General features: G+C 44.7%; 1 long non-coding RNA gene across 1 annotated transcript; it reads left to right on the forward strand.

The window, feature by feature from the left end:
• The first annotated feature begins 37,803 nt into the window (after nt 1-37,803).
• On the forward strand, nt 37,804-42,031 carry LOC124047862. The gene is made up of 4 exons (XR_006841135.1): nt 37,804-37,817; nt 38,258-38,333; nt 38,537-38,592; nt 40,762-42,031. It is a non-coding gene; the product is annotated as an uncharacterized LOC124047862 (long non-coding RNA).
• The last annotated feature ends 30,058 nt before the right edge of the window (nt 42,032-72,089 follow it).

Genomic DNA, 72,089 nt, shown 5'->3' on the forward strand with positions numbered 1-72,089 from the left:
TATGGTATGAAACAGTTGTTACAGTATGATGAATCCTTTTTGTTACCATGTGAAATCACTGTCCCCCAAGCTTTATGGTATGAAACTGTTATGCAGGTGAATGAGGACCCAAAAGCGACTTGGCGAAAACAGAGTCTTTAATCCAGTAAAGTAAATATTCAATACTCCTAGACAAATCGGAGCGGTAAATAAAGCATAAAGAACAATTCCACTCGTAATGACGAGAACAGACTGGAGACTCGATCATAAACTGCAGGTTGCCTCGGGAAGGCACTTGACCGTAGCAGACTCAGACACCTGCTCACCACGCAGCATCTGAGGGAAACACGACACGACAGGGCGATACAAAGACACAGCACGGTGAACAATATACAAGGATCCGACAGGACAGAAACGGAAAACAAGGGGAGAAATAGGGACTCTAATCAGGGGAAAAGATAGGGAACAGGTGTGGGAAGACTAAATGATTGATTAGGGGAATAGGAACAGCTGGGAGCAGGAACGGAACGATAGAGAGAAGAGAGAGAGAGAGGGAGAGAGAAAAAGGGGAACGAACCTAAAAAGACCAGCAGGGGGAAAACGAACAGAAGGAAAAGCAAAATGACAAGACAATATAAGACAAAACATGACAGAAACAGTTGTTACAGTATGATGAATCCTTTTTGTTACCATGTGAAATCACTGTCCCCCAAGCTTTATGGTATGAAACAGTTGTTACAGTATGATGAATCCTTTTTGTTACCATGTGAAGTCACAGTCCCCCAAGCTTTATGGTATGAAACAGTTGTTACAGTATGATGAATCCTTTTTGTTACCATGTGAAATCACAGTCCCCCTAGCTTTACGGTAGGAAACAGTTGCTGCAGTATGATGAATCCTATTTCTAACCATGTGAAATCACTGTCCCACTATAACTTTTTTTCCTCTAATGCATCGTATGATCCCATAGCTATTGCATACTGTAGTCTCACAACTCTGAGCACAGCCTACAGGAGTGTCCCATCTCATGGATTTTGCATTATTAAAGGGCTTATGTCATGGATTCAGTTCCCAGGAGAGAAGACTCTCTGTTAATTAAATGCCATCCAGTTAGGTCCAGTGGTGGAAAAACTCCCATACTGGAGACACCTTAATAGTAAAGACACCTTAATAGAAAGTGACTCAAGTAAAAGTGAAAGTCACCCGGTAAAACACTACTTGAGTAAAAGTCAAAAAGCATTTCATTTTAAAATATACTTACAGTAAGTAGTAAAAGTAAAAGTGTAAATCGTTTCAAATTGCTTATATCAAGCAAACCAAACGGCACGATTTTATCAAATGTAAAAGTATAAATAATTTCAAATGGCTTATATTAAGCAAAATAAACGGCACAATGAACATTTTGTTAAATAATTGCAGATAGCCTGGGGCACTCTCCAGCACTCAGACATAATTGACAAACAATGAATTTGTCTTTAATGAGTCCACTAGATCAGAGGCGGTAGGGATGACCAGAGATGTTCTCTTGATAAGTGTGTGAATTGCACCATTTTCCTGTCCTGCTAAGCATTCACAATGTAACAAGTACTTTTGGCTGCCACAATAAATGTATGGAGTAAAAAATCAATTATTTTCATTAGGAATGTAGTGAAGTAAAAGTAGTCAAAAATATAATTAGTAAAGTACAAATACCCCCCAAAACTACTTAAGTATTACTACTTACTTTTACACCACTGGTTTACAGTAGGTCTTTGAATTGAACATGACTGGAATACTGCTCTAATTTCAGACACAATGTTTCGACGTCATGCACAGCGAGGAGGGAAAGATGTGAAACGCAAACAGCAATTTCATATAATTGCACAAAGGTTCTCTTGATTTGAGTACTGATGTTATCAGCATGATTAATATCTCTGGTGTTTTTCCCTCTATATCCTGGGTGAATCAATCAGCGTTGGCCTCTCATTGAAGACTGGGAGAGTTCATTAGTACATTAGCAGTGCACTCTGGGAAATCAAAACCACAGTCTCTTGACTAATTCTTACTCCTTCATTCCCTGTGATGGGGTTGGCTGCCATTTGATCTCACGCTCCGTTCCTCTTTCTTTCTCTCCCTCCTGCTCCTGCTCGTGCTCCTTTTCTCTTATTAACCATGTCTTGAGGTTACACAGTGTTTGTTGACATTTACTTTGTTTACAAACATTGGAGTAAAACAAGTTTACATTTTGGGCTCCTACATATCTGTCACGTTCTGTCCATCGTTCGTATGTGTTTTCCTTGTTTTAGTGTTGGTCAGGACGTGAGCTGGGTGGGCATTCTATGTTGTGTGTCTGGTTTGTCTATTTCTATGTTTGGCCTGATATGGTTCTCAATCAGAGGCAGGTGTTAGTCATTGTCTCTGATTGGGAACCATATTTAGGTAGCCTGTTTTGTGTTGGGTTTTGTGGGTGATTGTTCCTGTCTCTGTGTTTTGCACCAGATAGGGCTGTTTTTGGTTTTTCCACATTTATTGTTTTGTAGTGTTCATGTTTATCCGTTTTTATTAAACATGAGTCAATATGACCACGCTGCGTTTTGGTCATCCTCTACTTCACCACAGGAAAACCCTGACAGAATCACCCACCAACCAAGGACCAAGCGGTGTGGTAACGGGCAACGGCAAAAGCAGCAGCAGGAGAAGGAACAGAGGCAGCAGCAACAGGAGCAGCAGCAGCAGCAGTGGGAGATGCTGTACTATTTGGATAAATGGACTTGGGAGGAGATCCTTGATGGAAAAGGACCCTGGGCAGAGCCATGGATGGAATTGGAGTTGTCGGCGACGCAGAGTGCTGAGTCTGAGAGTGTGGAGGATGTATTGGACAGAGTAGAAAGAAAGCTGTTGGTTTGGCATAGTATGCACGGCATACCAGTGCCAGCACCACGCATCAGGCCTACAGTGCGTCCCGCCTGTCCTGCGCTGCCGGAGCCTTCCTCCTCTCCAGCGCAGCCAGAGTCTCCCGCCTGTCCGGCGCTGTCAGAGCTACCGCCCCTCATGCCAGAGGCGCCAGAGCCTCTCATTCCAGAGGCACCAGTGCTCCTCAGTCCAGCGCTACCAGAGCCTTTTTCTCCCGTCTGCCAAGCGCCGCCAGTGCCGCCAGTCTGCCCAGCGCCGCCAGTGCCGCCCGTCTGCCCAGCGCCGCCAGTGCCGCCCGTCTGCCCTGCGCCGTCTGAGCTACCAGTCTGCCCAGCGCCGCCAGTCTGTCCAGCGTCGCCAGTACCGCCAGTCTGCCCAGTGCCGCCAGTGCCGCCCGTCTGCCCAGCGCCATCTGAGCTATCAGTCTGCCCTGCGCCGCCAGTCTGCCCAGCGCCGCAAGTGCCGCCAGTCTGCCCAGTCGCCGCCAGTCTGCCAGTCCGCCAGGATCCGCCAGTCGGCCAGGATCCGCCAGTCTGCCAGGATCCGCCAGATCGGCCAGGATCTGCCAGTCGGCCAGGATCTGCCAGTTGGCCAGGATCTGCCAGTCTGCCAGGATCCGCCAGTCTGCCAGGATCAGTTAGATCCGCCAGTCTGCCAGGATCCGCCAGTCTGCCAGGATCCGCCAGTCAGCCAGGATCCGCCAGTCAGCCAGGATCCGCCAGTCAGCCAGGATCCGCCAGTCAGCCAGGATCCGCCAGTCAGTCAGGATCCGCCAGAACTGCCAGTCAGCCAGGATCAGTTAGTTCCGCTATTCAGCCAGGATCCGCCAGAAGTGCCAGTCAGCCAGGATCTGCCCGGTCCGCCAGTCTGCCAGGATCCGCCAGTCTGCCAGGATCCGCCAGTCTGCCAGGATCCGCCAGTCTGCCAGGATCCGCCAGGATCTGCCAGGATCTGCCAGGATCTGCCAGTCGGCCAGGATCTGCCAGTCGGCCAGGATCCGCCAGGATCCGCCAGTCAGCCAGGATCCGCCTGTGAGCCAGAACTGCCAGTCAGCCAGAACTGCCAGTCAGCCAGGATCCGCCAGTCAGCCAGGATCGGCCAGGATCTGCCAGTCAGCCAGGATCCACCAGTCGGCCAGGATCTGCCAGTCAGCCAGGATCAGTTAGATCCGCCATTCAGCCAGGATCCGCCAGAAGTGCCAGTCAGCCAGGATCTGCCAGTCGGCCAGGATCTGCCAGTCAGCCATGATCAGTTAGATCCGCCAGTCTGCCAGGATCTGCCAGATCTGCCAGTCGGCCAGGATCTGCCAGTCGGCCAGGATCTGCCAGTCGGCCAGGATCTGCCAGGATCCGCCAGGATCCGCCAGTCTGCCAGGATCCGCCAGTCTGCCAGGATCCGCCAGTCTGCCAGGATCCGCCAGTCTGCCAGGATCCGCCAGTCTGCCAGGATCCGCCAGTCTGCCAGGATCCGCCAGGATCTGCCAGTCAGCCAGGATCTGCCAGTCAGCCAGGATCTGCCAGTCAGCCAGGATCTGCCAGTCAGCCAGGATCTGCCGGAACCACCAGCCAGCCAGGATCTGGTAGATCCATCAACCTGCCTGAGCTTCCTCTCACCCCTGAGCTTCCTCTCACCCCTGAGCTTCCTCTCACCCCTGAGCTTCCTCTCACCCCTGAGCTTCCTCTCACCCCTGAGCTTCCCCTCGGTCCCGAGCTTCCCCTCGGTCCCGAGCTTCCCCTCGGTCCCGAGCTACCTCAGTCCAGTGGGGCCCATTGTTAGGTTTCCTAGGCCAAGGTTAGCGGCGAGGGTCGCCACTCAAGGGACACTAAGGAGGTGGACTAAGACAATTATGGAGTGGGGTCCACGTCCAGCGCCAGAGCCGCCACCGCGGAGAGATGCCCACCCAGACCCTCCCCTATAGGTTTAGGTTGTGCGTTCGGAGTCCGCACCTTGGGGGGTTCTGTCACGTTCTGTCCATCGTTCGTATGTGTTTTCCTTGTTTTAGTGTTGGTCAGGACGTGAGCTGGGTGGGCATTCTATGTTGTGTGTCTGGTTTGTCTATTTCTATGTTTGGCCTGATATGGTTCTCAATCAGAAGCAGGTGTTAGTCATTGTCTCTGATTGGGAACCATATTTAGGTAGCCTGTTTTGTGTTGGGTTTTGTGGGTGATTGTTCCTGTCTCTGTGTTTTGCACCAGATAGGGCTGTTTTTGGTTTTCCATGTTTATTGTTTTGTAGTGTTCATGTTTATCCGTTTTTATTAAACATGAGTCAATATAACCACGCTGCGTTTTGGTCCTCCTCTACTTCACCACAGGAAAACCCTGACAATATCATAAATTTTGAAGTCCAAAAAGAGATGTTGCAACTGCAGATTGCGCCTTTAAAGCATAACGTCTGGTGTTTTTGTGATTCATAAAACGGAAGGTAAAAGGGATCATGAGTAGAATGAAATGTAAAATAACTTTACAGTTATTCATTACTCTGGACCTGCATATTGTCATAGTTAATTGTGTGTTTCCTGATTCTCCTCATTTGAAATTCCAATGTGTCTACTTTATTTCTCCAGAAGCCAAATGATCTCCTAACGTTTATTCCTCTATGAATATTTGATTGTCAAAAAATTGCCTCGCAAATGGACGGGCCTGAGATTTGGTTTTGATTTGAGACTATCAACTATCAAGAAATCAATTTATTCTGCTTTGAATAATTCAGGCATTAATGGGATGAGAAATGGGGAGAGGGGCAAAGGGGTTGAAAAGATGGGGAGGAGGTGGGACAGACAGAGAGATAGGACTGCAGACATGCCAATCCAGCACCAGAGCCCCAGTCTCTCTGTGGTCACTGATAGGAGAGCCCCGTGCTATTCTGCTGCTGTAATCTTTGCTGGCCTGCTGTCTCTTCAGGCTTAGTTAGGTGAGTGGTTGGATGCTGACATCCACCTGCTGCAAAGTATCTGCCATTTATATTTTGACTTGCTGAAGGTGGCTAATATGGCAGTCTGAGCATATAGCTTTTTGGTTGTCCCCTTTGGAGGGAAATGTAATTAACCACAAATAATACATTGAGGCAACTTTGCATGTTTAATTTTCTCTGTAATTTAACTTTCATGCTTTCAAGCCACTAACCTCTTCCAGAACGTTTTATCCTACTAATGAGTATAAATGTTGATGTGCACCTCAAGTGTCAAGACTATGTTTATTTAGAATATTCAGAGAAGGTTGTAAAACTTTCAGACTGAAAAATGAATGAAAGAAAGAGAGAGAAAGAAAAGAAAAAATGCAGTGGGTAGTGACTGTCTAAAAAGAAGTGAAATGTTATTTTTAATGGCAGTTCCTGCTTATCTCCTGGGTGACCAGAAATCGACTGGTCATTGAGGGCTGTACTCAGGGGGAGCTGGATAAAATCATGAAAGACTTTCCATCCAAAAGCGCACTTTCCTGCAATAAAGACTTGGGAATGGTCATGTAGTCAAGGGAATGGTCTCTGAAATTTGGATAACCTGCTCCCTCTGGGGCAGGACTGAGATGCGCCATGGTCAGAGAGAAATGCCACGTGTGGGAGGTTTCAACTCTAGTCATGTACTGTAGTCTACCATTCAACCTGCTTCCTCAGTCTCTCGCTATCTCTTTGTCGGACCCCAGTAGGACTAGCTGTCGCCATTGGCGTTGGCTAATGTGGATCCTAATAAATCAAATTAAATCTCTATTCAGTCTTCCCCCCCATTTTATATCTCTGTCTCCCTATTCAGATAATATCCTCCTTATCTATATTTTCCCACCCACGTTCCTCCGTCTTTCTATTTCTGTTTCCAAAATAGCTGTCCTGGTTTCAAACCTCACTATCTACACCAGGCCTGGGCAAAGGCTGGCCCGGGGGCCGTATGCAGCCCGTGACCTGATTCAATATGACCCGCGGAATCATGCTCAGATCACCAAAAAATTGTGTTAGTAAAGTTTTTTTTAAACGTATCTGTTATTCAAATTAAAAGCCAATGGATACTCACCTTTGTATTTTTAATCTCACTCCCACTGCTTGTGGGACATTTATGTTGAAGGCACATATACAGTTGAAGTCAGATGTTCACATACTTTATTTTACCTTTATTTAAGTAGGCAAGTGAGTTAAGAACAAATTCTTATTTTCAATGACAGCCTAGAAACAGTGGGTTAACAGCCTGGTCAGGGGCATAACGACAGATTTGTACCTTATCAGCTCAGGGGTTTGAACTTGCAACCTTCTGGTTACTAGTCCAACGCTCTAACCACTAGGCTACCCTGCTGCCCCATTCCCCTTAGCCAAGTACATTTAAACTAATTTTTTCACAATTCCTGACATTTAATCCTAGTAAAACTTCCCTGTATTAAGTCAGTTAGGATCACCACTTTATTTTAAGGATGTGAAATGTCAGAATAATATTAGAGAGAAGGATTTATTTCAGCTTTTACTTCTTTAATCACATTCCCAGTGGGTCAGAAGTTTACATACACTCAATTAGTATTTGGTAGCACTACCTTTAAATTGTTGAACTTGGGTTTCGGGTAGCCTTTCACAAGCTTCCTACAATAAGTTGGGTGAATTTTGGCCCATTCCTGCTGACATAGCTGGTGTAACTGAGTCAGGTTTGTAGGTCTCCTTGCTCGCACATGCTTTTTCAGTTCTGCCCACACATTTTCTATAGGATTCGGGTCATGGCTTTATGATGGCCACTCCAATACCTTGACTTTGTTGTCCTTAAGCCATTTTGCCACATCTTTGGAAGTATGCTTGGGGTCATTGTCCATTTGGAAGACCCATTTGCAACTAAGCTTTAACTTCCTGACTAATGTATTGAGATGTTGCTTCAATATATCCACATAATTTTACTTCCTCATGACGCCGTCTATTTTGTGAAGTGCACCAGTCCCTCCAGCAGCACAGCACCCCCACAACATGATGCTGCCACCTCTGTGCTTCACAGTTGGGACAGTGTTCTTCAGCTTGCAAGCCTCCCCCTTTTTCCTCCATACAGAACAATGGTCATTATGGCCAAACAATTCTTTTTTTTGTTTCATCAGACCAGAGGACATTTCTGCAAAAAGTACGATCTTTGTTCCCATGTGCAGTTGCAAACCGTAATCTGGGTTTTTTATGGCGGTTTTGGAGCAGTGGCTTCTTCCTTGCTGAGTGGCCTTTCAGGTTGTGTCGATATAGGACTCGTTTTACTGTGGATATAGATAATTTTGTACTTATTTCCTCCAGCATCTTCACAGGGTCCTTTGCTGTTGTTCTGGGATTGATTTTCTCTTTTCGCACCAAAGTATGTTAATCTCTAGGAGACAGAATGCGTCTCCTCCCTGAGCGGTATGACGGCTGCGTGGTCCCATGGTGCTTATACTTGTGTACTATTGTTTGTACAGATGAACGGGGTACCTTCAGGTGTTTGGAAATTGCTCCCCAGGATGAACCAGACTTGTGGAGGTCTACAATGTTTTTTTTTTGTCTTTTTTTTCTGTGGCTGATTTCTGTGTATATTCCCATGTTGTTAAGCGAAGAGGCACTGAGTTTGAAGGTAGGCCTTGAAATACACAGTCAACTTAGCGTATGTTACCTTCTGACCCACTGGAATTGTGATACAGTGAATTATAAGTGAAATAATCTGTCTGTAAACAATTGTTGGAACAATTACTTGTGTTATGCACAGAGTAGATGTCCTAACCGACTTGCCAAAACTATAGTTTCCTCTCCTTCAATGTGGATAATGCTCCCACTGACCTGCAACTTGAGCATATCAATCTTCAGTCTGATGCAGTGATTGGAGAACTATTCAAAACAACGTCACGGACCAGGTTCTATGCATCTCTCAATGAACAAAACATTTTAAAGATTAGAAGTCATGCTCAGAAGATGTTTGGGTCAACCTATGTATGTGAACAGACATGTTCAGTGACGAAATATAACAAGTCAAGGCACAGATCATCTCTTACTGACTCTCACCTCTCAGCAATCCGACGCATAGCGACGTCGGATACAACACCTGACTTCGCTGCTCTAGTCAATGCCCATCAGAGATTTCACTCCTCACACTGATTGAGTAGTCTAAATGTAATGTTGAGCTCTCTCTCTTCGTTGTGTTTTTGTGCATACCCATTAACCAGAGTTCTGTCTGTGGTGCTGACCGTGGTGCTGACCGTGGTGCTGACCGTGGTGCTGACCGTGGTGCTGACCGTGGTGCTGACCGTGGTGCTGAATGCACAGTTTACTTTTCTCTCTGTGTAGTTCATTGCATGTTTAATAATGAAAGTACCTACCAAAAGGAGAACATGGATGTGGTTTATTTCTGTGGCATGTTAAAAAAAGTAAAATCATTTGCATTTCTGGATGTGATTTACAGTAGATATCTGTCAACACAATCATACACATGATGTATAATCCTGTAATATGATTCTGGCCCGCGATGGCAGAAATATATTTCCAGGCCTGATATACACTGTCCTGGTTTCAAACTCCAGCATCTACACAGTCCTGGTTTCAAGCACCACTATCTACACTGTCCTGGTTTCAAACGGCACTATCTACACTGAGCAAAAATATAAACACAACATGTAAAGTGTTGGTCCCATGTTTCATGAGCTGAAATAAAAAATCCAATACCTTTTCCAAGCTTATTTCTCTCAAATGTTGTGCACACATTTGTTCACATCACTTTTAGTGAGCATTTCTCCTTTGCCAAGATAATCCATCCACCTGACAGGTCAAGAAGCTGATTAAACAGTGCGATCATTACACGTTAAAATGTGCATTTTTGTCACACAACGCCACAGATGTCTCAAGTTTTGAGGGAAAGTGCAATTGGCATGCTGACTGCAGTAATGTCCATCAGAGCTGTTGCCAGAGAATTTAATGTTCATTTCTCTACCATAAGCTGCCTCCAAAGTCATTTTAGAGAATCAGGCAGTATGTCCAACCAGCCTCACAGCCGCAGATCACGTGTAACCACACCAGCTCAGGATATCCACATATCCACACTTCTTCGCCCGCGGGATCATCTGAGGTGGGGTGGGGGGAGGGTGCTGAGGAGTATTTCTGTCTGTTAATAAAGCCATTTTGTGGGGAAAAACTAATTCTGAATGGTTGGGCCTGGCTCGCCAGTGCGTGGGCCTGGCTGCCAAGTTTGTGGGCCTATGGGTACACCCCTGCCCAGTCATGTGAAATCCATCGATTAGGGTCTAATGAATTTATTTCAATTTACTGATTTCCTTATATGAACTGCAACTCAGTAAAATCTCAGAGATTCTTGCATGTTGCGGTGATATTTTTGTCCAGTATATTTCTCTTCTTCTCTTCTGTCCCCATCTTAGTCATGCAAACGTGCATCCTAATTGTGAATGGAACACTTCATAGCCAATATAGTTTCCCCAATGCTTCCTGTCATAAATCTGCTGTGTCATCATATTCACTGAGGAAATGTTTGACCTCTTCTCCACCGGACCATCTGCTGCAGCTATAAGTATACGGATTTAGGAGACTAGGAGGTCTGCAATGTGTGATGTTTACTGAAATCCCCCTTGAAGGAACAGAATGCTGGATGATCACTGCTGCAACCTGGGGAATGAGAGAAGGAAAAAGTATTGACAAGCAGTTTGACACATCATCAAACCTAAACTCAGTGCTTGAATAATTGTTTTGCAGCTAATTGTATTAGAGTGTCCTCTTGGGTTTGTGTGGGTATGCTTAGGGAGTGAATGTTTTTTTTTTAAACATTTCTTAAATTTAACCTTTATTTAACTAGGCAAGTCAGTTAAGAACAAATTTGTATTTACAATGACGGCCTGCCGGGGAACAGTGGATTTATAATAAGGGTTACAAGGGAGAAAATCTGACCTCTGATGGACCTCCCTTCAGCAAAATATATTTTACCTAAACACTCCCTGAACCCTTGAAAAAGCGACCCTCTATTATACCACAAATAATAATGAAAACATGAAGTAAGTAGCAGAGAACATGCCTACCATTTACCCTCGCTACTTGGACAGAGCTTTAGATTTTATGTTTTGGAAAATGTTCTTCGTCCTTTATGCATTGCATGGCAACACATTAGTTTGATAGGCACATGACAGTGGGCCAGGAGGTTGTAGGTACACAGACCACCGTGAACAAGAGTAGGAGTGGAAAGATTTCATTTATAGTAAAAGCATTGCAAGAATATCATCGTATTTGCATCGTATTAGCCTATGTGTTCATTTTCTCTTATTTCTCCAATACCAAATCAGCTTTATTGTAACAAAACTGTCTCTGTTTGCAAATGGTTTAATCTGAGACGTCATTAGAAATCTGAGCATGGTACTTAACAAGTTAGGCCTACCTTTCCACCCCAGACGGAGAACCTACCAAAGCAGAAAACTGGAACTGCTGGCTACTCTTTTTCCGTGGCTTAACCCAACGAGAGGTCACAAGTGGGTTTAAACATATTATTTTGTACACAAAGTGAATAGCTTAATCAATTGATAGTGACAATTAGATGTTTCTAGCATAAAGCATCGCAGACCAAAGCGCTGTTATAGATCTCTTTAAATAATTGGATCTGTTTTACTTTCTTCTAAATCTTGACCTAACTATGGGTAGGCCATGTTCTTTACTTTGATAAAAGGTAGGTCTATGGCATACCCTATTATCACAACTCAATTCAAGTCCTGGTTTTAACTTAACAACCCTTCACTGACATTGAGGTAGACTACTTAAAGAGTGCATGTTGGGTGGAGGAATTCGCAGACAAATCTATGGATATAGCAGCCTATAACCTAATTTGTTCTCTAGGCCTACCTCTTTTTTCTTAAATAAGAAGAAATAGGCTCCAACACAAAGCTCTCTTTTCATTAGCAAAGTCTGATTAAAATGAAGACGTTGAAATGAATTATGCCTTTGGCTACTTTCAGCACCATGACCTGTCCATTTCTGATCGATGGTGCCACGGCTGCTGCTTCAAGTTTCAGCACCATGACCTGTCCATTTCTGATCGATGGTGCCACGGCTGCTGCTTCAAGTTTCAGCACCATGACCTGTCCATTTCTGATCGATGGTGCCACGGCTGCTGCTTCAAGTTTCAGCACCATGACCTGTCCAATATCTGATCGATGGTGCCATGGCTGCTGCTACAAATTTCAGCACCATGACCTGTCCAATATCTGATCGATGCTGCCACGGCTTCTGCTTCAAGTTTCAGCACCATGACCTGTCCATTTCTGATCGATGGTGCCACGGCTGCTGCTTCAAGTTTCAGCACCATGACCTGTCCAATATCTGATCGATGGTGCCACGGCTGCTGCTTCAAATTTCAGCACCATGACCTGTCCAATATCTGATCGATGCTGCCACGGCTTCTGCTTCAAGTTTCAGCACCATGACCTGTCCATTTCTGATCGATGGTGCCACGGCTGCTGCTTCAAGTTTCAGCACCATGACCTGTCCAATATCTGATCGATGGTGCCACGGCTGCTGCTTCAAATTTCAGCACCATGACCTGTCCAATATCTGATCGATGCTGCCACGGCTTCTGCTTCAAGTTTCAGCACCATGACCTGTCCATTTCTGATCGATGGTGCCACGGCTGCAGCTTCAAGTTTCAGCACCATGACCTGTCCAATATCTGATCGATGCTGCCACGGCTGCTGCTTCAAGTTTCAGTACCACAATGTGAGTTACTCGAATCTGGCATATTGTGAGGTCAATAACTCTGATAAATACATCATGGGTAAAAAACACATTGTTTTTAATAAAATCCATTGTAGTACTCACAAGCTATCAAATTTGACCTCCTTCCTTCTCATCTTCGCGCTCTCCTTTTAAAATGTAACAGAACATAGGCTATAGTCTAGTCCGCACACAAGCTATTTCATTTTTGGGAATAGGCCTAATAAAAAAAATAAAAAATAAAACTATTTGTCTCTCCTCTTGAACTGTCACTGTAGGCCTACACAGCACAGCATTGGAAAGGCAGCACACAAAAACATGTTTTGATCAGCAAGATCAGAGCAGGCTGGGGCTCAGGGTTGGAATAATACAGCCTGGTTGTATTTACACCATTCCAGCAGCTGTCTTAGAAATATAACTCTGCTCTGTGGTTTTCCGATCATTCACTTCATAGCCCACAGATTATAGGCTATGGATAATTGTATTGAGACCACAATAAATAGCCTATAGGTGCACTTGATATTGCAGGCTCAGAGGAGAATCAGAGACGAGGGTCAGCATTGAGCACACATCGATACATTGCCTAATAAGTTACCAATTTTTAAACTGAGAAGTATTGAAATTTCATTCATTACAAATGACATGACCCTCCCCTGGACTAGATTTTTTAAAAACTAAACCCTCCCTTGTCTGAAATTGAAAAAGCATGACCCTCTCCCATTCTCCTCCAGCTAACCATTCTATACATTTAGATCCATACCTTATTTGCTGTGTGTGTGCTGCTGTGTGCGCACGTATTCCTTTGTGTGGTCTGTGTGTGTGCGTGTGTGCTGTTGGTTTGGGGAGATCAGGGAGCTGCCTCGGAGAAAACGCTGCATTTGGTTTCTAGAGGGTTTTTATCAAATTCAATGTCGCAACTCTCCAGAAGCACAATGTAATTTAAAAAGTTTACAATCATGTTAGGGGAGCTTTAGAGAAAAGAGAGGAGAGCAGGAAGGGCAACCTTGTGTTGTTGTTCTGAGCCGCTGATAAGGAGGCAGCCTCTAAGTGAACTAAATGAGAAATAGCGCCGGCACAGCTGTTGTTCCATTAAGGGCCCCCCGAGGAGGCTTTAAAGGGGGGTCTAGGAGGAGACAATACTCACAATGCCCAAAGACCTTGCCACATCTGCTACTCACTCCAACCTCTCATTCTGTGTGGCCCTAATCTAGTAAAAAAACTGGTATTGATACTTGTATGCCATTCATCATTCATTTATGGATCTGGAGACGGTTTGAGATCGGTCCCTATTCAATTCTAGTGGTCCTCACTTGTTGGAACCATAGCTCTGAGGCAATTGAGTCACTAGCTCTCTCGCCAATACAGCTCATTGTAAGCCAGAAAATATGCCGGTAGTTGCTTCTGGCTTGGACTTACGCTAGTAAACAACATCATTTATGAGGCTTTGCAATAATGTGTTGTTTTCAAAGCAGATGCTAAGGGAGCATTGCACAGCGTCTGATCTCCACAGCCTTAGAGGCCAGGCCTGAGCAGATCTGTCAGACAGCTCGATAGGTGCAGGGTGGAAATCCTAGCGGAGAGAGAATATAGTTAGTAATAGGTGCGGAGAAGTCCTACATTCATGTTTAGACAGGGTGGTCAGCCTCTCTAACGGCTTTGGTGTGAATGTGATTCAGTCTGTCTCATTCACAGTACATACCATGGTTCTGGTGGTCAGACCGTTCATGTTCTCAGAATGACTCATTCCCTTAGCAATACCCTTAGCCAGCAGCTGTCCATACCCCCCCTGTATTCCTCTGCTGATATTTGCATATATCAATATTTGATGACTACTTCAGAAACTCAATATTTACTCTAAATATTTGTTATTAAGAATACGTTTCTGTTTCTCTTTACATCAGAGAAACAGATCAGGTATTTTATATCCTTGCCTTTCTTCTTTACATTGCACTCTCCACACTGGGTCAACCACTAACTCTGTTTCTAATAAGCCATTACGAGCCATTTCTTTAATGAGACATTATTGTTGAGTACCTGTACTCTTCTCTGGTTCTATGTGTGTGATGAGTGGCCGAGACGTGACCTCATAACCTTGCACTCAGACCTGAATAACTTCTCCCTTTAACTATAGTGCTATTTTAAAGAACAGAGAAATAGAGAAATACTAGCTTAAAATGATTCTCAATACAGCATGTTGCCGGAGAAGTGTACCTGCTATTGTAGAGTGTTTCTTATGTCGTAATATTATCTCTAACAGCAAGGAAATTATACCTGAGCTCACATACTGTACCAACTGTGATATAGCACCCGTGTTGCTAAACAGGACAGCTACAGTATCTACAGTAAGCCATGTTGACAGATAGGCCTAGTTTAAAGCAGTTTGTGTCAGCAGTCTGTGTCAGTACCAGTAATTATGTTCTCAAGTGCCGCAGCACTGACTCTGACTACACCTTTGCATTTCAGTCAGGTCAGTCGGGTCAGATCCTCTCAGCCAGCCTAGTTTTCAGCCTCAACAACTATTTTCTGTATTTATGGTTTCTTTCTCATCCTTTTTGTGCCTCCCATCTCCCATCAGACCGGGGATTTTTCACAGAGACCAGATCCATTTAGATAGATCTGGCAGAAATGAGTCAGTCTGGGACGGCCCCCAAAGGGACCAGCACTCTCTCCTTTCTCTCTCTCCTCCTTTCTGTGTTTTCTCTCACTTTGTGTAAAAGTACAGCACTTTTATGAGAGCCCAGCAAAAAAATTTTTTTACTGGTAGTAGAAAAGCTACTCATTCAGTGCAGTCTTCAGAATCAAACATATCTGAAGTGTTCTCTCTCTCGTTCTCCACGTCGACACATATGCTTAGCTTGTGGTGTCATATGTGGCTCCCTGCTGCTTCTCCACTGCAAAAACAATTCAGAAGCCTGTCAATGGCGTAAGCCATACTTTACCGCAGAGGATCAAGACAGGAGAATAAGAGGAGATAGAGAAAAAACACACCAATTAATTTTGATGCAGGGTCCTCTATAGCTTTAGGCAGGCTGTAGCACAGGCCCAGCGGTGCCTGAATTATTTAGCCCAGCCTGGGTCTCCCTGAGCGGGGAGTAGCAGCGAGCACGGAGGGAGCACTGCTGGGGATTAGCTCCCGTAATGGGGTTTTCAGGAGAGCCAGGACTCCAGATTGGGAGCGATATGGTGCAGAGCGTTAACACCAGGACAGGGGTAAAGGGGGGATTTAGCATACAAGGATACCCACGTGTCCCTGGTATCGCTGCATCTAAAGTACACCATGTACCCTTCCTCTTGTCATTTAGTTGGCTGGGATTTGGTTATCCTCTCTCCAAGAGCACTACTGTCTTAGAAAGCTGCACCCCCTCAACCATATGATGGAAGGAGGAATAGAGAGAGAGAGAGAGAGAGAGAGAGAGAGAGAGAGAGAGAGAGAGAGAGAGAGAGAGAGAGAGAGAGAGAGAGAGAGAGAGAGAGAGAGAGAGAGAGAGAGAGAGAGAGAGAGAGAGAGAGAGAGAGAGAGAGAGAGAGAGAGAATGTAAATTATAGATATAGAGGAAGAGGCGGCAGTGATAGATAGAGAGCCGTGCAAGACAGATAGGAGTGAGTAGTATTATCAACATCTGGACCATCATAGCTAAACTCATCTGTAAATACATACAACCATTAGTATTTACTGGTACGACTCTCACACATATTGCTCCCACTAATACCCCTCCTAGCACTTTTGATGCTTATGAAACAGCAGCAGCAGCTCACGAGGAGAGAGAGAGGTTTTTGAGCCAGATGGAATCAGAGACTGTATCAGCCCTGTCTGAGATGAGCTCACATCTGCCACTCACGAGGAATATAAAAGAACAGACGGTGAGAGATTACACACTGATAAAGAGGGACAAGGTTATCCTGCTCAAACACAGCAGTGATTTTTGTTGACCTGGCGGTGTGAGACCAGACAACCAGGTCAGGTCATGGAGTGATAAGAAGCCTAGGGAATGCGGTGAGGGTAGACACTGTGCACATCATGATCCAGACACGCCTCATTGGAATTGAGAGTTATGACTCAATTTCCTTGCCCTGAACTGATTAATACAGAAGGGTGTTCGTTGGAACATTTTGACCAGCTTGCTTCACGTTTGCACGTTTATGCACATCAGCGGAGTCTGGCGTCACTCTAAACCGGAGAGGGGATCACTGTTATAGCTGGAATGGAATGAAAGCAACATGGTGTTGTTTACATTTGGTTGATGTGTGTGATACTTTTTCATTCATTCCATTCTAGCCATTACAAAGAGACGATCCTCTGATTTCTCCACACACACACACACACACACACACACACACACACACACACACACACACACACACACACACACACACACACACACACACACACACACACACACACACACACACACACACACACACACACACACACACACACACACACACACACACACACACACACACACACACACACACACACACACGTGTACTGTATACACCAGTTGTCACACACACCTCAACCTTCACCTCTCTCTGAGACTGAGCCAGGGATTTACTTGCAATTTTCCAATGTTATTTTCCCCTTATATCTCATCTCACCTCGCCCAGTTCCCTCCAAACGCTTTTCATTTCTTTGAAATACAGTATATTTTTCATTCTTGTATTTTTACCCCCAATTTTTGTTGATTTAACTCTCATCCACCCAGCTTCTCTCTTTACTTACTGTAGATCTGTCTGCATCGAGTGCCTGTGGAGAGGGTGGGAAGACCCTGCCGTTAGCTCCCGTAGGACTCTGCTCTTTTCAGTTTGTGAATAGCCATCAGAGCCATTGTTTCCTTTTAGGATTGGGATATGTAGCGAGCTCTTTGAAAATCCCCTTTGGATGGATCACTTTGGCTTCAATACCTTGGAGAGGTTTTCCCCAGAGCAACAACAAGGACACAATAAATAGACAAAATCAGAGTGATTCCTCATGAAACCTAAACAAAAAAGACCATGATTTCAGAGATTTTCACGAAATGTATTACATAGAATAATCCTTTTGAGGAAGGATCGTTGACATATATTTGACATTTATATCAGGCCTCCTTTAAGACTCTATTGTTTTGTCTGTAGCTGCTGCAAAGCAAACATTGGTGTCAGATGAAGCTTTACCACTTGCTCTGTAATATGAGTAGTATTTTCAGTTCAATCTTTTTTTTAAATTGGAATTGATTTCATATTGAAAAATATATATCATGCATGTTAAAATAGAATATTTTTGATTTGGCACATATTATTATTATTTTTTTTTTATATATTGTTGAACATGATTTTATACAGAGAAATTGGCATAGACAGCAATGTAACCAATCACAGCTCTCCTTTTATTTGTACCACTGCACACCCAGCAAATCACCAGCCGATGGCACCATTTTGAATCCATTTTCACATTCACTCTGTTGGTAATGCTTACAAATTGGTTCATAACTCTAGAAGTAGCAGATATTCCACTCTGGAACATGTTTATATTCTTCATTATTCACGAATTAAGGTAAAACAAAGTTATTGAAATCAAAATGCTACTCAAATTACAGAGCAAGCAATATTTGCTTTGTAGCACATACAGATTAAAACACTAAAGTCATAAAGTAGGCCTGGATAAAATGTCATTAATATTCCAACTTTGTTAAATTATTTCTCAATTATGCTTTTAGATACAAATGTCAAATATATGTCAACAATCCTTCCTCCAAAGGACTACTCTATGATTACATTTTGAAATTGTCTGGGTTTTGTGAGGAATCACTCATAAGCAAAATGATGGGTCAGTGAGTGCATCCAACTCTGAACATGTTCATGTTGAAAACCCAAAATAAATAGATTATAAATAGATCAAGTCATGATCTGGTAATCACAACCTCCATTCAATATTGTATATGATGAGCTTCGATACTGAGGATTGATTATCAACTATGCATCAACAAGCACTCCATAGGTCAAGCATTTAATGTTTTGACCTCCACTTTCCAAATACCAATTACCCGATGCCCTAGCCATCATACCCAGTGAAGCCCACACACATCAACCCAAGGCTAGCTGTGGGAGAGCTTTAACACAATGTCAGACATACAGATGTTCTTTATCCATCTTGACCTCTTCTCAAATCAGCATGGCCCCTGTCTACACTGTGACCCATGACCCCAATGCTCATGTTCATGGCTTTAATTGGCTGCTTTCCTCCCTCAGAAGTCATTCCAATACCAATTACAGCAGTGTTAGCAAGTTGCAGAGTGAATGTGCCCTCCACAGAGAGAGAGAGCGAGAGAGAGAGAGAGAGAAAGAGAGAGAGATAGAGAGAGAGAGAGAAAGAGAGAGAGATAGAGAGAGAGAGAGAAAGAGAGAGAGAGAGAAGAAAGAGAGAGAGAGAGAGAGAGAGAGAGAGAGAGAGAGAGAGAGAGAGAGAGAGAGAGAGAGAAGAGTGAGAGAAGCTATAAATAGGCAGCCTGGTCGGGAATCAGGATTATATGCAGCGGTCAATAGGGTCAGTCAGAGAAGGCGTGAGGAGGAAAGAGCAATGGAGGGAGGAGGCCAGGGATTGGGGAGGAGAAAAAGAAAAGGAAGATGGAAAGAGAAATGAATAAGTGTGGGCAGTCAGTTATCTGATCAGATGGACAGGGTCCTATCACATACATGCTGTCTGAACAGGAAGAGGATAGGCCTGATGAATTTCCTATGATAGATGAGTGGACGCATGGAGCGTCGGCCCCATCTGCTAGGCTTAATGAAATGTGTCCCACTACAAGATGGAATGCATTATTCAAACACATCCTGCGATGCCTATTCCTCTTTCCTCTAATACAGCGCGGAAGAATAGCCATCAGCATCACTTTCTCTACTGTTGATCTTTCAATTTGAGAATCCGTTTTTTCATTTTGCACCCCTCAAATATCTCTCATCTCTAAAATGAATAGTGGTCCGTTCTTTGTGTCTTAAGATCAAGAATGAGTCAGACAGAATCTACAGATGTGTTTTGTGTCCAGGCCTGTCCCCCCTCTTATTTCTATAGTCATTCTATTACAGCCAGAACTAGTACATTTAGACACTTTCAAAGCAAACAGTAAGAGAGAGAGAAAGAAAGAGCGGACTAGCTTGAATTCACAAGTGTCCTTGTTAAGCAGTTTCTGTGGAGACCTACCTCTACACTAGCAGACAGAAGATAGATTGCTAGGCCCCCTCCACACATTCACATGGATGTATACTACCAGTCAAACATTTTTGAACACCTACTCATTCAAGGGTTTTTCTTTATTTTTACTAGTGAAGACATAAAAACTATGAAATAACACATATGGAATCATGTAGTAACCAACCATATATTTTAAATTTGAGATTTTACAAATAGCCTCGTTACCTTGATGACAGCTTTGCACACTCTTGCCTTTCTCTCAAACAGCTTCACCTGGAATGCATTTCCAACCGTCTTGAAGGAGTTCCCACATATGCTGAGCACTTGTTGGCTGTTTTTCCTTCACTCTGTGGTCCAACTCATCCCAAACCATCTCAATTTGGTTTAGGTTCCACTAAGCCCAAACCAGATGGGATGGCATATCACTGCAGCATGCTGTGGTAGCCATGCTGGTTAAGTGTGCCTTGAATTCTAAATAAATCACAGACTGTGTCACCAGAAAAGCCCCCCCCCCACACCATAACACCTCCTCCTCCATGCTTTACAGTGGGAAATACACATGCGGAGATCATCCGTTCACTCACACCGCATCTCACAATGACACGGCGGTTGGAACCAAAAATCTCAAATTTTTACTCATCAGACCAAAGGACAAATATCCAACGGTTGAATGGACAAATACCCAGTTGAATAACTCACCCAACCGCCGAAATCTCAAATGTCCAGAGAAATCTAACCTGATTGATTTGATATTGACAAATTTTCCAAATAAATATTCTACGGTTGGTGCTTTTTTGTAATGATTTAACTGACCATTGTGCTGTTTTTGCTGTTAGAAATACTAAGGTTCCTAAGATTAACCCATGCTTTATTCGTAAGAGAAATTTAAAGTTTTAATGAGCAGGCTTTCTTTCATGATTTGTTTTATTTTGACTGGAGCAAGATTGAGCTTATTCCTGATGTGGAAACTGCATGGAAGTTATTTCGATATGTTTTTTCCCAAATAGTAAACAAACATGCCCCATTCCACAGGTTCAGAGTTAAAGGGCGGGATAATCCATGGTTTTCTTCTGAGCTGTCTTGTATTATTCACAAACGTAATCTAGCCTGGGCTAAAGCAAGGGAATCATGCTCTGATGCTAATTGGCTTATTTTTAGGCAGCTGTGAAACAAGTGTTATTTTCTTCTCAGGAAGGCCAAGTCTGAATATTTTATGTCTGTTACCACTAATACCCTGAATGACCGTAGACATTTTTGGAAGGCTATTAAGTCTATGTCTGGTAAAAGTAATGTTAATGAATTACCGTCATGTGTACTGAAGGACTCTGTTGCTGTATATGACAAAACTGAAATGCTGAATTGTTTCAATGAGCACGTTCTATCATCTGGTAGGCTGTTTGATTCAGTGTCCTCTTTCTCTCTACATCCCTGTGTGGATGTGTCATGCAGGTGAAAGAGGACCCAAAAGCGACTTAACAGAAACAGAGTTTATTTAAGTCCAAACAGGGAATAACAGAAATCCTCTAGTCTGTAGAGGGGAATAACTGGAGAAGCGGCCACAGACTGCAGGTCGCTTCGGGTAGGCGCAGGCCGTAGTTGACAGAGACACCTGCTCACACGCAGCATCTGATGAAGGCAAAAAACACGACAGGACAGGGCGATACACAATCACAGCAAAAACACGACAGGACAGGGCGAAACGCAATCACAGCATGGTGAATACTAAACAAGGAACCGACGGGACAGGAACGGAACACAAAGGAATAAATAGGGACTCTAATCAGGGGAAAGGATCGGGAACAGGTGTGGGAAGACTAAATGATGATTAGGGGAATAGGAACAGCTGGGAGCAGGAACGGAACGATAGAGAGAAGAGAGAGCGAGAGAGTGAGAGAGGGAGGGGGAGAGAGAGGGATAGAAGGAGGGAAAGAACCAAATAAGACCAGCAGAGGGAAACGAATAGAATGGGGAGCACAGGGACAAGACATGATAATAAATGACAAACATGACAGTACCCCCCACTCACCGAGCGCCTCCTGGCGCACTCGAGGAGGAATCCTACGGCAACGGAGGAAATCATCGATGAGTGAACGGTCCAGCACGTCCCGAGACGGAACCCAACTCCTCTCCTCAGGACCGTAACCCTCCCAATCCACTAAGTATTGGTGACCCCGTCCCCGAGAACGCATGTCCATGATCTTATGTACCTTGTAAATAGGTGCGCTCTCGACAAGGACGGGAGGGGGGAGGGAAGACGAACGGGGGTGCGAAGAAAGGGCTTAACACAGGAGACATGGAAGACAGGATGGACGCGACGAAGATGTCGCGGAAGAAGCAGTCGCACAGCGACAGGATTGACGACCTGGGAGACACGGAACGGACCAATGAACCGCGGAGTCAACTTACGAGAAGCTGTCGTAAGAGGAAGGTTGCGAGTGGAAAGCCACACTCTCTGGCCGCAACAATACCTTGGACTCTTAATCCTGCGTTTATTGGCGGCTCTCACCGTCTGTGCCCTGTAACGGCAAAGTGCAGACCTCACCCTCCTCCAGGTGCGCTCACAACGTTGGACAAACGCTTGAGCGGAGGGAACGCTGGACTCGGCAAGCTGGGATGAGAACAGAGGAGGCTGGTAACCCAGACTACTCTGAAACGGAGATAACCCGGTAGCAGACGAAGGAAGCGAATTGTGAGCGTATTCTGCCCAGGGAGCTGTTCTGCCCAAGACGCAGGGTTTCTGAAAGAAAGGCTGCGTAGTATGCGACCAATCGTCTGATTGGCCCTCTCTGCTTGACCGTTAGACTGGGGATGAAACCCGGAAGAGAGACTGACGGACGCACCAATCAAACGACAGAACTCCCTCCAAAACTGTGACGTGAATTGCGGGCCTCTGTCTGAAACGGCGTCTAACGGGAGGCCATGAATTCTGAATACATTCTCAATAATGATTTGTGCCGTCTCCTTAGCGGAAGGAAGTTTAGCGAGGGAATGAAATGTGCCGCCTTAGAGAACCTATCGACAACCGTCAGAATCACAGTCTTCCCCGCAGACAAAGGCAGACCGGTAATGAAGTCTAAGGCAATGTGAGACCATGGTCGAGAAGGAATGGGAGCGGTCTGAGACGACCGGCAGGAGGAGAGTTACCCGACTTAGTCTGCGCGCAGTCCGAACAAGCAGCCACGAAACGGCGCGTGTCACGCTCCTGAGTCGGCCACCAAAAGCGCTGGCGAATAGACGCAAGAGTGCCTCGAACACCGGGATGACCAGCTAACTTGGCAGAGTGAGCCCACTGAAGAACAGCCAGACGAGTGGAAACAGGAACGAAAAGGAGGTTACTAGGACAAGCGCGCGGCGACGCAGTGTGCGTGAGTGCTTGCTTAACCTGTCTTTCAATTCCCCAGACTGTTAACCCGACAACACGCCCATAAGGAAGAATCCCCTCGGGATCAGTAGAAGCCACAGAAGAACTAAACAGACGGGATAAGGCATCAGGCTTGGTGTTCTTGCTACCCGGACGGTAAGAAATCACAAACTCGAAACGAGCGAAAAACAACGCCCAACGAGCTTGACGGGCATTAAGTCGTTTGGCAGAACGGATGTACTCAAGGTTCTTATGGTCTGTCCAAACGACAAAAGGAACGGTCGCCCCCTCCAACCACTGTCGCCATTCGCCTAGGGCTAAGCGGATGGCGAGCAGTTCACGGTTACCCACATCATAGTTGCGCTCAGATGGCGACAGGCGATGAGAAAAATAAGCGCAAGGATGAACCTTATCGTCAGACCGGAAGCGCTGGGATAGAATGGCTCCCACGCCTACCTCTGAAGCGTCAACCTCGACAATGAATTGTCTAGTGACGTCAGGAGTAACGAGGATAGGAGCGGACGTAAAACGTTCTTTTAGAAGATCAAAAGCTCCCTGGGCGGAACCGGACCACTTAAAACACGTCTTGACAGAAGTAAGAGCTGTGAGAGGGGCAGCAACTTGACCGAAATTACGAATGAAACGCCGATAGAAATTAGCGAAACCTAAAAAGCGCTGCAACTCGACACGTGACCTTGGAACGGGCCAATCACTGACAGCTTGGACCTTAGCGGAATCCATCTGAATGCCTTCAGCGGAAATAACGGAACCGAGAAAAGTAACGGAGGAGACATGAAAAGAGCACTTCTCAGCCTTTACGTAGAGACAATTCTCTAAAAGGCGCTGTAGAACACGTCGAACGTGCTGAACATGAATCTCGAGTGACGGAGAAAAAATCAGGATATCGTCAAGATAGACAAAAACAAAAATGTTCAGCATGTCTCTCAGAACATCATTAACTAATGCCTGAAAAACAGCTGGCGCATTGGCGAGACCGAACGGCAGAACCCGGTACTCAAAATGCCCTAACGGAGTGTTAAACGCCGTTTTCCACTCGTCCCCCTCTCTGATGCGCACGAGATGGTAAGCGTTACGAAGGTCCAACTTAGTAAAGCACCTGGCTCCCTGCAGAATCTCGAAGGCTGATGACATAAGGGGAAGCGGATAACGATTCTTAACCGTTATGTCATTCAGCCCTCGATAATCCACGCAGGGGCGCAGAGTACCGTCCTTCTTCTTAACAAAAAGAACCCCGCCCGGCCGGAGAAGAAGAAGGCACTATGGTACCGGCGTCAAGAGACACAGACAAATAATCCTCGAGAGCCTTACGTTCGGGAGCCGACAGAGAGTATAGTCTACCTCGAGGAGGAGTGGTCCCCGGAAGGAGATCAATACTACAATCATACGACCGGTGAGGAGGAAGGGAGTTGGCTCGGGACCGACTGAAGACCGTGCGCAGATCATGATATTCCTCCGGCACTCCTGTCAAATCGCCAGGTTCCTCCTGAGAAGTAGGGACAGAAGAAACGGGAGGGATGGCAGACATTAAACACTTCACATGACAAGAAACGTTCCAGGATAGGATAGAATTACTAGACCAATTAATAGAAGGATTATGACATACTAGCCAGGGATGACCCAAAACAACAGGTGTAAACGGTGAACGAAAAATCAAAAAAGAAATAGTCTCACTGTGGTTACCAGATACTGTGAGGGTTAAAGGTAGTGTCTCAAATCTGATACTGGGAAGATGACTACCATCTAAGGCGAACATGGGCGTAGGCTTATCTAACTCTCTGAAAGGAATGTCATGTTTCCGAACCCATGCTTCGTCCATGAAACAACCCTCAGCCCCAGAGTCTATCAAGGCACTACATGTAGCACCCGAACCGGTCCAGCGTAGGTGGACCGACAAAGTAGTACAGGATTTTGATGGAGAGACTTGAGTAGTTGCGCTCACCTGTAGCCCTCCGCTTACAGATGAGCTCTGGCTTTTACTGGACATGAATTAACAAAATGTCCAGCAACTCCGCAATAGAGGCACAGGCGGTTGGTGATCCTCCGTTCCCTCTCCTTAGTCGAGATGCGAATCCCTCCCAGCTGCATGGGCTCAGACTCTGAGCCAGAGGAGGGAGATGGTTGCGATGCGGAGCAGGGAAACACCGTTGATGCGAGCTCTCTTCCACGAGCCCGGTGACGAAGATCTACCCGTCGTTCTATGCGGATGGCGAGAGCAATCAAAGAGTCCACATCTGAAGGAACCTCCCGGGAGAGAATCTCATCCTTAACCACTGCGTGGAGTCCCTCCAGAAAACGAGCGAGCAGCGCCGGCTCGTTCCACTCACTAGAGGCAGCAAGAGTGCGAAACTCAATAGAATAATCCGTTATGGACCGTTCACCTTGGCATAAGGAAGCCAGGGCCCTAGAAGCCTCCCTACCAAAAACTGAACGGTCAAAAACCCGAATCATCTCCTCTTTAAAGTTCTGGAACTTGTTAGAGCAATCAGCCCTTGCCTCCCAGATAGCTGTGCCCCATTCTCGAGCCCGGCCAGTAAGGAGTGAAATGACGTAAGCAACCCGAGCTCTCTCTCTAGAGTATGTGTTGGGTTGGAGAGAGAACACAATCTCACACTGCGTGAGAAAGGAGCGGCACTCAGTGGGCTGCCCGGAGTAGCAAGGTGGGTTATTAACCCTAGGTTCTGGAGGCTCGGCAGGCCAGGAAGTAACAGGTGGCACGAGACGTAGACTCTGGAACTGTCCAGAGAGGTCGGAAACCTGAGCGGCCAGGTTCTCCACGGCATGGCGAGCAGCAGACAATTCCTGCTCGTGTCTGCCGAGCATGGCTCCTTGGATCTCGACGGCAGTGTAACGAGCGTCTGAAGTCGCTGGGTCCATTCCTTGGTCGGTTCCTTCTGTCATGCAGGTGAAAGAGGACCCAAAAGCGACTTAACAGAAACAGAGTTTATTTAAGTCCAAACAGGGAATAACAGAAATCCTCTAGTCTGTAGAGGGGAATAACTGGAGAAGCGGCCACAGACTGCAGGTCGCTTCGGGTAGGCGCAGGCCGTAGTTGACAGAGACACCTGCTCACACGCAGCATCTGATGAAGGCAAAAAACACGACAGGACAGGGCGATACACAATCACAGCAAAAACACGACAGGACAGGGCGAAACGCAATCACAGCATGGTGAATACTAAACAAGGAACCGACGGGACAGGAACGGAACACAAAGGAATAAATAGGGACTCTAATCAGGGGAAAGGATCGGGAACAGGTGTGGGAAGACTAAATGATGATTAGGGGAATAGGAACAGCTGGGAGCAGGAACGGAACGATAGAGAGAAGAGAGAGCGAGAGAGTGAGAGAGGGAGGGGGAGAGAGAGGGATAGAAGGAGGGAAAGAACCAAATAAGACCAGCAGAGGGAAACGAATAGAATGGGGAGCACAGGGACAAGACATGATAATAAATGACAAACATGACAGGATGAACCAATGAGAGCTGGTCAAACTTTCAGCTTTTTGCCATTCTCGGTGCAGGTACATAAAGCCCTGAAATCCTTAGAGAAAGCCTGCAGGTCCTGATCTTCTTGATCCCTGATTTTTAAAACTGGCAGCTGATGTCATAGTTGAACCACTTACATATCTGTTCAATCTAACCCTGGAATGTAATGAAATTCCAAAGATCTGGAAATCAGCATTTTTCCTACCACTTTTAAAAGGGGGAGATCCAACTCTTTTAAATAATTATAGGCCAATCTCAAAGCTATCACCTCTGGCGAAAATACTTCAAACACTTGTTAGTGAACAGCTGAAAGAGTTTTTAATATGCTAAGTCTATTTTATCAATGTGCCAATCGGACTTCAGGAAGAAGCATAGCACAATTATAGCAGCCATGAAGGTTTTAAATTATATCACTGAAGCCCTTGAAAAAAACAGCACTGTGTCTCACTTTTTATTGTTCTCTCTATGTCACATCCTGACCTTAGTTCCTTTTGTGTTGGGTAGTTCTGTAACGGTTCTCCTCGTCATCTGAGGAAGAGTAGTCAAGATCGGACCAATGCGCAGCGTGGTATGTGTCCATGTTAATATTTAATAAATCAACTGAACACTGAATAACAAAACAACAAAGAGAGTCTCCCGCCTGTCCGGCGCTGCCAGAGTCTCCCGCCTGTCCGGCGCTGCCAGAGTCTCCCGCCTGTCCGGCGCTGCCAGAGTCTCCCGCCTGTCCGGCGCTGCCAGAGTCTCCCGCCTGTCCGGCGCTGCCAGAGTCTCCCGCCTGTCCGGCGCTGCCAGAGTCTGCCGCCTGTCCGGCGCTGCCAGAGTCTCCCGCCAGTCCGGCGCTGCCAGAGACTCCCGCCTGTCCGGCGTTGCCAGAGTCTCCCGCCTGTCCGGCGCTGCCAGAGTCTCCCGCCTGTCCGGCGCTGCCAGAGTCTCCCGCCTGTCCGGCGCTGTAGGAGTCTCCCTTCACTCCGGCGCTGCCAGAGACTCCCTTCACTCCGGTGCTGCCAGAGCCGCCTGTCTATTCGGGGCCCGCTGCAAGCGTCCCCAGTCCGAGGTCGGCGGCGAGGCTCCAAAGGCGGCACTTAAGTGGGCTGAGACTAAGGTGGAGTGGGGTCCACGTCCCGCGCCAGAGCCACCACCGCGGACAGATATCCACCCAGACCCTCCCCAATGGGGTTAGGTTTTCTATGTGTTTGGCCTGGTATGGTTCTCAATCAGAGGCAGCTCTCAATCGTTGTCTCTGATTGAGAACCATATTTAGGTAGCCTGTTTTTCCCACTTGATTTGTGGGTAGTTGTTTTCTGTTTAGTGTATGTCACCTTACAGAACTGTTTCGTTTCATTCGCTGTTGTTATTTTGTTTAGTGTTCTCTGCTTAATAATATGAACATGGACACGTACCACGCTGCATATTGGTCTTATCCCCCCTACTCATCCTCAGACGAGGACAACAAACGTTACACTCTAAGGCTTTTGATGCAGTTGATCGTGCTATACTGAGGCAGAGAATGTCGAGTGTAGGTCTTTCGGAGCATGCAGTTGCTCAGTGCACTCAATTTGATGGGCTGATGTCTGCTAAATTGTCTGTCTGTAATGGTGTGCCCCAGGGCTCTCTACTTGGTCCCCTCTTATTTACTATTTATATAAATAATTTAGACAAAAATGTGCAAAATGCTCTTTTATGCTGATGATACAGTTATTTATTGTTGTGCCTTGTCTCTCACAAAAGCTTTCCAGAACTTGCAAACTGCTTTTTATACTGTTCAACACACCTTGTGTCAGTTGAAGCTCATCCTCAATACTGACAAAACTAAACTAATGGTGTTTTCTAAAGCAAGAAATAGACCTCTGAACCTTTCACATATTACTATCTGTCAGGTTAATGATATTGAGACTGAAACCTCATGTAAATATCTTGGAATTTTAATTGATGACGGCCTCTCTTTTAAATTGCATATTCAACATTTACAAAGAAATTGAAGCTGAAGTTAGGATTTTATTTGAGGAATAAGGCCTGTTTTTTTAAAGCCAGAAGTAGGCTAGTATCAGCTACATTTATGCCTGTACTAGACGATGGGGATATTTCATATATGAATGCTTCCGCTCCACCTTTTACCATGGAGCATTGAGATTTATTTTAAACTGCAAAACTTTTACGCACCACTGCACTTTATATACAAGGGTTGGCTGGCCTTCTCTAGTCACTCCAGGCTAAGTCACTGGTATACTTTTATTTACCAAGCCATGTGGTGGGTACTCTCTTCGTTCACATGACTTTATCCTGCTAACTGTTCCAAACGTTGGTAAAAGGGCTTTTATGTACTCTGTGCCATCGGCTTAGAACCTTACAAATTATTTTTCAACTTGAAGAACTTGTCCCGATTGGTGTTTTTAAATCAATGATGAAGGATTTTGAGGCTGATACCCTGACCTGTCAATATTTTTAATGAGCTGTTTTATGATTTTGTTAGACTCTTGTGAATTCTGTTTTTTTTACTAGATTACCTGTAGTTGTTCATGCTGTATGTCTGTAATTGTTTAATGACTTAGTGCTGCCTATCTTGGCCAGGACACTCTTGAAAAATATATTTAAAATCTCAATGAGCCCTTCCTGGTTGAATAAAGGTTAAATATATATATATTTTTAAGTTTCATCATAGCGCTTGATGGTTTATGCGACTGCACTTGAAGAAACCTTCCGAATTGACTGACCTTTCTGTCTTAAAGTAATGATGTACTGTCATTTCTCTTTGCTTATTTGAGCTGTTCTTGCCATAATATGGACATGGTCTTTTACCAAATAGGGTTATCTTCTGTATACCCCCTTCCTTGTCACAACACAACTCATTAAGAAGGAAATAAATTCTACAAATGAACTTTTAAGAAGGCACACCTGTTAATTGAAATGCATTCCAGGTGACTACCTCATGAAGCTGGTTGAGAGAATTCCAAGAGTGTGCAAAGCTGTCATCAAGGCAAAGGGTGGCTATGTGTTTCATAGTTTTGATGTCTTCACTATTTTTCTACGATGTAGAAAATAGTAAAAAATAAAGAAAAACCTTTGAATGAGTAGGTATTTGGAAACTTTTGACCGGTAGTGTATGGAAAATAGCACCTTCACCATATAAACCATATAAAGGTGAAACTGCTCATTCAAAACTTTGTGGAAGACATTGAGGGACAAAGAGAGAAAGAGACAACACACGTTTTTTCAATTTAAATGATTATAGAAAATTCTTGCAACTAACAGAGTGTTATGTATATGGGAAAACACAACCATCCCAGCTCTGCAGATTTTGTACTGTCAATATGTAGCTTCTTTTTGGTCGCAGGTTCAGGAATGGCTGAAGAATTGCAACATTTACCTGTAGTTAACTCTGCATATAGCACTGCTGGGTGACTTGAAAAGTCATAGTCAATCGATCAATAATATAATAATACTCTGGCCCATTCCAGAGTAAAGTGTTTATCTTTAATTTACAATTTGTAATGACTATAAAAATAGAAAGGTTCAGAACTTTTATGAAACATAACCACAAGTTTGATAAATATATGTCAAAAAGAAATCAAAACTGGATGGTGTTCAGAGATAGATGGGAGCGGTTGAGGGTATCTGAATGAACGGACTAAAAACAAACAAAAGATAATTCAAGTAAAATAGATTGTGTCCGTAAAATGTACAGTTGAAGTCGGAAGATTACATACACTTAGGATGGAGTCATTAAAACTTGTTTTTCAACCACTCCACAAATGTCTTGTTAACAAGCTATACATCTACTTTGTGCATGACACAAGTAATTTTTCCAACAATTGTTTACAGACAGATTATTTCACTTATAATTCACTGTATCACAATTCCAGTGGGGCAGAGGTTTACATACACTAAATTGACTGTGCCTTTACACAGCTTGGGAAATTCCAGAAAATTATGTCATGGCTTTAGAAGCCTCTGATAGGCTAATTGACATCATTTGAGTCAATTGGAGGTGTACCTGTGGATGTATTTCAAGGCCTACCTAAAAACTCAGTGCCTCTTTGCTTGACATCTTGGGAAAATCAAAAGAAATTAGCCAAGATGGCAGAATTTTTTTTGTCGACCTCAACAAGTCTGGTTCATCCTGGGGAGCAATTTCCAAACTCCTGAAGGTACCACGTTCATCTGTACAAACAATAGTACGCAAGTATAAACACCATGGGACCATGCAGCCGTCATACCGCTCAGGAAGGAGACACGTTCTGTTTCCTAGAGATTAATGTACTTTGGTGAGAAAAGTGCAAATCAATCCCAGAACAACAGCAAAGAACCATGTGAAGATGCTGGAGTAAACGGTACAAAAGTATCTATATCCACAGTATATACTGTATATAAAAACAGAAGAAAAAATATATTGGAAATTATGCAGAAAATTACATTCATATAAGACACAATATTAAAGCTGATCCACCCCCTGAGAAAGAGACTGAGAGAATTCCCATGGAACAGTTTTTTTTCTCTCTCTAACCCCTGCTTCTGCTTCGCTCTGCCTCCTCCTCAGCATCAACCTTTCTCTCTTGCCCCCGCTCTTCCCCTCTCTATGTCCCCTCTCCTCGTCTCTCTTTGTGTGGATTGTGTCTCTTGAGGAGCCGCTGTGCTGTTTTGTTGGAGCTCAGGACGAAAGGCCAAGGTGAGTCCTTATCAGACTCATGTTTACAAAGCTCTCTACCGTGTCAACAAGGACAAACTCCTCTCTCTCACGCTCCTAATGCTGAGCCTCTTATTCCAACAACACACTCCACCATCCTCCTGAAGGCCATCCTGCCTCTCCACAGCAGCCCATCTCTTCTACCGTCTAGCTATCTCATGCATGTGTGTGCGGCTTAGCCTATGTTTGTGTGCGTGCTCGCCAAAAGGCTGCTTCCTCTCCGGAATAATTGATTTAACAAATTGCCGGCAGTGTTTCATTCCGAGGAAGTGACAGGAGTGGAGCAGGGCGCCGGAGCCAGGAGATTAATTAGGAAACAAAGTCCTCTTTATGGAAATTAAACGTGTCCTCTGATGATAGCCTTCCTTTCCCAACAGCCCGCCGGGTCTGCTCCCTTTTGGATGATAAAGGACTGGGAGGCTTCAGGAGACACCACAGACATGACCTCCCTCTCAGCACTGGCCTGCCCCACAGCACAGCATACTGTAGCATAGCACAGCTCAGAACACAGCACAACCCAGCACCCACAGATACGCTCGCTCCAACTCATCATGGGTGATGGGTTTTACACTTAACCATCAAGTAGGCACTGAACCTTGAAAAAAACAGCTGCTGGTGAAAACAATGTGAGATCTTCTCATAGGAACAAATTGCATTGAAACGGAGGAATGGCATACATAAGAAGCACCTCATATCCTGTTCAGTCAGCCCTGTACAGTAGCTGTGGGTACTCTACAGAGTGCTCTGCATATAACGAGGTCCCAGGAGAGCAGACCTGAAATGCTTGAATGAGTTGCGGTATAGAAGCTGGTGTCCATTAAATTACCTACTGGATGCATGCACATGACACCATGCCCTGATGATTGGAAGAGAGGAATTAACTAGCTTTCAACAAACAACATCTGAATAAGTATTTACGCTGCATGTCTGGCTCCCCCTCACCCTCACTTCATACTGAGAGAGAATTAGACATTTTTTAATTACTTTTGTTTATGTGCCTAATAGTAAAGATGTCATTTAACTGTAAAAATGTATATTTTTCCTTCTTCTCTGGTTCTTTGGCCCCCAAGGTCTGTGGTTGTTGGTTGCAGTGAAATATATATTTTTAAATACATATTTCCATTTTTGTCTGCCTCGAGGGCCCCGTAAGCCCCTTTACTAAACAGGCCCTGTGCATTTTTAGGCATATATCAGAGAGATGGAGTAAAGAAAGTCAGCCAGGCTTTTGTTTTGATCTTGAGGTAAGTGCTGATTGGGTAACAGCAGCCATCCACTTATCGTCTCCGATCTGATTCAAAATGGATGATTGGATGCTAGGCCATCTCAAGAGGTAAACTCGCTAAACAAAGCAATAAATAAAGACTCACTCTCTCGTAAGTGTTTGCTAGTCAAACACTAGACACATGCATGACCTTGAACAAATATTTCAATGGAGGCTTGTGAGGGTTTGACTTGTCTGTGTGAATGTGTATTGAGCTGTGTGAGCGTGTGTGTGTGTGTGTGTGTGTGTGTGTGTGTGTGTGTGTGTGTGTGTGTGTGTGTGTGTGTGTGTGTGTGTGTGTGTGTGTGTGTGTGTGTGTGTGTGTGTGTGTGTGTGTGTGTGTGTGTGTGTGTGTGTGTGTGTGTGTGTGTGTGTGTGTGTGTGTGCATGCATGCATGCGTGTGGCGGTTCCCAAGGGTTTAAGCAATATGAAAACTGAAGGAAACAAAGGCCCAATTAAAATAACCATCATTACACTATAATCATCTGGGGTTGTGCAGCAACAAATGGAAATTGGGATGTACTAAGTTCACCCATCCCTAGTGGGTCTCCCAGCCACACACTGCCTGCTCTATCTTCCCCTTTACTCTCATTATTGTTCTATTCTGATTCCCCTGCTCTCTCTATTTCTTCATTTCTCTCTCTCCCCCTTCCCTTCTCTTCTCTCTGTCCATCCTGACCTGGACAGTGATTGTTTTTGGTTTGAAAGCCCTTCAGCTCAGATTTCCACCCTGTAAATATAAGTGCTGTGACAGGAGACAGGTCAGAGAAACACCATGCACTGACGAGGGGAGAGAAACGCCTGTGGAATACCTTAATGTAGCGTCCTTGCCAACCGTGTGTGTGTGTGTTACTATTCAGTCTGTTGTTGCAGTAGATCACTGCATCCAAGTTACCACCATAGTCATACCTGTCAACCTAAAAAGTAAAAAAAAATAACACCTGTTATATATTTGTTTTGGAATAGTTTCCCTCTCTGTATCCCTCTCTCTGTATCTATCTTCATTGTAGCTCAAGAGCTGATCATTCTGTGGTAGAAGACATCAGATGATGCGTAAAAGCTGGAGGTCAGTGGTCTAGGTATTTGGCCATAAATCTTGACCACTTTGCTGAGCTGAAGGGGGAAGGCTGTGTCTCGTTTTGCTTTGCTTTTTAGCTCAGACAAACACACAGGAACCTCTTGGCCAGTTGCAAAGTACAGACAGGTCAAACAGCACAGACTGGTCTCATAGACTAGAGGTAACATATCAAACGTACTCAAATAGTAAGATACACTACAGGCCAAAAGTATGTGGACACCCCTTAGAATTTGTGGATTTGGCAAGTTCAGCCACACCCGTTGCTGACAGGTGTATACAATTGAGCACACAGCCATGCAATCATAGACAAACATTGGCAGTAGAATGTCCCGTACTGAAGAGCTCAGTGACATTCGACATGGCACCGTGATAGGATACCACCTTTCCAACAAGTCAGTTTGTCAAATTTATGCCCTGCTAGAGCTGCATTGTGAAGTGGAAACCGCTGAGCAACATAGGCTCAGCCACAAACTGGTAGGTCACACAAGCTCACAGAAGGGGACCGCCGAGTGCTGAAGCGTGTAGTGCGTAAAAATTGTCTGTCCTCGGTTGCATCACTCACTACGGAGTTTCAAATTGCCTATGTAAGCAACGCCAGCACAATAACTGTTTGTCGGAAGCTTCATGAAATGGGTTTCCATGGCGAGCAGCTGCATACAAGCCTAAGATCACCATGCACAATGCTAATCATCGGCTGGAGTGGTGTAAAGCTCGCCGCCATTGGACTCTGGAGCTGTGGAAACGCATTCTCTGGAGCAATGAATCACGCTTCACCATCTGGCAGTCCGACGGACAAATCTGGTTTTGGCGGATGCCAGGAGAACTCTACCTGCCCGAATGCATAGTGCCAACTATAAAATTTGGTGGAGAAGGAATAATGGTCTGGGGCGGTTTTTCATGGTTTGGGCTAGGCCCCTTAGTTCCAGTGAATAGAAATCTTAACGTTACACCATACAATGACATTTTAGACGATTCTGTGCTTCCAACTTTGTGTCAACAGTTTGGGGAAAGCCCTTTCCTGTTTCAGCATGACAATGCCTCCATGCAAAAAGCAAGGTCGATACAGAAATGGTTCGTTGAGATCAGTGTGGAAGGACTTCGATCCCATTGAACACATTTGGGATGAATTGGATCTCCGACTGCAAGCCAGGCCTAATTGCCCAACATCAATGCCCGACGTCGCTAATTCTCTTGTGGCTGAATGAAAGCAAGTCCCCGCAGCAATGTTCCAACATCTAGTGGAAAGCCTTCCCAGATGAATGGAGACTGTTATAGCAGCAAAGGAGGATACCAACTCCATATTAATGGCCATGATTTTTGGAATGAGATGTTCGATGAGCAGGTGTCCACATACTTTTGCCCATGTAGTGTATGTTACGTTTGGTATGGTAAATTAAGACAGAACGTTACTTTTGGCAAAAGCAAAATTAAGGTCGTTAGTCGAAGTGGATGGGTGGGCAAATAACGCAAATGTCGAGCAACCCAAAGGTTGTGTGTTCAAGTCTCATCAAGGACAACATTAGCTAATTAGCAACTTTGCAACTACTTGCTACTTTCCAACTACTTAGCATATACTTAAATACTTAAATATACTTAAAGGTTATATTAAAATTGAATAAATAAAACTAACTCCTAATCCTAACCTTAACCCCTAACCCCTAGCCTAGCTAATGTTAGCGTTAGGCACCTAGCCACCTTGCTAACGTTAGCCACAATAAATTGGAATTCGGAACTAGGAAATCGTAACATATTATACGATTGCAATTCGTAACATATCATAGCAATTGTATTCGTAAAATATCATACAGAATGAATGATTGACATCCACAAATGAATACATACCATACAAAATGTAACAGATCACACTAAATGGAGTGTCACAGGTTTACTCACAGAATAATACCAAATGCTCTGAGACCACATTGAAAAGCACCTGTCCAGACATTAGATCTATGGAGCGAACAGACACTATGGCTAAAGGAGGGAGAAATTGGGGGAAGACATGGACAGGAAATCGAATGAAGGACAAGTAAAAAGAGACAGTGGCAGTTGACCCTTAACGTGTTTATATTCAAATCTCATAGTATTCTCTGTGGACCGTGGTCTTCTTTAAATAACGCATGTTTATTTCAAGCAAAATGACCTAATGATTGATCTGGGAGTTCTCAACAGGACTCATTTAGAAGGACATTAGCTTGGAACTACAGATGAATTACGTATTGAATGTACTAGCTTACTGCCGGTTGATACTGATTTTCCAACAGTGATACATCTTGCGAATCCCACCCCCATAACGCCCACCTACACACCTATTACACACACTGAGTATTTCATTTGATTTAGGACCTTACAGACTAAAGCTAAAACCACAGCTTAAGTAGTTGTCGAGGAGATGTATACAAGTATCCTGACAGTATGAAAAGAGTAGAGAATATTTTACGGAATCTGAGCAACACTTCTACTGGAATATATCGTGGCATTTTGGCAGCAAATGGTAAAGAATGTCAGTAATTGGAGGAGGACTGAGGTAGACTTTTGCTTGACATTGTGGAAATGAATGGAAAAATAAGAACACTCCATGGATGGCATTTGGAGAGAGAACAACCAGATGATTCCTGTGCACACACACATATACACCCTTCTTGATTTCAGGTGGTTTCGTTCATCCTCCCCTCTGCTAATGGAAATTCCCCTGGACATGTCTCGGAAAAAGAATCTCCTCTATTAATTTGATCCTGCTCTCTTTATTGGTCCACCCACTGTGCACAAATGAAATAACCCTGTCAGTTCTAATTCAGGGATGGCATTGCTCTTCCAGCACAGAGGACACAGGCCAGTACATCACATTGCATCCCAAGGAAACCACAGATCAGAGGGGGTCCAGGAAGGCTGATTGGTCTGTAAGAAGAGGATAAAATAGCACCCATGTTAATTATAGTGATTATGGACAATTTTGTGACCACAGGGATCAACCCAAAACCCTCAGGGGACAGTGACCAAGTAAATATTTGTCTTTGCTGCATGGATTTGAAGTCAACCAATATCCAACGTCCAATAACTACAACTCAATACATAACGTATCTGTTCCAAAGTAAAACAAATAATAATAATCAATGTGTATACATACAGTGAGGAAACCCAGTCGAGATTTTGATCTGCGGTGGAGTGTCAGATGCTAATACCAGTGGATAGAGGCTCTACTCTGGGGTATTAACTCAAACATGGAGGCCTAATGCCTCGGGATAAAGTGTTCAGCCTCACTTACAGGGGCACCGGCACTCCCGCAGGATCATGCAGGGGCCTGGGCGTCTGGATTCAATTACCACAGACTCGTCTTGGGCATCTCCATGCCAATGGAGCGACTGGATGCGTCTGATGCATGCTTGGAGACAGAATTAACAGCCTTAAAGGCGAGCTGAACTCAAGAACCAATTTCTCTTGTTGAAAACGGTATTAGTCAGAAACATTTATTCCATTGCTAGAATTTTCTTAAGCGGAAGTAGCTTAATTTTGGTCATAAAGTCAGTATCGTCCAAAACTGAGTTTGTCATGATCTACTTGAGGGTTGGGTTGGGTTTTGATTTTGCCAATGTCCATTTGCCCATTGACATGGGATGAACAGCTGCGTAAATTGCACTCTATCCAATGGCACAGACTGAGACCTTTCCAGCAGTAAGCAGCAGCCCAGAAATCATTTACATAAGACAAAATGTTGCGCATTTTGTAACTTGAGAAATACTGCCCCAGAAACCTTAGTTAGATGTAAAATTGCACGACTAAAACCTCCTCGTCAAAATTCGTTACAGATTTGAGTTATCTTAGATTCATTTTGACTATTTTGAGGAAGTGATACTGCCTTCAGTCATATGGTGTCTCATGGGGGACAAAAATCAGTAACTGCCACATTGAACCACACCCTCCAAGACTGAAATATATTTTTTCTTATTGAGCAACAGCAGGACCGTAATTATAATATATATTGGGGGGACACATATGCTCAAAATGCCCCCCCCCCCATATATTGATATAAAAAAAGTTTTAAATAAATAAATGCTATGCTAAGACAGGCAACCACGCGTTTGAAATAATCATTAGCAAATGTAATCATAACTAAACTAAACAAATTGCCATTAGTATTACTACCGGTTCTCATTTTACGATGTACTGCAGTTTGTCCAAGTGGTGTTGCCGTACCCCAGCAGAAGGCTTTGCTCGACTGCTGTGGGTAGGTACAAACAATGTCGAACACTGTACTGTCTCTATTTTTCATCACTTTCAAATGTAATATGAGTGTTAAGTAGGCTATATCACTGTCGATTGTGATAGTTTTAACATCAACGTCAATACGTCATTTTGCGCTGGAACAGTAATTGTGGAAATAAATAATATTTTGATAAAAAGTGTCAGTAATTGCATGGAGTGGAAACAAACGCTTTTGCTGAAAACGGAACGATTTGCCAGTTAATCAATCAACCATCACTAAAGTTAGCTATCGTAGCCAAGTTACCTGGAAAGTTAATTAGCCACACATTCACCCAGGGACCAACAATGGTGTTCACGGGCGTATTCAACTAACTTTCATGTCTTTATTACCGTATATTTGTCAGAAACCCCACGTGAAGTCTGCGTAAAGTGTCAATCATTTATGTTGCGCTGCATTCACAGTGATGTCATCGTGAGAAAGAGGATGGGTGGCAGTGACCGTCGTCAGTTTTTTGGGCAGCCTCAGAAAAGAACAAAAGTAAGTTGAGAGCAGTGAGAAAATGAGAACCAGTCAGATGGGAGAAGTACACAGTAGTACAACAGATGAATCAATGTTTCTTGATATAATAATCATTGCCATTCAGATCAGAAATGGTTAGTAATCCATTCCTGAACATCATGGCAAGAAATACCACTTGTTTACTGATAATATTTATTTCATGTTCACTCTGGTGTGTTCAGAGTAAAGAGGGAGAGAGAGAGAGAGCATGAGGATGCCAACAGGGCAGGGAGAGCAGGTGAGTGAAAAAAGGAGCACATGTTGATGACTGATCTGATATCGCCGTGTTGGTGTTGTTCCTACGACATAATTCATGTTGGCACAACAGAGGTTAGGTTTAGGCACAGGGTCCACTAAGGATAGGTTTAGGCACAGGGTCCACTGAGGTTAGGTTTAGGCACCGGGCCCACTGAGGTTAGGTTCAGGCACAGGGCCCACTGAGGTTAGGTTCAGGCACAGGGCCCACTGAGGTTAGGTTTAGGCACAGGGCCCACTGAGGTTAGGTTTAGGCACAGGGCCCACTGAAGTTAGGTTTAGGCACAGGGCCCACTGAGGTTAGGTTTAGACACAGGGCCCACTGAGGTTAGGTTTAGACACAGGGCCCACTGAGGTTAGGTTTAGGCACAGGGCCCACTGAGGTTAGGTTTAGACACAGGGCCCACTGAGGTTAGGTTTAGGCACAGGGCCCACTGAGGTTAGGTTTAGACACAGGGCCCACTGAGGTTAGGTTTAGACACAGGGCCCACTGAGGTTAGGTTTAGACACAAGGCCCACTGAGGTTAGGTTTAGACACAGGGCCCACTGAGGTTAGGTTTAGACACAGGGCCCACTGAGGTTAGGTTTAGGCACAGGGCCCACCGAGGTTAGGTTTAGGCACAGGGCCCACCGAGGTTAGGTTTAGGCACAGGGCCCACCGAGGTTAGGTTTAGACACAGGGCCCACCGAGGTTAGGTTTAGACACAGGGCCCACCGAGGTTAGGTTTAGACACAGGGCCCACTGAGGTTAGGTTTAGGCACAGGGCCCACCGAGGTTAGGTTTAGGCACAGGGCCCACCGAGGTTAGGTTTAGGCACAGGGCCCACCGAGGTTAGGTTTAGGCACAGGGCCCACCGAGGTTAGGTTTAGACACAGGGCCCACCGAGGTTAGGTTTAGACACAGGGCCCACTGAGGTTAGGTTTAGGCACAGGGCCCACCGAGGTTAGGTTTAGGCACAGGGCCCACCGAGGTTAGGTTTAGGCACAGGGCCCACCGAGGTTAGGTTTAGGCACAGGGCCCACCGAGGTTAGGTTTAGGCACAGGGCCCACCGAGGTTAGGTTTAGGCACAGGGCCCACCGAGGTTAGGTTTAGGCACAGGGCCCACCGAGGTTAGGTTTAGGCACAGGGCCCACCGAGGTTAGGTTTAGGCACAGGGCCCACCGAGGTTAGGTTTAGGCACAGGGTCCACCGAGGTTAGGTTTAGGCACAGGGCCCACCGAGGTTAGGTTTAGGCACAGGGCCCACCGAGGTTAGGTTTAGGCACAGGGCCCACCGAGGTTAGGTTTAGGCACAGGGCCCACCGAGGTTAGGTTTAGGCACAGGGCCCACCGAGGTTAGGTTTAGGCACAGGGCCCACTGAGGTTAGGTTTAGGCACAGGGCCCACTGAGGTTAGGTTTAGGCACAGGGCCCACCGACGTTAGGTTTAGGCACAGGGTCCACTGAAGTTAGATTTAGGCACAGGGCCCACTGAGGTTAGGTTTAGACACAGGGCCCACTGAGGTTTATTTATTTCATGTTCACTCTGGTGCGTTCAGAGTAAAGAGAGAGATGGGAGAGAGAGAGCACGAGGATGCCGACAGGACAGGGAGAGCAGGTGACATGGAGGTGAGTGAGAAAAGGAGCAAATATTGATGGTTAAGACCGAATAATGACATCACAACAGTCTAATCCTAATGTTAATTTAAAATGAGAGTATGGCTTCTCATGTATATTTCATATAATATAATCAAGCAGGGAGAGGGAGTTTGAAACAACAGACAGACAGACAGACAGACAGACAGACAGACAGACAGACAGACAGACAGACAGACAGACAGACAGACAGACAGACAGACAGACAGACAGACAGACAGACAGACAGACAGACAGACAGACAGACAGACAGACAGACAGACAGACAGACAGACAGACAGACAGACAGACAGACAGACAGACAGACAGACAGACAGACAGACAGACAGACAGAGAGAGAGAGAGAGAGAGAGAGAGAGAGAGAGAGAGAGAGAGAGAGAGAGAGAGAGAGAGAGAGAAGACAGGCAGGCGAAGATGAAGGTGCAGGAGAGGGAGGGAGGGGAGCTTGGACCTCGCCCAAATCAGCCAAATGTGAATGCCATACCTAGTCAAACCTTATCAAATTCTCTACTTTCAGGATTCAAGACTGGCTTTCAAAATTGGAGGAAGGCACCGGAGAAATTTAGTGCATAAAGACAGCCAGTGTCACATGTGCTGTGATGACTCGGATTCAGGAGCCAAAGCCTGTTAATGTGCAACTTTCATGTGAGCTGGAAAGACAGCAGCAACAAGCAAGGAAATCTTATGAAGATTGTTGGGGGTGTGAAGTACTTGGCGCAGCAAGGTCAGGCTTTTCGAGGCGTTGATAAGGAGAGTGGGAATTTCAGCCAGCTTCTAAAGTACAAGGCAGAGGGCGATGCAGAGCTGACCACCTGGCTGAAATGTCACTTTGATTTCATCAGTCCCCAAATGCATTTTTTTAAAGCTAGTGGGCAATAAAATCGTCAAAGAAATTGTGTCGGAAATAACATCAATTCAATTCAGTTCACACTTATCATTGATGTCACCCAGGATATATCAGGAGTTGAACAGGAGTCAATATGTTTGCGCTTTGTAGATGCATATCTAGAACCAAAGGAAGAATTCCTGGGACTCTATGAAGTGTCATCAACGACAGGGCAAAATATAGCCAAGATGGCATGTGATGTGAGGATGCGTCTAGGGCTTCCTCTGTCCCAACTTCCAGGACAAACCTATGATGGTGCCGCAAACATGGCTGGATGATTGCAGGGGGTGCAAGACATTTTAAGGAAAGAACAACCGCTGTGTATGTATTGTCACTGTGGTCCACACTGTGTGAACTTAGTTCTGCAGGCTGCCTGTGTAGCCTCTCCACTATAAGAGATTCAATGGGTCTGGTGCATGAATTGGGGGGCTTCTTTATTCAATCTGGCAAGTTCAAGGTGATTTTCCAGGAAATCGCAAAATCAAGCATGGTTTCACCTCGTTGAAACTAGAGGCTGACTGATTATGATTTTTCAACACCGATACCGATTATTGGAGGACCAAAAAAGCCGATACCGATTAATCGGCCGATTGTTTTATATATATAATAATTGTAATAATGATAATTAGAACAATACTGAATTAACACTTATTTTAACTTAATATAATACATCAATCAAATCTATTTAGTCTCAAATAAATTATGAAACATGTTCAATTTGGTTTAAATAATGCAAAAACAAAGTGTTGAAGAATGTAAAAGTGTAATATCTGCCATGTAAGAAATATATGTGTAAGTAAGTAATATGTGCTATGTAAAAAAGCTAACGTTTAAGTTCCTTGCTCAGAACATGAGAACATATGAAAGCTTTTGGTTCCTTTTAACATGAGTCTTCAATATTCCCAGGTAAGAAGTTTTAGGTTGTAGTTATTATAGGACTATTTCTCTCTATTCCATTTGTATTTCATATACCTTTGACTATTGGATGTTCTAATAGGTACTTTAGTATTGCCAGCCTAATCTCGGGAGTTGATAGGCTTAAAGTCATAAACAGCGCAATGCTTGAAGCACAGCGAAGAGCTGCTGTCAAATGCAGGAAAGTGCTGTTTGAATGAATGCTTACAAGCCTGTTGCTGCCTTCCACCGCTCAGTCAGACTGCTCTATCAAGTCGTAGACTTAATTATAATACAATAACAAACAGAAATATGAGCCTTAGTTCATTAATATGGTCAAATCCAGAAACTATAATTTCGAAAACAAAACGTTTACTCTTTCAGTGAAATACGGAACCGTTCCATATTTTATCTAACGGGTGGCATCCCTAAGTCTAAATATTGCTGTTACATTGAACAACCTTCAATGTTATGTCATAATTATGTACCATTCTGGCAAATGAATTATGGTCTTTGTTAGGAAGAAATGGTCTTCACACAGTTCGCAACGAGACAGGTGGCCCAAACTTCTGCATATACTCTGACTCTGCTTGCACAGAACCCAAGGTAAGTGACACCATTTCCCTAGTTAAAAGAAATTCATGTTAGCAGGCAATATTAACTAAATATGCAGGTTTCCGAGGAACGCGAAGCGAGGCGGTCATCTCTGTCAGCGCCGGAAGTATAGTATATATAAAAATATATACTTGTGTATTGATTTTAAGAAAGGCATTGATGTTTATGGTTAGGTACACATTGGTGCAGCGACAGTGCTTTTTTCAAGAATGTGCTTGTTAAATCATCACCCGTTTGGCGACGTAGGCTGTGATTCGATGATAAATTAACAGGCACCGCATTGATTACTCGCAACACAGGACAAGCTAGTTAAACTAGTAATATCATCAACCATGTGTCGTTAACTAGTGATTATGTTAAGATTGATTGTTTTTTGTAAGATAAGTTTAATGCTAGCTAGCACCGTACCTTGGCTCCTTGCTGCACTCTCATAACATTTACATTTACATTTAAGTCATTTAGCAGACGCTCTTATCCAGAGCGACTTACAAATTGGTGCATTCACCTTATGACATTCAGTGGAACAACCACTTTACAATAGTGCATCTAAATATTTTAAGGGGGCGGGGGGGTGAGAAGGATTACTTTATCCTATCCTAGATATTCCTTAAAGAGGTGGGGTTTCAGGTGTCTCCGGAAGGTGATGATTGACTCCGCTGTCCTGGCGTCGTGAGGGAGTTTGTTCCACCATTGGGGAGCCACAGCAGCGAACAGTTTTGACTGGGCTGAGCGGGAACTGTACTTCCTCAGTGGTAGGGAGGCGAGCAGGCCAGAGGTGGATGAACGCAGTGCCCTTATTTGGGTGTAGGGCCTGATCAGAGCCTGGAGGTACTGAGGTGCCGTTCCCCTCACAGCTCCGTAGGCAAGCACCATGGTCTTGTAGCGGATGCGAGCTTCAACTGGAAGCCAGTGGAGAGAGCGGAGGAGCGGGGTGACGTGAGAGAACTTGGGAAAGTTGAACACTAGACGGGCTGCGGCGTTCTGGATGAGTTGTAGGGGTTTAATGGCACAGGCAGGAGCCCAGCCAACAGCGAGTTGCAGTAATCCAGACGGGAGATGACAAGTGCCTGGATTAGGACCTGCGCCGCTTCCTGTGTGAGGCAGGGTCGTACTCTGCGGATGTTGTAGAGCATGAACCTACAGGAACGGGCCAACGCCTTGATGTTAGTTGAGAACGACAGGGTGTTGTCTAGGATCACGCCAAGGTTCTTAGCGCTCTGGGAGGAGGACACAATGGAGTTGTCAACCGTGATGGCGAGATCATGGAACGGGCAGTCCTTCCCCGGGAGGAAGAGCAGCTCCGTCTTGCCGAAGTTCAGCTTGAGGTGGTGATCCGTCATCCACACTGATATGTCTGCCAGACATGCAGAGATGCGATTCGCCACCTGGTCATCAGAAGGGGGAAAGGAGAAGATTAATTGTGTGTCGTCTGCATAGCAATGATAGGAGAGACCATGTGAGGTTATGACAGAGCCAAGTGACTTGGTGTATAGCGAGAATAGGAGAGGGCCTAGAACAGAGCCCTGGGGGACACCAGTGGTGAGAGCGCGTGGTGAGGAGACAGATTCTCGCCACGCCACCTGGTAGGAGCGACCTGTCAGGTAGGACGCAATCCAAGCATGGGCCGCGCCGGAGATGCCCAACTCGGAGAGGGTGGAGAGGAGGATCTGATGGTTCACAGTATCGAAGGCAGCCGATAGGTCTAGAAGGATGAGAGCAGAGGAGAGAGAGTTAGCTTTAGCGGTGCGGAGCGCCTCCGTGATACAGAGAAGAGCAGTCTCAGTTGAATGACTAGTCTTGAAACCTGACTGATTTGGATCAAGAAGGTCATTCTGAGAGAGATAGCGGGAGAGCTGACCAAGGACGGCACGTTCAAGAGTTTTGGAGAGAAAAGAAAGAAGGGATACTGGTCTGTAGTTGTTGACATCGGAGGGATCGAGTGTAGGTTTTTTCAGAAGGGGTGCAACTCTCGCTCTCTTGAAGACGGAAGGGACGTAGCCAGCGGTCAGGGATAAGTTGATGAGCGAGGTGAGGTAAGGGAGAAGGTCTCCAGAAATGGTCTGGAGAAGAGAGGAGGGGATAGGGTCGAGCGGGCAGGTTGTTGGGCGGCCGGCCGTCACAAGACGCGAGATTTCATCTGGAGAGAGAAGGGAGAAAGAGGTCAGAGCACAGGGTAGGGCAGTGTGAGTAGAACCAGCGGTGTCGTTTGACTTAGCAAACGAGGATCGGATGTCGTCGACCTTCTTTTCAAAATGGTTGACGAAGTCATCTGCAGAGAGGGAGGAGGGGGGGGGAGGATTCAGGAGGGAGGAGAAGGTGGCAAAGAGCTTCCTAGGGTTAGAGGCAGATGCTTGGAATTTAGAGTGGTAGAAAGTGGCTTTAGCAGCAGAGACAGAGGAGGAAAATGTAGAGAGGATGGAGTGAAAGGATGCCAGGTCCGCAGGGGGGCGAGTTTTCCTCCATTTCCGCTCGGCTGCCCGGAGCCCTGTTCTGTGAGCTCGCAATGAGTCATCAAGCCACGGAGCGTGAGGGGAGGACCGAGCCGGCCTGGAAGATAGGGGACATAGAGAGTCAAAGGATGCAGAAAGGGAGGAGAGGAGGGTTGAGGAGGAGAGGAGAGAGTAGCGGGGGAGAGAGAGCGAAGGTTGGGACGGCGCGATACCATCCGAGTAGGGGCAGTGTGGGAAGTGTTGGATGAGAGCGAGAGGGAAAAGGATACAAGGTAGTGGTCATAACAGGTAGTCAGCCTGCCACGCAGTCTCCTCGTGGAGTGCAATGTAAAAAATGCTGATTACCGATTGTTATGAAAACTTGAAATCGGCCCTAATTAATCGGCCATTCCGATGAATCGGTCGACCTCTATTTGAAACCTGTCTGTCCCACCAGGTGGACTGTTTGCACCCCTGCCACCCACTCAGTTCTCAGCCAGTATGAGTCAATGCTGACAGCCCTTGAAGAAATGGAATCATGCAGCTCATCTGACACTTCAACTAAGGCTAATGGTCTTCATGGAACATTTCTAAAAGGGAACACTGTGCTCGGCCTTGTAATGGCTTGAGTGCCTGAACACCCCCCTGTAGCTTAGGAAACCGATTGTTTCAGGCATGTTGGAGGCTGTGGACCATGTCAAAAAAAGCATGCAGGACTAGCGAACGGAGGAGCACTTTGATGTCTTGTTCACAAAATCAACTGCTATGGCAACAAAGTTGGACCTACAACCTATTCAGATGCCTCATATCCACAAACCTACAAAGCGTTACACCGGTCAGGCTGCAGCCCATATCCATCCGGATGCCCAGTCTCTGTACAGAGCCCAATTCTACAACGCCCTGGACACAGTGGATACTCAATTCATACAGAGGTTTGATCAAGCTGGATTCCAAAAGCTGAAGCAGCTTGAAAATGTGCTGCTACAGTACGCGGAGACATGGGCAAGGTGGTAGACGAGTATCCTGAATTGAATCCAAGACTACTGCAGGTGCACAGCTGGTCATGTTTTGGACTAACACATATCCAATGAGCTCAGATGTTGGTAGCATTATTCGGGAAATGGTGCCAGAGGTGAGAGGTCTCTTCAGTCAGGTGGAAGCTTTAGTAAGTCTTCTGCTGTTCGTCCCTGCCTCTTCTGTACAGACTGAGAGGAGTTTTAGTGCCCTGAGGAGGCTTAAGACATGGCTTAGATCATCGATGAGTCAAACAAGGCTGAATAATATGGCCATGTGTCATGTGCACCAGGAGAAACTGGACAGACTGGACCTTGAAGGAATATGCCAGTCTTTTATCAGTGTCAACGATAAGCGCAAAAAGGCCTTTGGATCCTTTGCTTGAAGAATGGAAAGTCAAAACACATGCCATTGCCTGGAGAGGAGAGCAGAGGAAAGAACAAGAGATGACTGGAGAGCAGGGGAGAGGAGAAGAGATGAGTGGAGAGGAGAATATAGGACCAGAGGAGAGGAGGAGAGAGGGCTGGAGAGATGATAGGACAAGAGGAGAGGAGGAGAGAGGGCTGGAGAGGAGAATAAAGGACCAGAGGAGAGGAGGAGAGAGGGCTGGAGAGATGATAGGACGAGAGGAGAGGAGGAGAGAGGGCTGGAGAGAAGAATAAAGGACCAGAGGAGAGGAGGAGAGAGGGCTGGATAGATGATAGGACGAGAGGAGAGGAGGAGAGAGGGCTGGAGAGGAGAATATAGGACCAGAGGAGGTGAGAGGGCTGGAGAGGAGAATATAGGACCAGAGGAGAGGAGGAGAGAGGGCTGGAGAGATGATAGGACGAGAGGAGAGGAGGAGAGAGGGCCGGAGAGGAGAATATAGGACCAGAGGAGAAGAGGAGAGAGGGCTGGAGAGGAGAATAAAGGACCAGAGGAGAGGAGGAGAGAGGGCTGGAGAGGAGAATATAGGACCAGAGGAGAGGAGGAGAGAGGGCTGGAGAGATGATAGGACGAGAGGAGAGGAGGAGAGAGGGCTGGAGAGAAGAATAAAGGACCAGAGGAGAGGAGGAGAGAGGGCTGGATAGATGATAGGACGAGAGGAGAGGAGGAGAGAGGGCTGGAGAGGAGAATATAGGACCAGAGGAGAGGAGGAGAGAGGGCTGGAGAGGAGAATATAGGACCAGAGGAGGTGAGAGGGCTGGAGAGGAGAATATAGGACCAGAGGAGAGGAGGAGAGAGGGCTGGAGAGATGATAGGACGAGAGGAGAGGAGGAGAGAGGGCCGGAGAGGAGAATATAGGACCAGAGGAGAAGAGGAGAGAGGGCTGGAGAGGAGAATATAGGACCAGAGGAGAAGAGGAGAGAGGCCTGGAGAGATGATAGGACGAGAGTAGAGGAGGAGAGAGGGCTGGAGAGATGATAGGACGAGAGTAGAGGAGGAGAGAGGGCTGGAGAGGAGAATATGGGACCAGAGGAGAGGAGGAGAGAGGGCTGGAGAGGAGAATATAGGACCAGAGGAGAGGAGGAGAGAGGGCTGGAGAGATGATAGGACGAGAGTAAAGGAGGAGAGAGGGCTGGAGAGGAGAATATAGGACCAGAGGAGAGGAGGAGAGAGGGCTGGAGAGATGATAGGAGGAGAGGAGAAGAGCAAATGCCCCTGCTGCCCACCCAAGTTTACTTGTAAATAAAAACAACAATTTGCTAAACCTTGGCCACAATATCTGCACTTGTCTTTATTTAAAAATGCATAGATTTGTGTTTATATGGTTATGGTTGTACTTTATTAATCACAAATCTCTGCCATTACAGACAATTAAACAAGAAAGGGTAAAAGAAAAAACATTTAGACATTATTTTAAAAAATCCCATGTGTTAGTGATTTTTTAAAAATATTTTAGAATGGCAGGAAAATTAGGGGGGGGGGGGGTGGCAGACACCCTGGCAGATTTGGTCCACCCAATGTTGACTCAATGGCTACAGCCTTGAGCAACAGGAAAACACACGCAGAGTCAGTGAATCGGTGGTTTCAGTCTCTTTTTAAGACTTTTGAATTCCACTTGTTTATGGCAGGCTATGTGCCCAAATATGATCAATATTTAGTTAAATAACATAACATATCAATAGGGAGTGTTTTGTACGTATGGTTGATATTGTCCTGTTTCACCAGTCAACTGATCTCCATCATAGCATAACATTGTAAAAGCCAGCAGCATACCACCCTGCATACCACTGCTGGCTTCCTTCTGAAGCTAAGCAGGGTTGGTCCTGGTCAGTTCCTGAATGGGAGACCAGATGCTGCTGGAAGTGGTGTTGGAGGGCCAGTAGGAGGCACTCTTCCCTCTGGTCCAAAAAAAAAAATCCCAATACCCCAGGACACTGCCCTGTGTAGGGTGCCGTCTTTCAGATGGGACGTTATACGAGTGTCCTGACTCTCAGGTCATTAAAGATCCCATGGCACTTATCGTAAGGGTGTTAACCCTGGTGTCCTGGCCAAATTCCCAACCTGGCCCTCAAACCATCACGGTCACCTAATAATCTCCAGTTTCCAATTGGCTCATTCATCCCTCTCCTCTCCCCTGTAACTATTCCCCAGGTTGTTGCTGCAATTGAGAACGTGTTCTCAGTCAATTTACCTGGTAAAATAACAGATAAATAAATTGTCCAACCAAAATGTTTAAAACATTGAATGAACAAAGTGCTAAGGTACAATCAAGAAACCAAAGCCTGTGATGCAGTAACTTTCCACCAGATGCTTTTAACAAATCCCCTTATAATGATTTGCATTGTGAATGTGAATGACGTAGTTTAGCTGGCACTTGAGTACAGCCTCTCCAGAACCCTGGTTGTTATTCGCCCACTCTGCCCATACTGCAGCAGCGGCTGCAAGAAAGACTTCCTGCACCAGGCTCTGACCCCACCCACTGTCTACCCTGGCGGATGTGGGAGCCTGATCATGCTGGCTGTTAATAGCACGGCTGGTTAAGAGAACCCATATGGGGTCTCTCTCCTTTATCTCTCATTTCCCCTCCCTCCTTCATCTTTCATTTCCCCTCCCTCCTCCCAGCAGGAGCACTCCACAGGGTGGAGAGAAATGGTGAAAGGACCCTTCCCATCTCTCTTCCCATCCAGCTCTACTTCAAGACTATTTATAGTGGGCAATTATTGCCATCCTTTCAACAAGCATATATGCAGCCATCTCTCCTATACTGTACTTACTGTCACTCTGTCATATCCTTCTGCATATGCACCATATCTAACAACCTATGCACCTGCATTCTCTCCATTATCCCCAGACAGACCTTCATGTAGGTCTCAGCAGTACATTCTCTTATTGCTCTCTTTATACTGTGAAGAGCAAGGTCTCTATGAGCAGCAGGTTTTATATCTCAGCCTGGTCTCAAGACTAGATGTAACAAAGTGAATGTAAATCCTGGACACTCAAATCAGTATGATATGTTTGGTATGGTTACATAAGACAAAAACGAAAGTAGGGTGGTTGGTCGGGGTGGATGGGTAGGCGTATAACACAAACGTCTATTACCCCAATAGTTGTGTGTTTGAATCTCATCACAGACAACTTTCGCATTTTAGATCATTCGCAACTTTGAAAATACTTACTACTTTTTAGCTACTTTGCATATTAGCTAACCCTTCTTCTATAACCTTTAATCCTATCCCTAACCTTAACCCCTGAACCTAACTCCTAGCCTAGCTAATGTTAGCCACATTAAATTGGAATTTGTAACATATCATACGTTTTGCAAATTGGTAACATATTGTACGAATTCCAATTCTGATTGGAGTGTCCTTCCTGGATAAACATGTGTAATTTTTTGTTTCAATTTAACTAGGCAAGTCAGTTAAGAACCAACTCTTATTTACAATGACGGCCTACACAGGCCAAACCCGGGCAACACTGGGCCAATCGTGTGCAGCCCTATGGGACTCCCAATCACAGCCAGTTATGATACAGCCTGGATTCGAACCAGGGTGTCTGTAGTGACACCTTGGACCACTGCTCCATTTGGGAGCCCAAGTTTTTTGTTCGTTTACTGACAAATGCTATCTATAAAATACTATTTTGTTCACAGTTGCGAGTAAACTCAAACATGAATGTAAATGTTTTTGTCAGATATATTTGGAATGGTCATACCCAGTGGGCATGGATAAGCAGTTTGACACTTTAGCCTACACCATTATTCTTTCACAGGCTGGCCTCTGGTGACAAAGGGTAGGAGGCAAGAGCTGATTTAGAGGGGAATAGACACTGGAATCGCCCACTGGAACACATCCTGTGGCAATCTGATGCTCACCGGCATCTTTGCTTGTCATACAGCACATTGCTTCAGTGAGTCATGACACAGAGACAGGCTCCCTCTTTAGGGCTGCCGGGGACTCGTTCTCCCTCTCCTCCCAGCATAGCCATTTGGCTTACTGCATAAATCACCTCTAAGTCGTCTTAAGTCCAAATCCACATGAGCTTTGAATGGCGTCTCGCTTTGGGGTTTCTGAAAATTGAATTTTAGTTCTGCGGATTTACTTATTGTTGGGGGTAATCATTCATGGATTTGGTTTCGTCTGAGTTGCTTTTTTATCCACATGAAAGATACAGGGATTTATTCTGTATATGCTATTAAAGTTGTCTCCTTTCACATTAAAGCTAAATACAATTAATATCATTGCATACTAAAGATAAGGTTTCAAATAATTAATGAGGTTTTAATGTATGCCCAAGAACCATTGTTTTCAGTATGTGATCGGCTTTCAGCAGCCTTTTCTATAATGTACCAGATGTATTGACATTGACAGAGTTCATAGCTTTGGGTATCAGAGGTCAAGTTTTACCACAATTAGATTATCAAGGAGATATTACATTAGTGCCATACAACAGTACATTACTGCATCTGGAGCAAGCTTTCAGACTCATTCTCATCCTAAAACATATAACAATGCATGCTTACATAAGACACATACAGTAACCATGGCCTTGCTACCTACATCATTTTGTTCTAGTTTAGAGAATCTTAGTTTAAATAGGAGAACATATCACGCTACATTTACAGTCTGTGAATCAATCAATCAATTTAATTTGTAGAGCACTTTTTACAACAGCAGTTGTCACAAAGTGCTTATACCTAAAATTAGCCTAAAACCCCAGAGAGCAGCAATGCAGATGTAGAAGCACGGTGGCTAGGAAAAACTCCCTGGAAAGGCTGTAACCTAGAAAGAAACCTAGAGAGGAACCAAGCTCTGAGGTTCGGGACAAGGAAGCACGACCAGTAAACCGGGTTCCATAGTGCAGGCACAACAACAAAAACTGGGTCAGTAGCACAACAAGGTAGCACGTCCAGTGAACAGGTCAGGGTTCCATAGCCGCAGGGAACTGAGTCAGCAGCATGACCAGGTGGACTGGGGACAAGGGCAGCCAGGAATTGTCAGGCCAGATAGTCTAAAGGCATGGTCCTAGGGCTCAAGTCCTCCAGGAGGGGAAAGAGAGATGGGATAATTAGAGGGAGCATACCTAAGATCACACAGGACACCAGATAAGACAGGAGAATTACACCAGATATAACAGACTGACCAAAGCCCCCAGGCACATAGACTATTGCAGCATAGATACAGGAGACTGAGATAGTGGGTTGGGGAACACCCCAAAAGTTGCCCCCAGACAGGGACAACCAGGCAGGGTATGACCCACCCACTTTGGCAAAGCACAGCCCCCACACCACTAAAGGGATATCAACAGGCCACTAACTTACTACCCTGAGACCATACCCCTGGCCTACACTCTCAGAAAAAAATGTGCCCTCTACCTTAAAGGGTTCCTCGGCTATCCCCATAAGAGAACCCATTGAAGAACCCTTTTTGGTTGCAGGAAGCACACTTTTGGTGACAGGTAGAACCCTGTCTACAGAGGGTTCTATATGGGACCCAAAATGGTTCTAACTGGAACGAAAAAGGGTCTCCTATGGGGACTGCCGAAGAACCCTTTTGGAACCCTTTTTTTTCTAACAGTGTAGACAACAGACTGAGGGTATGTGTTGGCATCTATCCGTCCACTGGCCGGTGTGTTCGCAGTGGCAGACCCAGTGGAGTGACCAGGGCAGGCTAATCATCAATAATTCAGCGGTTGTGCCAGCTCAAAGGTAAACAATTCCTTTAATTAGGGGAGGTCTCCAGTGTGGACAGGCAGATTAATGAAAGGCCATTCACTCCACTGGTGCCTGGAGACAAGAGGTCTCTCAACGTGACAGAGGCACTGCCAAATGAAGCAAACAAACTCAGTTGGGTTGTGTGTGTGATGGGGGTGGTGTGTGTGTACACACAGTTTCGAACAAAGTACATTTACATAAGCACACAGAGATAAAAGTAATAAGGGCACTTAGTCTCCATACTGATACCAGTATAGAATGAATGCAGTGTAGAATACTGCAGCCTTGGGGATCAACACTTGTATAGCAGATAAACCTATAGCATTAAATTGTCAAGAATTTACATACAATTCAGCACTGGACAGCGACCATCTTGTCCTTGAATACGCATACAATTTTCAGCACCAAGGACAGCGCATGTAGTTGCTCAATCTCTGTGAGTGAACTGTATGTGAGGGTGGCAATGATTTACAGATTGACCCTGAGAAATTGATATTCACAACAAAATAACTCTAAAACAGTATGAATTCCAGTACAGTTTGCCTGGAGTCCCCACCTAGTCCTGTCACAGGTATTAAACTCTCCATAGCCCCAGTGTGCATGCCCAGGCAGTCCAACAACAGTAAGCATGGCAGGGTTTTACTGCAGAAATCCCTCCCTCTGAGAAAACAATGCTTTCTGAAGCCACCACCTGCCAAACGTCACACAGGAGGGAGGCTCTTTAAATCCACCCTTTCGGCTCCCGACAGGCCCTGCGTTGGTGTCACCGGCAGCCGCTGGGACAGAAGGATAAAGATGAGCATGCTCTCTGAGACAAAGCCACACACGTGGCACATGGAACTTCTGTCAGACCTGCCCTGGCACTGTCTCCTTCCCCCTTGGCCATCATTCATCATACCATCACAGACCAGGGACCAGACCCAAGAGAGCACAGTACATGATTCTCTGCTTTACAGTCCCTTGAATAAGCACAGTGATGGCTGTATAATGAGCAAGGTCTTATGCTTGAGATACACTATCTAATATGCATCAAATGCATTGAAGGTCCTTAAAATCTATTGAATTCATTGACTGTGAATCACTGGTATACTTTTGTACCGAAGGAACATTGTGATGACAAAATCATCTACAGTATGTATAGTTGGTAAAGCATTTACAAGGCTTATCTAGATAGATCGGTAGATAGATACAGTTGAAGTCATTAAAACTTGTTTTTTAACCACTCCACAAATGTATTGTTAACAAACGATAGTTTTGGCAAGTCGTTTAGGACATCTACTTTGTGCATGGCACAAGTAATTGTTTACAGACAGATTATTTCATTTATAATTCACGGTATCACAATTCCAGGGGGTCAGAAGTTTACATACTGAGTTGACTGCCTTTAAACAGCTTGGGAAATTCCATAAAGTGATGTCATGGCTTTAGAAGCTTCTGATAGGCTAATTTACATAATTTGAGTCAATTGGAGGTGTACCTCTGGATGTATTTCAAGGCCTACTTTCAAATTCAGTGCCTCTTTGCTTGATATCATGGGAAAATCAAAAGAAATCAGCCAAGACCTCAGAAAAAACGTATAGACCTCCACAAGTCTGGTTCATCCTTGGGAGCAATTTCCAAATGTCTGAAGGTACCACGTTCATCTGTGATGAACGAAATAACAGCTGAAATAAATAATTCTCTCTACTATTATTCTGACATTTCACATTCTTAAAGTAAAGTGGTGATCTTAATTGACCTAAGAGAGGGAATTTTTACTAGGATTAAATGTCAGGAATTGTGAAAAACTGAGTTTAAATGTATTTGGTTAAGGTGTATGTAAACTTCCGACTTCAACTGTAGATGGGTGGATGGATAGATAGATAGTAACCTTTAGGCAGTAATCATAATCTGTAAAAGTTGCTTGCATATTCTTATATTGAGCATGAGCATGATCTCCTTTATGGGTATTAAACATAACCTCTATGTTACTGTAACGTTAGTAAAAACGGTGCTAAAACCTTTATTCTGTGTTACTGGATTTTTGTGTTTGAGGCACGTTTAAGAGTTGCTATAGACATGGATGACTCGATGATGGAAGTGTTGTTCATCAGAGCACATAGTGGTCTAGTGGTTGGATGAAATGACGCAGCTCTAGTTGAACTCAAGAGGTGGACTGTGGCCCAAAATCGACCCAGGCATTTCTAACGAACCAGTTAATTACAATTTTGAGTGAATAGAAAAAGTTGGACAGGCCCGCTGGGCTTAAAATGTACCAGCCCACCTAGCATTTGCCTGAAAAACCAGATGGCTAGTCCGCCCCTGGTTGAACTCCTTGGAAGCGACATTGTTAAACTGTGTGAAGTTATTTCTAGAGGTGCCACTGATCTGACTCTACAACCCTGCAAGGAGAAAGAAGTCTCTGATAGCACTCTGTTTTCTCCCTAGCTTTTGTTGCCTCTTCAAGCACCACATTTTCTCAGTATCAGGCCACTGATGTGCTCCTTTAAGCATTACTCTGAGATATACACTTCAACATCAGTCTACTTCACTGCGCCTCCTCTTGAAGTGTTATTGTAATCCCTAGCCTTTACCGGCAGGTTACTGCTGTGCTTTATGTGTTATGTGTTGTTATCCAGAGGCATACCACCAGCCTGAATCTGTTATTGTTGATGTGCTCCATAAAGACATAACCCCCACCTCTGGAGGATTCTTTCACAGTTGGACCACTATTATAGTTTATGTAATTCATGTGGACATCTATCGTGGTCTGCTGGGGACAAAGACTCCTGGTGTCATGAGACATGGTCGTGAGGTGGACTGTCTGGCCACTGTCCCCGAGAGACGTATGGCTACGGTCATCCCAGTTGTCCCCAGACATCTCTAGACCCCATGTGGCCTGTGTGTTTGACAGGCCCCCAAGACACAAGGTCACATCGAGATTAATCACCACACATAGCGGAGTCTGCTGCCTGGGCCTCTGCAGCAAAGCAGAGCGGAGTGTGATGTAGCAGAGCATAGAGGAACAGAGCACAGCAACATAGCATGAGTCTTGGGATGGAAACATACACATGTAGATGATTATTCTAAACATCACACTGTTTTGGAATGGTTCGCAAAGCAAACACAAAATGTTGAGTCATACCATTATCCTAATTGACAATGCCCTATATACAGTCTCTTCCACTTCTCCAGTTCATTGGTTTCAGCCTGTTCACTATGGTTGCGTTTAGACAGGCAGCAAAATTCAGTCATTTTTTTCACAAATTGGTCTTTCGACCAATCAGATCAGCTCTCAAAAGACCAATTAGTAGAGGAAAAAAAATCTGAATAGGTCTGACTGTCAGACTGATATAACTGTACATGTGTTTAGATGGTTTAAACCCGCCCCTTCACTCAGGGGTCAGTCGGGGGTCAGATGAATGTGAACACGGAAGTAAGAACACATTGCAAAGTGTACGGATTAATATGGCACCTTCCAACTCCTTCTGAGCTTTCAATTACTTCAGCCTGCTTACCTAATGAGCTTCTGCTTGCTTAATTCAACCCCACTCATAAGAATGACTGTCATTCGGCAGGGTTCACTGGAAGGGAGCGATGTGTAATCGAGGAAGTAGCTCTGGGACAAAGTAAAGAACATGTGGTCGTGGAAAGAAGTCCACAGATTCTGGACTCTTTTACTTATTATTTTTTCCTTGTTTTTCCCAGCAACTAATTGTCATGGCAACATGAACTACCACACTAGTGACCTTCAACTAGTGCTAAAGAGAGGAATATTCCATACAGTCACTGTAAGAACATCATAATAATTCAGACACCTACAAGAGTAATTATCCCATACGTACATCACATACAATTAAGTGTAATTAGGAATCTGTATAAATGCACACACATGCACTTATAAACACACAGGCATGCTGACACAGACAAGCAGTGGGTGGCGAGAGAAGGGGGTGTTGATTAGGTTGGTAACATGGTTTTCTATTCTTAGCAGCCTAGCAGTCCTCAGTACATCCTAGAATCCTCTGGAGGACCACCACCTTCAAAGAGACCTGAAACAATGGTGTGTCGAGCTACACAACAAACCGGCTATAGAGAAGATAACTGGGCCTTTAATTGACAGCTCAGTGACGGTTCATTATCCCTTTATTGGGTTATGTAAATGACGAGTAAGAGGAGCTTTGGCTCTACTGAGACTCAAAAGATTTTCAGGGCCATTGCCCAGCCAACTCGAACCCAGACACGTTCAGTTACATTCACATGCAAATTCACTCTGGCATAGGACATCACACCATCCAAAACTACCCTTTTCAAGCATTCATCCTCAATGGGTCCTTCTCAATTCCCACCCTCGTGGCACACACCTCCGTAGCCCTTTTGGAAGGAAAGGGCACTGAGTTTATCATGTGTTTCCAGTATGTTGAGTATATAAGCTTCATCCTGTGTATTATCAGCTTCATCCCTATATCATACACTACACCCATTCACTACTGCATTTTGCCAGGGCATTTAGCCTTTTGGGGGCTTTAAACGAGATGAAAACAGTACATTGAGACCCCAACTGAGTTCCTGCATTTTGCTATACAACAGCTTTTATGCAAGTCAGCTTCTCCCTGTGGTTTTACATGAATTGTTGACAGTTTATGACTGCACAAGTTACATATGTCTGCATTCATCTCTTGTCTCTTGTGTGCGATTGCAGTGTGTAGTTCTAACATCAAAGCAGGGTCTGACGTGGAAGAATACGGCATTTAGTGACTCTCATCTCCTGACTGTCAAAAGTTTCTATGGTATTTGTCTTTGGTGTGCTTCCTCTAAAGCTGTAGAGCCATAAAATGGCAATTGTGTAGCATCCAGATTTGGTCTGGATTAGGGAACAACCAAAACTGCACTTAGCCCTGCAATGTGTCTTAACTGCCATGTCTCTTTAGTCGAGAAGTGTGTTTGACAAAGGAAAAGTCACCTCTACTCACCTGCTATTTGAGCTAAGTGACTGGCAGGTGAGACAAAGTTAAAGTCTAATCCCAAAAGTAGGTAAGCGAGTAAACAGGAAAAAAAATCAGAGGGGAAAAGAGTGCACACTGGTCTACAACTCCAAACAATCCAACCAGGACCAAACTAGCTAGCCCTCAGATCCGATTAGGCCATTCCAGATAGGCATGGCAGATTGCCTGTAAATACTCTTTCAATTTGGACGATTAGCTGGGGGCTCGCTTTGAGGAGGCTGAGAGCTTTTCTGACCTGTCAGGCAATCCATTCCCCCAAATGCTAAATTCCGGAGAGATGCCTATCGCTCCATCAGTCTCGAAAGGAAGATCCTATCTGCTGTCTGTGTGACATCACCGAGAGAGAGACATGCTGAATATAGAACACAGGTGACTAAGGGCAATGGGAACATCCTCTGTTTTCTCTCATGGAAAATACTTCTCCGTTGGTGGAAGGCTGGGTCTGGGCTGTGTACCTATGGATGGTCGCTCTGGCCTCTGATCGTATCAGTTAACTTATCAAAGGTACATCAATTTAGAATATAAATCAAGCGAGTACATCAGACTGAGGGAGACCGGGCATTAGGTCAAGCACTTTAAATTCTTTGGAACTCTTTGGTAGCCTTCTGAAAACTCTTGAAACTTCTTTGTGGGAATGGCAGTTATGCTAATTTCCCTTCCCTCACACATCACTCTCACACACTTTGAGGGCCTGATCGATTTCACAGCTGTCTGCAGAGTTGCCTGAGAGGAATTCTGTTTGAGATACTTTGATAGTGTTGGGCCTCCCCTTCCTTGCACACGCTCTGATTCTCTAATGGTCCCTCCAGCAGGGCCCCCGTCAGAGGAAGGGAACCCTGTTGACTCCTAATCTGTGTCGCCTGTGATTCGTCTCGCACCTCTGATGCACGTGGCCCATTTCAGTTTGACACACTGTGGAAGAAAGAGGGGGAACTATCTGTTTGTTTTCCTCCTGTCATGCTGGAGGTTAATGGAAGCAGAAGCATGAAGTGCTCCAAGACACAAAAAACAGGATGCTGGCTTTCTTTTGTAGAAGCTGCTCTCTCTCCTTCCTTGTCATCTCTTTCTCCTCCTCCTTTCCCTGTTAACTTGCTGTTTGTCTTTCTTTCTCTCTTCCAAATGCTATTTTCCCAGTTTATGACTTATCTTCTTGTGTCTGTCTCCCATATACTGGGAAATAACACAGGAAATAAATGGAAAATGTATATTTAACGAGACACAATAAAAGTTATTCCTAAGCACAGTAAACTCTGGACAGTGGTAAACGTACATAGGGTGTACAAAACATTAAGGACACCTTTCTAATATTGAGTGGCAACCCCCCCCCCCCCTTCTCTCAGAACAGCAGAACACAATTCGTCGGTCATGGACTCTAAAAGGTGTTGAAAGTGTTCCACAGGATGCTGGCACATTTTGACTCCAATGCTTCCCACAGTTGTGTCAAGTTGGCTGGATGTCCTTTGGGTGGCGGACCATTCTTGATACACACGGGAAACTGTTGAGCGTGAAAAACCCAATAGCGTTGAAGTTCTTGACACACTCAAACCAGCGGACCTGGCACCCACTTCCATAACCTGTTCAAAGGCACTTACATTTTTTGTCTTGCCCATTCACCATCTGAATGGCACACATACACAATCCATGTCTGAATTGTCTCAAGGCTTATTGAAACGGTCTCCTTCATTTACACCGATTGAACTGGATTTAACAAGTGACATCAATTAGGGATCATAGCTTTCACCTGGATTCACCTGGTCAGTTTACGACGTGGAAAGAGCAGACACGCCTAATGTTTTGTACACTCAGCGTAGATACAGTTGAAGTTGGAAGTTTACATACACAGGTTGGAGTCAATAATACTTGTTTTTCAACCACTCCACAAATGTCTTGTTAACAAACTATAGTTTTGGCAAGTCGGTTAGGACATCTACTTTGTGCATGACACAAGTCATTTTTCCAACAATTGTTTACAGACAGATTATTTCACTTATAATTCACGGTATCACAATTCTAGTGGGTCAGAAGTTTACATACACTAAGATGACTGTGCCTTTAAACAGCTTGGAAAATTCCATAAAATGATGTCATGGCTTTAGAAGCTTCTGATAGGCTAATTGACATAATTTGAGTCAATTGGAGGTGTACCTGTGGATGTATTTCAAGGTCTACCTTCAAATTCAGTGCCTCGTTGCTTGACATCATGGGAAAATAAAAATAAATCAGCCAAGACCTCAGAAAACAATTGTAGACCTCCACAAGGCTGGTTCGTCCTTAAGGGCAAATTCCAAACGCCTGAAGGTACCACGTTCATCTGTACAAACAATTGTTTGTAAGTATAAACACCATGGGACCACACAGCCATCACACCGCTCAGGAAGGAGACGCGTTGTGTCTCCCAGAGATGAACGCACTTTGGTGCGAAAAGTGCAAATCAATCCCAGAACAGTTGCAAAGGACCTTGTGACGATGCTGGAGGAAACAGGCACAAAGTATCTATATCCACAGTAAAACGAGTCCTATATCGACAACCTGAAAGGCCGCTCAGCAAGGAAGAAGCCACTGCTCCAAAACCTCCATAAAAAAGCCAGACTACGGTTTGCAACTGCACATGGGGACAAAGATATTACTTTTTGGAGAAATGTCCTCTGGTCTGATGAAACAAAAAAAATAGAACTGTTTGACCATAATGACCATCGTTATCTTTGGAGGAAAAATGGGGGAGGCTTGCAAGCCGAAGAACACCATCCCAACTGTGAAACACTTGGGTGGCAGCATCATGTTGTGGGGGTGCTTTACTGCAGGAGGGACTGGTGCACTTCACAAAATAGATGGCATCATGAGGTTGGTAAATTAGATGGATATATTGAAGACATCAATCAGGAAGTTAAACCTCTTGCAGCTCCTCCCCTACTTTGTGCAATTTCCGCCTGAAGACATACCCAAATCTACCAACCTGTAGCTCAGGCACAGCACCAAGGATATGCATATTCTTGGTACCATTTGAAAGAAAACACTCTGACGTTTGTGTAAATGTGAATTGAATGTAGGAGAATGACACACAATAGATCTGGTTTAGATAAAACAATGAAAAAGACACACGTTTTTCATTTTTATTTTTGTATCATCATCTTTAAAATGAACAAGATAAAACAAACATTCAGATAGGATGATGGGGACAATTTCAGTACAAAATATAAGAGGGCAACAGTACTTGCGCAAAGTTTCAGAATGATAACTTCTAAAATGAGTGTGCTACATGACATTTATCATGAAGTCACCCAGGTGTCCCACACAAGTAGCCCCAATGTACCCAAGGCAATTTGAAACAAATAACTATATACAAAATACCAAAATGGTATTCCAACACCCCCCCCATAATTATTGATTAAAAAATATATGAAAAAAATATATATATACATTTACAAAATAACATGGGTAAATATTTACACACTTTCAATATTTGGAAGACCCTCAGTCCTTTGTCAAATCAAATCAATTTATATAGCCCCAGCCTAAAACCCCAAACAGCAAGCAATGCAGGTGTAGAAGCACAGTGGCTAGGAAAAACTCCCTAGAAAGGCAAAACTCTAGGAAGAAACCTAGAGAGGAACCAGGCTATGAGGGGTGGCCAGTCCTCTTCTGGCTGTGCCGGGTGGAGATCACAGTGGTTGTAGAGGGTGCAACAGGACAGCACCTCGAGAGTAAAAATGAACAGTTTAGGGTTCCATAGCCGAAGGTAGAACAGTTGAAACTGGAACAGCATCAAGGCCAGGTGGACTGGGGACAGCAAGGAGTCATCATGCCAGGTAGTCCTGACACATGGTCCTAGGGCTCAGGTCCTCCGAGAGAGAGAAAGAGAGAATTAGAGAGCGCATACTTAAATTCACCCAGGACACCGGATAAGACTCCCATTCGGAGTCAGTGTCACTGTGAAAGAAAATGTTCAGTTAGAATAGTTTCACATATGAGCCCTGTATTAACAGGTATAATACACAGATATATATATATATATATATATATATATATATATATATATATATATATATATATATATATATATATATATATATATATATATATATATAGGCTGTTGAGGGGAGGGCATATATATATATATATAGAGAGAGAGAGAGTTGAAGGTTGAATATATTAGGTTGAATATATTATTATATTATTATTACCTGCTTGATCTACTGTCTCTTTTATATTATGACATTTTAGCTAGATCCGCTGTCTCTATTATATTACAACAGACCAGCTGTATCTACTGTCTCCATTTCACTTTGGCCATTGATGTGGTCCTGCCCTCCCCTCAACAGCCTCAAATAGGCTATTTCATGTGGGTTGGGGTGGGGCGGCAGACACACGCATCTCACATTTCATAACATTACATGTTTATATATTGCTTCTAAATTTAAAATAAAATCACAAATAATATTTTATATTATTAATTTAAAACAAGGGCATTAGCATGATAAGAACTTACCAGTCCAAAATTATGTCCTCTCCTATTCCTCCACATTCGCTAAATGAAGCATCCTACAACAATCTCTGTCTCACCTGACTTAGCTTTCCCTGACTTAGTCGCCATAATGATTGATATATAAACAGCTGAATCGGCGCGTTCACCAAACAATGCAGTGCATAATATGTGTAGCTTCTTTCGGTATGAAATTTCAATAGCAAATGACTCACTTTACGCTGAAGCTTACTACATGGGTTGGTCTTACAACACATAAACATGGGGTATTGTATTGTATTGTATTGTATTGTAAGTATTTGAACCCCTGCTGATTTTGTATGCTTGCTCACTGACAAAGAAATGATCAGTCAATAATTTTAATGGTAGGTTTATTTGAAACAGTGAGAGACAGAATAACAACAAAAAAATCCAGAAAAATGCATGTCAAAAATGTTATGAATTGATTTGCATTTTAATGAGGGAAATAAGTATTTGACCCCCTCTCAATCAGAAAGATTTCTGGCTCCCAGGTGCCTTTTATACAGGTAACGAGCTGAGATTAGGAGCACACACTTAAAGGGAGTGCTCCTAATCTCAGTTTGTTACCTGTATAAAAGACACCTGTCCACAGAAGCAATCAATCAATCAGATTCCAAACTCTCCACCATGGCCAATAGACCAAAGAGCTCTCCAAGGATGTCAGGGACAAGATTGTAGACCTACACAAGGCCAAGCAGCTTGGTGAGAAGGTGACAACAGTTGGTGCGATTATTCGCAAATGGAAGAAACACAAAAGAACTGAGTCTCCCTCGGCCTGGGGCTCCATGCAAGATCTCACCTCGTGGAGTTGCAATGATCATGAGAACGGTAAGGAATCAGCCCAGAACTACACGGGAGGATCTTGTCAATGATCTCAAGGCAGCCGGGACCATAGTCACGAAATCCTGCAGCGCCCGCAAAGTCCCCCTGCTCAAGAAAGCACATATACATGCCCGTCTGAAGTTTGCCAATGAACATCTGAATGACTCAGAGGACAACTGGGTGAAAGTGTTGTGGTCAGATGAGACCAAAATGGAGCTCTTTGGCATGAACACAACTCTCCGTGTTTGGAGGAGGAGGAATGCTGCCTATGATCCCAAGAACACCATCCCCACCGTCAAATATGGAGGTGGAAACATTGTGCTTTGGGGGTGTTTTTCTGCTAAGGGGACAGGACAACTTCACTGTATAAAGGGACGATGGACGGGGCCATGTACCGTCAAATATTGGGTGAGAACCTCCTTCCCTCAGCCAGGGCATTGAAAATGGGTAGTGGATGGGTATTCCAGCATGACAATGACCCAAAACACATGGCTAAGGCAATAAAGGCGTAGCTCAAGAAGAAGCACATTAAGGTCCTGGAGTGGCCTAGTGTTATGGGATTTTTATCAATAATGACTAAATGAGGTATACTGCACTATAACTGGCAAGACTTCTATCCTGTCTTTCTTGTAGTATTAAATAATGTTTGTCCATTAGGAAGGGGTTATATGGCATGGACCTAGGAAGAAACAAATGTATGTGAAGATAAGAGAGGACAGTGAGGGCTCCTCCAGAGTTATGGTTTTTGGGGGAGCCTGGAACGGTCAGTTGAGGGGTTATAAACTGTGGTTAGACTCATGTGCAAATCCATGTTTGTGTGGGTATGTGCATAGTTTAGAAATTATATAAGAAGGACTGTAATTGTGAATACTTTGGAGCTCTCGCAAATAAATTGGGACCTGATCAATTGTGAGCTGGGAATTCTGTCTGTTTTCTTTAAGACCAGAACTTTACAAACTCTGGGTATCAGACAGATAAATATAATTGGAGTTTATGAACACTGATGAAATAATTACATGACACCTAGTCTCCAGATCTCCATAGAAAATCTGTGGAGGGAGCTGAAGGTTCGAGTTGCCAAACGTCAGCCTCAAAACCTTAATGACTTGGAGAAGATCTGCAAAGAGGAGTGGACAAAATCCCTCCTGAGAGGTGTGCAAACCTGGTGGCCAACTACAAGAAACGTCTGACCTCTGTGATTGCCAACAAGGGCTTTGCCACCAAGTCCTAAGTCATGTTTTGCAGAGGGGTCAAACACTTATTTCCCTCATTAAAATGCAAATCAATTTATAACATTTTTGACAGGCATTTTTCTGGATTTTTTTGTTGTTGTTCAGTCTCTCACTGTTCAAATAAACCACCATTAAAATTATAGACTGATCATTTCTTTGTCAGTGGGCAAACATACAAAATCAGCAGGGGATCAAATTATTTTTTCCCTCACTGTACTTACAAAGTTGTGGCAAAATGGCTTAAGGACAACACAGTCAAGGTATTGGAGTGGCCATCACAAAGCCCTGACCTCAATCCTATAGGAAATGTGTGGGCAGAACTGAAAAAGCGTGTGTGAGCAAGGAGGCCTACAAACCTGACTCTGTTACACCAGCTCTGTCAGGAGGAATGAGCCAAAATTCAGCCAATTTATTGTGGGAAGCTTGTGGAAGGCTACCCGAAACATTTGACCCAAGTTCAACAATATAAAGGCAATGCTACCATATACTAATTGAGTGTATGTAAACTTCTGACCCACTGGGAATGTAATGAAAGAAATAAAAGATGAAATAAATAATTCTCTCTACTATTATTCTGACATTTCACATTCTTAAAATAAAGTGGTGATCCTAATTGACCTAAGAGAGGGAATTTTTACTAGGATTAAATGTCAGGAATTGTGAAAAACTGAGTTTAAATGTATTTGGCTGAGGTGTACGTAAACTTCTGTCTTCAACTGTATGCAGATCTACTTTGAGGTATTTCATATCACAGAGAAAAACAATGTGTGTGTGAGTGGCGGGGGTGGCAGCAGCTCATTTAAGGAAACCACACTTAAACATGTCATAATCAGTTCCAGATAGCTGCACTAATGCATAAAGCATGTTTCTACAACCCTGTAATGAAGAGGTTTGCATGGTTGCTTTTCAAATGAAGCATCCTTTACTTGTCAGATGAATCATTTTCTATAAGATGTGCATGATATGTATATTATGTATTAGACCGGTCACGACATGCTTGACTTGCTTTGTCCTTTCCCATCACTTCTGTTTTATGTGTTAATATCCCATTTGCCTAGTTTCCCTCCCCATTATTTGCATTATAAAGGTGACCATTCAATGTGTTCAGCAGTCCATCGAAATGCAGCAGCAACCCACACATAAAAACAATCTAAGATTGCCGTTATTTATTAAATACTTTGAAACGACCTAATAGAGCTCTCTGAGATTAGACCTCTCTTAACTCTCTGACCACACAAAGACCAACTGAGTCTGTCTGGTCTCCGGCAGGAGTCCAACCTTCAGTGACCCTATGCTGAGGCTAACCAACCAGGGCAACAAAACACCCCAGAGTTATCTCAGTGTCGATATCACAGTGTTGAGAGTCACAACATCACAGAGACTAGGTTCCATGACAGGGTTATAGACTACTGTATGAGACGTTAAGGCTCTTGTTCACTTGACTTCACTTATGTACAACTCTCACACATTAGTCTGTGTGTAGGTGAACAAATTGACAGCAACAATATCATCATCACACTCCGCTAAGTATGTGTGTTTGCTAACTACCTACCGGTACATCTCACAACAAAATGATCCCGAAAAAGACACAGAAGCAAACATATCAGTGGCAGAAACTGCACTGCAGTTGAATTGAATTGTGTATTAGCAGATTATTATGTGAATAAAACACTTCAAATACGTTGACTAATAGAATAACGACTTGCCGGATCAAAGCTTTAGCAGGAAGAAATCCACCTCGTTAATCTACTGCTTACTGCAGTGGAAAGTAGCTAATTACACACAGATCAAACTAAATAACAGCAGACTCCTGGTCGAGGACACAACCTCTCCTCTCAGAAGTTTGAAGTTTAAGTTTTGGACAGTTTCATACAACAATCACCTCATTAAGAGAAAAGGCTGGCTTGAACAGTGCTGTTCTCACTCCCTTAGATAGCTTCACTATCTCTCTCTAATATGATTATTGCGAATACTCAGATGAATTTAACAGTTTGATTAAAACTTTAACATGCTTTGCAAGAATAACTATTTCCCTAATAGTCTTGTTTACACATCTGAATTCAGGCTACCTGATGGGACATTGATAAATACGGAACGTTCACATGCGCAGAACACCTCTGGAACTCAGATAAAGGTGTTTACATGTCCTAATAATTCTAAAGATTGCTCAGAAAATCAGGTGTTTTAATCGGCCTATGCTTACTTAGATTATGACTGTAGGCCGATTAGGATAAACAGAGTACGGTGTTTATATGACTAATACCATACTTGGCCTACTACCATAATCAGTTGAATATCAAATTATTAGTGTGCATATAAGCATACTCTCTGTCTCTCTGTCTCTCTGTCTCTCTGTCTCTCTGTCTCTCTGTCTCTCTGTCTCTCTGTCTCTCTGTCTGTCTCTCTGTCTCTCTGTCTCTCTGTCTCTGTCTGTCTCTCTGTCTCTCTGTCTCTCTGTCTCTCTGTCTCTCTGTCTCTCTGTCTCTCTGTCTCTCTGTCTCTGTCTGTCTCTCTGTCTCTCTGTCTCTCTGTCTGTCTCTCTGTCTCTCTGTCTCTCTGTCTGTCTCTCTGTCTCTCTGTCTCTCTGTCTGTCTCTCTGTCTCTCTGTCTCTCTGTCTCTCTGTCTCTCTGTCTCTCTGTCTCTCTGTCTCTCTGTCTCTCTCTCTGTCTCTCTGTCTCTCTGTCTGTCTCTCTGTCTCTCTGTCTCTCTGTCTCTCTGTCTCTCTGTCTGTCTGTCTGTCTGTCTGTCTGTCTGTCTGTCTGTCTGTCTGTCTGTCTGTCTGTCTGTCTGTCTGTCTGTCTGTCTGTCTGTCTGTCTGTCTGTCTGTCTGTCTGTCTGTCTGTCTGTCTGTCTGTCTGTCTGTCTGTCTGTCTGTCTGTCTGTCTGTCTGTCTGTCTGTCTGTCTGTCTGTCTGTCTGTCTGTCTGTCTGTCTGTCTGTCTGTCTACCTGTCTTTCTTTCTCTCTCTCTCTTAGCAGTGGCGTAGAGAATGTTATTGTGCATAACATTGATTTTACTATCACTATCTCTATCTCTCTTCCTTTCTCTCCTTAACTCTCTCCTTCCTCTCTTTATTGTGTCTGTCCATCCGGCTGTGTTTTCAACAATGGGGCTCTTAACCCCAGAGAAACCCCTGGGGTGCTGCCCCCTCTTGTATGAAGTGTATAATTAGTGAGATTAACAAGGCCAACAGCTCAATTAGTCCCCTGTAAACACTCTCACATAGATTGGGAGGGAGAGAGAGAACAATTCTGACCCCGTGGAGCCCTCTGCTGCTATCCAGTGATGCAGGGGCCGGTTGGGAGGGCAAACCAACATCAGACATGGGTGGTTGGGAGGGAGGGATGGGGTAAGTGTCAATAGACATCATTATGCCACACTGAACTGGGAGGGCGGAAGGGAGTGAGAGAGCGAGAGAGAGAGTAAAACAGAAAGAGAGGTGTAGAGAAAATGATAGAGTGTTTCCTATTGGAAAGAGAAAGGGTGGTAGGGGAGAAGGAGGAGGAGCTGGTAAGCCCACAGGTTTTAATTAAGAAATGTCTGAGGTTGATGCTATCTCAGTTGTGCCTGGGCGAGGGAGGTCTGTGGCAGAGCACTGCATATATCTTGCACCCTGCGGACACATTTTTGGAAGAGGCCTCTTTCAACTGGCGTGCCCCCTGCTGTGATGCCTTTAGATGTTGCTGTGCCGACAGTTGTTCCTCCAGGCAGACTACGGGGTGACTTTTGAAGTGGGTGACTCTAAAAATATAATTTTCATTTGGTTTTAATTTGTGACTTTCATTTGCCAGGGGGATGCACGGCATGGGGTAAGAGACACAAAATGGCCTTAAATTCTCCTGTGAAGAGAATAGTTGAAAATAACATGAAAAACGAAATGAAAAAACATACCAAGGGAAGAAAAAGGACTTAGTTGAAAAACAGAGGAGCAGGATATCTGTGAGGGGATTAATAGGATAAGAGGTTACAGTTTTTCTCAGTCGCTTTGGTGCATTTTTCACATCATCACTAACATGTGCAAAATAATAAGTGCATTTCTCAGAACAATTTGTACGAACTGCAATATACAATAGAAAAAAGCTAGTCAGTCACTAAAAATCCTTAGTACATCTCTCAAAAGTAAATATTCATGCCAATGATCATGTCAGTGTCATCAGAATGCTAAGTCATTGAGTCATTGTTCACGAACAAGGTCGTCAAAATGTTTAGGCATGTTGTCAATGTAACTGTGTACTTTGACAGTATTACCTGATGTTAACTTAGGCTACAGTTTGGATGACAGCTACTGTATTGAAAATGCACAAGGCTGCACTTCTATGGCATATATCAATTTCAACAGTACTATTTACATATTACTATATGTGGGTTATTGATTGAAAGAGACTGGACAACCCAAGGGGAACAAAGGAAAAAAAACTAAATGATAAAGAAACACAACTTTGCCCGCAGCACTGCTGTGCTGTCTCTACACATCCAGACGTTCCTGTCTGTCGACCCACATATTCTCATCCACATCACACCGGATATTTCCCTTCCAATGGAACGTGGAAAGAATATTTTGGAATGCCTTATCCATCCTCTGCAGGCGTCTACTGTGATGTCCTCACATGCTGCATCCACTGCAGCCACCAGGGTCATCTGTGTGTGTGGCTGACGATCGTACACCTTCCACCTTCATGCTGAAAATAACTCCTCAATTGGGTTAAGGAATGGTGAATAAGGTGGGGGGAATTCTATGAGCATCCTCGGGTGGGTCACAAACCATTGCATTTACATTACATTTACATTTAAGTCATTTAGCAGACGCTCTTATCCAGAGCGACTTACAACTTGGTGCATTCACCTTATGACATCCAGTGGAACAACCACTTTACAATAGTGCATCTAAATATTTTAAGGGGGGGTGAGAAGGATTACTTTATCCTATCCTAGGTATTCCTTAAAGAGGTGGGGTTTCAGGTGTCTCCGGAAGGTGGTGATTGACTCCGCTGTCCTGGCGTCGTGAGGGAGTTTGTTCCACCATTGGGGAGCCACAGCAGCGAACAGTTTTGACTGGGCTGAGCGGGAACTGTACTTCCTCAGTGGTAGGGAGGCGAGCAGGCCAGAGGTGGATGAACGCAGTGCCCTTATTTGGGTGTAGGGCCTGATCAGAGCCTGGAGGTAATGAGGTGCCGTTCCCCTCACAGCTCCGTAGGCAAGCACCATGGTCTTGTAGCGGATGCGAGCTTCAACTGGAAGCCAGTGGAGAGAGCGGAGGAGCGGGGTGACGTGAGAGAACTTGGGAAGGTTGAACACTAGACGGGCTGCGGCGTTCTGGATGAGTTGTAGGGGTTTAATGGCACAGGCAGGGAGCCCAGCCAACAGCGAGTTGCAGTAATCCAAACGGGAGATGACAAGTGCCTGGATTAGGACCTGCGCCGCTTCCTGTGTGAGGCAGGGTCGTACTCTGCGGATGTTGTAGAGCATGAACCTACAGGAACGGGCCACCGCCTTGATGTTAGTTGAAAACGACAGGGTGTTGTCCAGGATCACGCCAAGGTTCTTAGCGCTCTGGGAGGAGGACACAATGGAGTTATCAACCGTGATGGCGAGATCATGGAACGGGCAGTCCTTCCCCGGGAGGAAGAGCAGCTCCGTCTTGCCGAAGTTCAGCTTGAGGTGGTGATCCGTCATCCACACTGATATGTCTGCCAGACATGCAGAGATGCGATTCGCCACCTGGTCATCAGAAGGGGGAAAGGAGAAGATTAATTGTGTGTCGTCTGCATAGCAATGATAGGAGAGACCATGTGAGGTTATGACAGAGCCAAGTGACTTGGTGTATAGCGAGAATAGGAGAGGGCCTAGAACAGAGCCCTGGGGGACACCAGTGGTGAGAGCGCGTGGTGAGGAGACAGATTCTTGCCACGCCACCTGGTAGGAGCGACCTGTCAGGTAGGACGCAATCCAAGCATGGGCCGCGCCGGAGATGCCCAACTCGGAGAGGGTGGAGAGGAGGATCTGATGGTTCACAGTATCGAAGGCAGCCGATAGGTCTAGAAGGATGAGAGCAGAGGAGAGAGAGTTAGCTTTAGCGGTGCGGAGCGCCTCCGTGATACAGAGAAGAGCAGTCTCAGTTGAATGACTAGTCTTGAAACCTGACTGATTTGGATCAAGAAGGTCATTCTGAGAGCGATAGCGGGAGAGCTGACCAAGGACGGCACGTTCAAGAGTTTTGGAGAGAAAAGAAAGAAGGGATACTGGTCTGTAGTTGTTGACATCGGAGGGATCGAGTGTAGGTTTTTTCAGAAGGGGTGCAACTCTCGCTCTCTTGAAGACGGAAGGGACGTAGCCAGCGGTCAGGGATAAGTTGATGAGCGAGGTGAGGTAAGGGAGAAGGTCTCCGGAAATGGTCTGGAGAAGAGAGGAGGGGATAGGGTCGAGCGGGCAGGTTGTTGGGCGGCCGGCCGTCACAAGACGCGAGATTTCATCTGGAGAGAGAGGGGAGAAAGAGGTCAGAGCACAGGGTAGGGCAGTGTGAGAAGAACCAGCGGTGTCGTTTGACTTAGCAAACGAGGATCGGATGTCGTCGACCTTCTTTTCAAAATGGTTGACGAAGTCATCTGCAGAGAGGGAGGAGGGGGGGGTGGAGGAGGATTCAGGAGGGAGGATAAGGTGGCAAATAGCTTCCTAGGGTTAGAGGCAGATGCTTGGAATTTAGAGTGGTAGAAAGTGACTTTAGCAGCAGAGACAGAGGAGGAAAATGTAGAGAGGAGGGAGTGATGTTTGATCGATGGAAACTCACATTATCACAAATGACCACATACTTTGGCAAATCTCTAAACAGACCCCTCTCAACATCAGGGATGAGAGTCTCTAAAGAGTTGAGTAGATCCTGGGTGCTGTATGGCTCTATAAGGGGGATATGGCTTAGGACACCATGCTCCGAAATAGCAGCACACATGGTGATATTTCCTCCCCGTTAGCCTGGCAAATCCATAGTAGCTCTGTGACCGATGATATTCTGACCCCGCCTTCTGCATTTGGTCAGGTTGAAGCCAGCCTCATCCACATATACAAAGTTGTGAGAGGGTTCACTTGATTCCAACTCCATTATACGCTATATCCCAGAACACACAGTTGAATTTGTTTTGGTAAGGAAGAGTGACATAAAATGGACATATATTGCATGTTCCTTCCACAGCAATGGAAATGTGTGCAGTTTATGCTTACTGTACTATGTATCACTATAAAATGTTGCTGTAAAGTAGTGACATAGATATAAGTTTTACCTGTACATACTGGTACCGTAGCTCCTTAACTCTGTCTTCATTCCTTTGGAATGGTACACGGTACAGCTGTTTCATACTCATCTGGTTTCTATGCAGCACCCTGTCGATGGTTGAGATGCTAACCGTATGGATGTTTTCAAAGACATCGTTGTCTTCTAAAATGGTCCTTTGTATTTCCCTGAGTCTCATGGCATTGTTTGCTAGGACCATGGTGCAAATAGCCTCCTCCTGTTGAGGTGTGAAAAGGCATCCTCTGCCACCGGTTTGAGGTAATCTTGCAGTCCTATGTGGGGAAAAATGCAGTGATGCATCATACACTTTCACATAGACAAAAACTATGCGAACACACATTTTACCGTAAAACATACAGGTGGGTGTATGTAAGGTGCAGTATTTATCTGTATAGAGTATATGTATGTATGCTGTGAAATACAAGTGGACTACTGTAATATGAAGCATTGTAGAAAGTATACAGTATACTGCTTATATACAGTAACAGTGCACTGTACATTGGTGGACATACCTGTTCTCTCTTCGAAACGTTTGAACTATTGAGGACACGGTTGATCTCCCAATATCCGGGCTGCACCCTTCGACCCGCCTCAGCCATTAAGAACACATTACAAGACATTAAGAACATCTTCCTAATATTGAGTTGCAACCCCTTTTGCCCTCAGAAAACATTAAATTCATCGGGGGCATGGGCTCTACAATGTGTCAAAAGCATTCTACAGGGATGCTGGCCCATGTTGACTCCAATGCCTCCCACAGTTGTGTCAAGTTGGCTGGATGTCCTTTGGTTGGTGAACTGCTCTTGATACACACAAGAAACTGTTGCGTGTGAAAAACCCATCAGCGTTGCAGTTCTTGACACACGCAAACCAGTGAGCCTAGCTTCTACTACCATACCCTGTTCAAATGCACTTAAATATTTTGTCTTCACCCTATGAGTGGCACACATAAACAATCCTAGTCACAATTGTCTCATGGTTTAAATATCCTTATTTAACCTGTCTCCTCCCCTTCATCTACACTGATTGAAGTGGATTTAACAAGTGAC

Source organism: Oncorhynchus gorbuscha, linkage group LG11, assembly GCF_021184085.1.
Source record: "Oncorhynchus gorbuscha isolate QuinsamMale2020 ecotype Even-year linkage group LG11, OgorEven_v1.0, whole genome shotgun sequence".
Classification (NCBI taxonomy): domain Eukaryota; kingdom Metazoa; phylum Chordata; class Actinopteri; order Salmoniformes; family Salmonidae; genus Oncorhynchus; species Oncorhynchus gorbuscha.